This window comes from Syzygium oleosum, unplaced genomic scaffold (genome assembly GCF_021117445.2).
Source record: "Syzygium oleosum isolate NSW1041296 unplaced genomic scaffold, Sole_v2.1 Sole_v2.25, whole genome shotgun sequence".
Lineage (NCBI taxonomy): Eukaryota > Viridiplantae > Streptophyta > Magnoliopsida > Myrtales > Myrtaceae > Syzygium > Syzygium oleosum.
Window position 1 is genome coordinate 4,259,764 of NW_026607509.1, and position 68,339 is coordinate 4,328,102.

At 40.9% G+C, this 68,339-nt stretch overlaps 8 protein-coding genes, 1 long non-coding RNA gene and 1 other non-coding gene across 17 annotated transcripts; 6 read left to right on the forward strand and 4 right to left on the reverse strand.

Annotated features, from left to right (window-relative positions):
• The first annotated feature begins 6,240 nt into the window (after nt 1-6,240).
• LOC115671402 (RHOMBOID-like protein 3) lies at nt 6,241-9,225 on the forward strand. Of its 2 annotated transcripts, XM_030592953.2 has the most exons (5): nt 6,241-6,629; nt 7,198-7,361; nt 7,703-7,866; nt 7,984-8,234; nt 8,819-9,225. In XM_030592953.2, the coding sequence occupies exons 1-5, from the start codon at nt 6,340-6,342 to the stop codon at nt 8,931-8,933; spliced, it is 984 nt and encodes a 327-aa protein (XP_030448813.1). In that variant the 5' UTR covers nt 6,241-6,339; the 3' UTR covers nt 8,934-9,225. The 2 variants fall into 2 exon arrangements, with proteins under 2 accessions (XP_030448813.1, XP_030448814.1); XM_030592954.2 differs by lacking the exon at nt 8,819-9,225 and having other exon boundaries at nt 7,972-8,110.
• A 61-nt stretch (nt 9,226-9,286) lies between these two features.
• Nucleotides 9,287-9,360, reverse strand: TRNAV-AAC (transfer RNA valine (anticodon AAC)). The gene has a single exon. It is a non-coding gene; the product is annotated as a tRNA-Val (tRNA).
• Nucleotides 9,361-11,218: 1,858 nt separating this feature from the next.
• Nucleotides 11,219-15,116, reverse strand: LOC115671601 (protein IQ-DOMAIN 23-like). Its single transcript, XM_056302796.1, is given in 4 exon segments — nt 11,219-12,230; nt 12,564-12,764; nt 14,636-14,665; nt 14,668-15,116. Coding segments are annotated over 4 exon segments (1,335 nt in total). The 5' UTR covers nt 15,022-15,116; the 3' UTR covers nt 11,219-11,480.
• Nucleotides 15,117-16,859: 1,743 nt separating this feature from the next.
• Nucleotides 16,860-20,090, reverse strand: LOC115671620 (probable methyltransferase PMT16). Its single transcript, XM_030593251.2, has 6 exons — nt 19,278-20,090; nt 18,507-18,717; nt 18,128-18,425; nt 17,637-18,029; nt 17,455-17,532; nt 16,860-17,323 (listed from the first exon to the last, which is right to left on the reverse strand). Exons 1-6 carry the CDS (start codon nt 19,902-19,904, stop codon nt 17,086-17,088), a joined length of 1,845 nt encoding a protein of 614 aa, XP_030449111.1. The 5' UTR covers nt 19,905-20,090; the 3' UTR covers nt 16,860-17,085.
• A 2,525-nt stretch (nt 20,091-22,615) lies between these two features.
• LOC115671680 (uncharacterized) lies at nt 22,616-24,972 on the forward strand. Its single transcript, XM_056303018.1, has 6 exons — nt 22,616-22,677; nt 23,106-23,418; nt 23,503-23,610; nt 24,131-24,279; nt 24,525-24,606; nt 24,753-24,972. The coding sequence occupies exons 1-6, from the start codon at nt 22,616-22,618 to the stop codon at nt 24,885-24,887; spliced, it is 849 nt and encodes a 282-aa protein (XP_056158993.1). The 3' UTR covers nt 24,888-24,972.
• A 578-nt stretch (nt 24,973-25,550) lies between these two features.
• On the forward strand, nt 25,551-26,434 carry LOC130134929 (uncharacterized). Its single transcript, XR_008814452.1, has 3 exons — nt 25,551-25,710; nt 25,792-25,942; nt 26,100-26,434. It is a non-coding gene; the product is annotated as an uncharacterized LOC130134929 (long non-coding RNA).
• Nucleotides 26,435-27,668: 1,234 nt separating this feature from the next.
• On the forward strand, nt 27,669-37,696 carry LOC115671399 (DNA-directed RNA polymerases II and V subunit 6B-like). 2 transcript variants are annotated; one of them, XR_004004603.2, is made up of 7 exons: nt 27,669-27,890; nt 28,457-28,490; nt 28,569-28,738; nt 28,821-28,872; nt 36,512-36,579; nt 36,743-37,152; nt 37,463-37,696. XR_004004603.2 is itself a non-coding variant. In XM_030592949.2 (6 exons), the coding sequence occupies exons 1-6, from the start codon at nt 27,856-27,858 to the stop codon at nt 36,810-36,812; spliced, it is 429 nt and encodes a 142-aa protein (XP_030448809.2). In that variant the 5' UTR covers nt 27,669-27,855; the 3' UTR covers nt 36,813-37,248. The 2 variants fall into 2 exon arrangements, 1 of the variants encoding a protein (XP_030448809.2); XM_030592949.2 differs by lacking the exon at nt 37,463-37,696 and having other exon boundaries at nt 36,743-37,248.
• A 2,390-nt stretch (nt 37,697-40,086) lies between these two features.
• On the forward strand, nt 40,087-43,298 carry LOC115671454 (F-box protein PP2-A13-like). Its single transcript, XM_030593017.2, has 3 exons — nt 40,087-40,908; nt 41,069-41,187; nt 42,676-43,298. Exons 1-3 carry the CDS (start codon nt 40,585-40,587, stop codon nt 43,094-43,096), a joined length of 864 nt encoding a protein of 287 aa, XP_030448877.1. The 5' UTR covers nt 40,087-40,584; the 3' UTR covers nt 43,097-43,298.
• Nucleotides 43,299-45,727: 2,429 nt separating this feature from the next.
• LOC115671452 (F-box protein At4g00755-like) lies at nt 45,728-49,727 on the forward strand. Of its 5 annotated transcripts, none has more exons than XM_030593015.2 (6): nt 45,728-45,879; nt 46,362-46,511; nt 47,022-47,435; nt 47,527-47,702; nt 48,063-48,181; nt 49,188-49,727. In XM_030593015.2, exons 2-6 carry the CDS (start codon nt 46,385-46,387, stop codon nt 49,474-49,476), a joined length of 1,125 nt encoding a protein of 374 aa, XP_030448875.1. In that variant the 5' UTR covers nt 45,728-45,879; nt 46,362-46,384; the 3' UTR covers nt 49,477-49,727. The 5 variants fall into 5 exon arrangements, with proteins under 5 accessions (XP_030448875.1, XP_056158833.1, XP_056158832.1 ...); XM_056302858.1 differs by having other exon boundaries at nt 45,761-45,879; nt 46,309-46,511; XM_056302857.1 differs by lacking the exon at nt 45,728-45,879 and adding an exon at nt 45,916-46,053.
• A 110-nt stretch (nt 49,728-49,837) lies between these two features.
• LOC115671453 (dihydrodipicolinate reductase-like protein CRR1, chloroplastic) lies at nt 49,838-52,640 on the reverse strand. 2 transcript variants are annotated; one of them, XM_030593016.2, is made up of 10 exons: nt 52,461-52,639; nt 52,243-52,365; nt 52,060-52,131; nt 51,915-51,980; nt 51,572-51,667; nt 51,342-51,458; nt 50,780-50,872; nt 50,416-50,517; nt 50,221-50,307; nt 49,838-50,123 (listed from the first exon to the last, which is right to left on the reverse strand). In XM_030593016.2, the coding sequence occupies exons 1-10, from the start codon at nt 52,569-52,571 to the stop codon at nt 50,091-50,093; spliced, it is 900 nt and encodes a 299-aa protein (XP_030448876.1). In that variant the 5' UTR covers nt 52,572-52,639; the 3' UTR covers nt 49,838-50,090. The 2 variants fall into 2 exon arrangements, with proteins under 2 accessions (XP_030448876.1, XP_056158835.1); XM_056302860.1 differs by lacking the exon at nt 51,572-51,667 and having other exon boundaries at nt 52,461-52,640.
• Between the last annotated feature and the right edge of the window lie 15,699 nt (nt 52,641-68,339).

Consider the following 68,339-nt stretch of genomic DNA (forward strand, 5'->3'; position numbering starts at 1 on the left):
CACTTAATACACCAGTTTCTTTCGAAAAAAAAAAAAGAAATTACCTAGCATTCGTGTATTGTAAACTAGTCTCGTTGGAGTCCTCCTGGGTTTGACTTTAATAAGAAGCTTTGTACCGTAGAGAGAGAGAGAGAGAGAGAGAGAGAGAGAGAGGGAGGGAGAGTCAACTGCATTAACCAGTCTTAGTACATTATTCTAGGGTTTGACTAAGCAGTAGCAGCTGATAGAGAGAGAGAGAGTCGACTACATTTAATATTAAGCACTCTAAGAGTACTATTCTATGGTTTGAGTAGCAATAAAGAAGAGCTTCATAACCCACAGAGAGAGAATGAGAGAGAGAGCAACTTATTTTTGTCCACGCAGCTCTGAAACCACGTTAGGCTACAAGCGACGAAGTTATTAAAGAGGAGGATTACGCGATTCATGGCACGCTTCTCATTCTGAGCCGTGATGACTCTGGCTTAGCCGTTAGAGACAAGTGTTTGGCGTGCTTGAAAAGGTTAGAAAGCTGATGATATTTGGTAACCGACGGGAAGAGATCTTGCTAGCCAACACCGCCTCTCGAAAGTCGAAATCAAACGCATGCGTATTGCAGAGTTCACAAGAAAATGCATATACAGCGGTAGTCAGCCACAGATCAATCTGATAAGTTGGGAGAGAAGAAAGTTGGAACGGGACGAGAACCATGATTTGACTGTTGTTGGAGGGTCTGCAACTGCATGCGCATGGCATGAGAGAGATTAGAGAGAGAGAGAGAGAAAGACATGCACTGAGGTTGGTGGTGGGTCGTTTTCTCTCAGCCGTTACAGTGCAACTTTGACTCCACAAGCCCGAAGACCGCAGAAAAACATTAAGGAAAACAGAAGAAAGAAAGAGACCCTTTTGCGAGGTTTGACGCGACGCGAGAGATCTTTTTCTTGGAAGGTCTTCTAGTGCGAATAATGGAGATGCATGCAAATAGAGCATAGACGTGAGCTGTCTCTTCTTAGGGTTGTAAATACCGAAAATAGCCAAATTTCTCCATCGAAGGTCCCCTCCAACGTGTAATAAGTCTGATGTATTATGTCTACCACAATGATTATCATCGCATGCATAAGCGAGGACCACCGCGCAACATATGAAATGCACGAACCTTGCACGTGTGAAATCAAGGAGGAAAGATGGAGATCGGTCTTTCAACGAAGAAGATAAATCTTCTTCCCCGACTAGGCTGCGAGAATGCGGAACTCGGTCCGTCAAGTTTAGTAATGTCTAATCTGCCCTAGAGAGATCACAGTAGATTGGTTTATCTAGTGACATGCACATAGGCTGTTGCGTAGGAGGAGATTGATGTGGACGCTGATTCTTTTTTCGATTTTTATGGTATATGATCGTGTCCTTTTATTCACGAGCGAAACCATCTCCTACTTTCGAGATACATAATCCTGATTAATCAGAGCTTGTTTTTTTGAAATTAATCATCTTTGCTTAATTTAATTTGATGCACTATATTTTGGAGCCAAACATCCTCAAGAATCACGTTTTCAATTTAGGGAAAATGACACAAATAGTCCGAACTTTGACTTCAATGTGCAATTTGGTCCCGAACTTTTAATTTGTTCAATGTAGCCCTAAACTTTAACCCAATGTTCAATGTGGCCCACGAAATTTCAATTTGTTGATGTGGTCCCTTAATCTTTCGAAACGTTTCAATATAGTCCCGAACTTTATAAAAATGTTTAATATAGTCCTTGAACTTGAATCAATGGAAGGACTACATTGAACATTTTATAAAGTTCGAGGACTATATTGAACATGCCGAAAGTTCGTGACCACATTGAACAAATTGAGTTCGTGGACCACATTGAACATTGGGTTAAAGTTCGAGAATACGTTGAACAAATTAAAAGTATAGGGATCAAATTACATATTGAGTCAAAGTTTAGGGACTATTTGTATCATTATCCCTTCAATTTATTGGTAGTACGTGGGAATAAATTCCGCGAGGCCAACTACAGTTCCCTGCATCGCTGTCTACACCCAAAAGCATTTATGAGGTTTTGTTATCGCATTACTTTATCTTGCCTTTTATGCACAAAGGCAACGGGTGGATCCCAAGAAGAATAGAAATAGATGTAGAGGACCCGAGTGTGTATAAATAAATCATAGAAAATATTCTGCTTTTCTTGTATTTACTTTTGCAAATTTTCTAATCAGATTTATCTAATATCAAATATAACCTTGGTCGCCGCCAAAGTATAATGGGGATATAATATGAGGATTGTCACGTGGACGTGTGTGGAAACATTAGAAGAACGTACACGTGGGAATATGACATGGATAAAATTTAGGTTACGCGGTTGCTCATGTTGACGATACTTCATCTATGTCACATTATGACATTCCCAAAAACATTAGCTAGGTTTGGCTGGATCCGGTGTTCGAGGGCATGCCGTTAAATAATCATGTACTGAGTATACTAAACTCCCGACGACATAATTCACTTGATTAAGGGTACGAAATGGATGCTTCTTAGGTCATCATTGCAACCGTATTTAAATAGGTCTGGCTGGATTCAATATCTGAGGGCGTGTTATATGTCACAAGTATACCGGTTTTGGGGTTTAGGTGATTAAAATATTAGTTTGGGGTAAATTTATCACGGATGTATCAGTTTAAAGTTTTTGGCGGTCAAAAAATTAATTTAGGGTAAATTTGTCACGAGTATACCAGTTTGGGTTTTTCACGGGATTGACCCAAAAAAAATACTAAAGACCCTCTCTCTCTCTCTCTCTCTTTTTTTTCCGAAGAACATTTAACCTTAGTAAATTCAATCGAGAAATATTAAATTTAGCATAAAGGATGAGGAAATAGTCTCTTTTTCTTTTTTTCTTTTTCTCTCGGAGGCCCCTCCCCCGGATTTTGCGAGAGACGGGGTGCATGTTGCAGAGGGAGGTGGCAGGGTCCGTTTCGGTGACACCTGAGAAGCTTCATTAACTCCTCCCGTATTTCTCCTTTCGGGCATATCCCATTTGACTCCGCCATCGAACCAGAGAACAAGCGCAAGTCTCCCTCTCTCTCTCTCTCGTTCTGTACACGCAACAGCTGGAAGCTGGTGAAACCATTTCGGGAGGGGGTCTTTTTCATTAATGGGCTGGGCTCTCTGGCGAGCAACGATCGACCTTTCTTAACTGAGGAAAGGAGGGAGGGGGAGAGAGCAGCAGGCATTTAATGTTGGCTTAACAGGGGGCTGGATGGGGGGGATCACAGGATGCGTGCACGCTTTTATTCCACCACAGGGACGACGACGACGACGATGGCGATGCAGAGGAAGCAGAGGCGTTTTTACCCTTTTTCTTGGTCTGGAGCACTGAGGTTGGGGGGGGGGGCCTTTGAGTTCATTGGGAATAAGGGAAAATGACCAGGAATGGATCGAGTTGGAGGAAATCGGCAAGAGCCAGAGGTGACTTCTGAACACAGAGAGAGAGAAGAGAGAGAGAGAGAGATTCTGTGCGTGGTGAGTTGATTGATTCCGATGACCAATTTGCCCCCGTTTTCACGTCAGGAGGGGAAAAAGGGCAGGAGAGGGTGGGGGCCTTGGGCGAAGTACAGGCGCAGGCTGCGCGTGTTTATCATCATTTGATGCTTGAAATCAATCTCTGCCAGCTTTTTTTCTCCCTTTACCCTTTACCCCCCTCGTCCTCCGCCTCGCCATTGCAGGCGGAGAAGATGACCTCGGATTCTCCCTTCCTTTCTAGCTCAGCAGCTAAAGCTATACCAATAATGAAGGGAAAAATTTCAATAAAAACTTAAAGTGTATCATTTTCTCGAATAAAAATTTCAAGCGCACTTTATTTCAAATAAAAAAATTAAAATGTCATTAGTTTCTTAAACGAGAGCATGAAATAACTATAACAATTTCAAATAAGGACTTAATCTCGCTAGCTAATATTTTGACCGATCGAGAATATTTTCTCCTGAACACGATTTTAACCTAAAATTTATTTAAATTATATTAAAAATTAAAAAAATATAAAAGTTCTAAAAAGATACAGGTGAGAGGGTTAGCTGGGCAACGCTCCCACCTGTGGCTGTCGCCCCATTGCCGGTGGGGCAGTGGCAATGGTTGGCGAGGTCGCCAGTGCCTCAGTGAGGATCAAAGGCCCTCGCGCAGATCTGGTGGCCCTCCCTTAGATCTGGGCAAGGACCGACGACCCTCACCCGAATCTGGGAGAGGGCTTGTAGCCCTCTCCCGATTCTAGTGAGGATCTCCGGCCATCACTGACGCTCCACTAGCAATGGGGCGGCGGCCACAGGCGGAGGAGGAAAAAAGAAAAAAAAAAAGGAAAAAATACAAAAAAAAGGGAAAAGAAACAAAATGCCTTAACTAGCCGGTGAGATTAGGCCTTTTTATGAGATTAACATAGCTACTTTAGACCCTCGTTTGAAATAAGGTTCATTTCAAGTTCTTGTTTGAAACAAAGTCCAGTTCAAGCCTTTATTCGAGAAAATGAGAACATTTCGAACATATATTTGCAATTTTCCCATAAATGGTGCTCGATAGACAAAGACATCAATTTTGCGGTCCATTCTTAGATGGGCTTGGCCGACAAATAAGACAACACACACAATCCTGACTTGCGTTTGTGGCTTTGTGGGCCTCAGGATCTGCTAAGCGGGGTTGGCTTATTGGGCCGAGCTTCGGTGAACAGCGCAAAACATCATCTGAAGCTTCCGAATGGGGCACGTGGAAGATGTACGAGGAGTGACAGAGGCAGTGCCTCGGCTACCAACAGCGACGGCCCAACTCCCCGCTCGCTCTCCACCAGCTCGATTGAGTCCACTTAGAAAATTACCAAAAGGTTTTAAACCTAATATACTTATATCGATTAAGTCCTAAATTTTTAATTGTAACATTTGCACGTTTTGTTAATTAAGTTTATCCGGTCAATTATGATCGGAAATCGTTATCGTTGACACATGGCGTCGTATATGGCACGACCAACACTGACGTTGACATTTTTTTTATATATATTTTAATTTTTTCTTTTCTTTACTTTTTTTTACTAAGGGCGGACAAGAGTGGCTGACTCACCGAATCTAGGCGAGGGGCCCTCGCCAAGACTCAGATTTGGGCAAGGGGCTGTGCGCCCTCGCTTTGGCCGGCGAGGGCGTGGCGGCCCTTGCCCAGGCCCTCCCTGGCCATAGTGAGGGCATTGGGCGAGGGTTGGCTGGCGACCCTTACTGATCCATAGTCCAAAAGACAAAGACAAAGAAAAGATGAGAATATATTCAAAAAAATTATAAAAAATGCCCACATTAGCTATTTTCGGCCTAAATTGGCCGAATGAACTCGATTAGTAATATGTAAAAATGTTAACGACTAAATTAATGCAATTAAAAAGTTTTAAACTGAACCGATAAAATTATTTTAAGACTTTTTTGATAATTTTCCCGAGAGTCGAATGTCGTGACTCTCGGATTCGAAAAGCTTCGTTATCCTTCTACCCTTTATTCCTCTGCCAGATGTAACCTGAATAAACGGCTCTTCAAGCTCGTCCGAGAGAGAGAGAGAGAGAGAGAGAGAGAGAGAGATATGGAGAAGCATCCAGCTTTCTAGTAGATTCTCTGGATGAGTCTAGGGGTAGATGTCCAGTCGTTATTCCCTTTCTTTTCATGGTGGAAGACGACCCGATCCGCTGATCTTTGCCAAATTCGCTGGACCGATGTCCCCCGACTCGCGAATTGTTTTGGTTTAAAGACTGATTAATTTGCAAAAACGAAAGGAGTAATCCAACAAGCTGGAACTAACCATAGTAGTTGCACACGTCAAGCAACTGAGCTTCTTCCTCCAATGTCTGTAAACTTCTACCCTTCCCCCCCGCGCCCCCACGTCACTGTTTTAAAAATGAACCGCGAATGTGCAAGAGCGATGGATGGCGACATTGCGCGTCCGAAGCGTGCGTGCGTGCGTGCGTGGGCGCGCACGCCGTGCGATCGCCCACCGTTCCCCACTCCCACCCAGTCGTCTCCTCCCACGTAACCACCGTCCGTCCGCCCCCCGCCACGTCGGGAGTCGTCTCACGTGGCGCGCTCTGGTTGGTGGAACATCCTGAAGCCGCGAGACCGGTTTCCAGGGCATCCTCGCCCCCCTGTCCAGTTCGCGGTCGCTTCGTTGCGTAACTTTTTACAGGTTTCGTCGTCGTCTGGAACTGCTTGCAGTTAACTAAAACCATCTTACTCCATTAAAATCACTTCACCAACTCCATCAAACTCATCGAGAGAAGAAGAAGAAGAAGAAGAAGAAGGAGAAGACGAAGCAGTGGTCAATCAACTGGGGGATTCGAGAGCGGATTAAGGATGGCGGGCGTGGATGTAGAGAGCAGGGGAGGGCCGGCGAAGGACGGATCGAGGGGCAGCAACAACTTCTCCTCGTCGTCGTCGTTCGCGATCGACGAGGGCGAGGCGCAGTGGACGTCGTGGCTGGTGCCCATGTTCGTGGTCGCCAGCATCGCCGTGTTCGTCGTGACGATGTACGTGAACGACTGCCCCGAGCACCACCCGGCCGGGGGCTGCGTCGCCAAGTTCCTCGGGAGGCTCTCGTTCGAGCCGCTCAAGCAGAACCCTCTCTTCGGCCCTTCTGATTCCACGTAATTGCTCTCTGCGATCGTCTTTGATTTTTGTTTTGTTCCTGTCTCGTTGGTGATCAGCAGGAGGTTTCGATGCGGAGAGCTGTTATGGGCTGCGTTTCTGTTCCTTTAGGATGGATGGATGAATGAGCTCACTATGTGGAATCACTCGGACGTGAATTTGATTTCCGAAAAACGCGATTTTTATGTAACGATGCACCGATTTGGGAACACAGTTTGGTGTTTCTCTAGCTGTTTGCGACGCAATCTGACAGACCTTTGTGAAATAACTTCACAGCTCATTCGGTTTCATGCTTGTAGCTGCTGAATTGGTGAATTTTCCTGACATACCCTTTTTCAGGGAAGTAGTTTTAGTCATAATTTAGAGGTGGACAGCCTCATTTTTCCTGAGATAATTGTTCTGCTTATGTATTGCATATCTTTTAGTGGATTACAGCATGGTAGCTTCAGTCATGGCCAATTTTCTTTTAGCTTTATGGGGCACTGGGATAAGTTAGAAAAAGAGATCTATACAAGTAGTTGAGATCGAAAACAGAAGTTGATTCGAAGCTTTTCCTCTGTTTTGAAGATTCATTAAACTTGGAGCTCTTGACTGGGATAGAGTCGTGCATCGGCATCAAGGATGGAGGCTTGTCACCTGCGCCTGGTTGCATGCTGGTGTCATTCATCTCGCCGTGAACATGTTGTGCCTGATACTCATTGGAGTCCGCCTTGAGCAGCAATTTGGGTTTGGTAATTTACCCTCGGTTGGCTTATGCCCGGTCTTTTCTGTTGAAAAATGTGCAACGCAAGACCTTAGATTCATCTATTTTTTAAACCTCTCAAAAAGGGGCAAAGTTATTGCCCGCCATACTTTTGTACATCAGATTCCAACAATGCACATGTCATAATGAAGCACTTTTCTGGAAAACTTTCTTAGTTATGAAGGAACGGGTACTTATATACTTTAAAAACTATAAATCAAGTGATTAAGTGCCTTAGGCTTGATTAGAATCTCAGTTAAGCATTGAGATTTATGTTTGGCACATTAAATATTTTGCTATCATGTGACATTTTTCTTTGCAACTTGGCAGTGCGCATCGGAATTATTTTTCTCTTATCAGGATTTGGCGGAAGTGTGCTTTCTGCTTTGTTTATTCAAAATTTTATAACCGTTGGTGCCTCTGGTGGTCTGTTTGGGCTGCTTGGAGCTATGCTTTCGGAACTTTTTACCAACTGGACTCTTTACACAAATAAGGTGAGTCAAGCAAACCTATCTATTCCATGTTGCCCTCGACTCGAGATGCATCAATACTTTCATTTATCATGACATCCTGAAGTTTGCGCTAACCCCCTTCTTTAGCTGCTTCTGTAGGCTGCAGCGTTGGTCACCCTGGCATTTGTGATTGCTGTTAACCTCGCTATTGGGATTTTGCCACATGTCAATAATTTTGCTCATATTGGTGGCTTCTTGACGGGGTTCCTTCTCGGCTTTATTTTGCTCCCCCGTCCTCAATTAGCATGGTTAGACCGTCGCAATCTTCCAGCCGATGTTCCTGTCAAATCCAAGTACAAAGCCTATCAGTATGTGTTGTGGCTAGCTTCCTTGCTGCTGCTACTTGCAGGGTGAGTTAAACTTCAATTGAGGATGATCTTTGAATCACCGTTAGCATGCCGAGTGCTTTTTTGCACCACATTAAGATCTTTCATTGGATTGCGCTCCATATTATGCATTCAGCTAGGACTGATATGAACTCATGACATAAATGTGTGAAACTACTTCATCTGTCATGGATGACTTGCTAGGTGATTGGTATCCTATCTGCTTAGTGGTAGAGGTGTCCGCTGCTTTTTGTTCTTCATTTCTTTTCTTGGCTATGAAGTTGAGGGGTTTGTAACGGTAACCTAGCATCCCCACCCTACCACCCAGCCACTGGACCGAGTGCCTTGTGGCTGAGCTGCTGATGTCGATACTTTGATCTTCGAGGGGATATGTTTGCTTTTTACTCTGTCAAGGAGGTATATTTACCTTTGTCAAGTTCTCATTAATTAAATCTGGACAAATGAGTTTAAACCATGATCATCAGCTATATCTCAAAATATGATAGCTTCACAGTAGAACCAACATGATGGGTCTTCTTCTGGAAGGATCTTGCTTATTGCTTTCTCAAGTTGACTCGGCTTCCTCATCCTTTGAACTTTAATTGCAGATTCACTGTAGCACTGGTGATGCTATATCGAGGAAAGAATGTCAATGACCATTGCCACTGGTGTCACTATTTGAGCTGCGTGCCCACTGATAGCTGGAGTTGTGATGGAAATTAAAACTCCCGAGGGAGATGGTCACTCTTGATATGTATGTACATCGGGCATTTTTATTCGAGGGTAGTTCAACTTTGCTTTATAGCTTATACGACCTATTTATAGAGTAACAGGTAGTATGTACATGTGACCGGTGTTGCTCTCCAGTGGGACTGTACATGCAGTAGTACATTCCTTGTGCAATCTTTTGTATATCTATACTTGCCGACACAGACTGCTTAGTTGAGCTTAATGCAGTTTCTTAGTTTTCATGTACCTCATCCTCATTGTACATCCTATGCCAAGATTTAGCATGCGTTTATTTGTGTCCTGGGTACTAAATTGGAAGCAGGGAAAAAAAAAAATTGCAAGGAAGATGGCGTCGCCCGGACTCGAACCGGAGACCTTCAGTGTGTTAGACTGACGTGATAACCAACTACACCACGACACCAGCTTGGTGGGGTCTTGCGAGAAGTGGTACTAATAATTACATTGCGGTTTCTTCTTGTCCAATAGGCCTAGAAGAAAAAGGCTTCCTGCAGAGAAAATTGATAAAGAGGTTTGTTAGGCTGCACCAAACATGAACTGGGCTACGAGAGCTGGGCTGGATTCCTTCGAAATTTGGTAACCTTTCCCTAATGGGTGAACTTTGGATATCAGCATTCGAGGAAACTAGTGCTGGGTCCTCACGTATTCCCCTTTTCTTTTTGCTGGCACTAGTTTGGTTGCACAGTTTAGAGAAGCTGATGCAGAATAATCTTTTTACCGCAAGAAAACAATGGTTATAACTGTGTATGGCGGAGTCGGTGGCTATCGAGCGCATAAGAGTGGTGCTGTGGAGTGCTAAAATCTTGCGATGTTGGGAGTCTTTGCAAAACCATGTCGTCATTGGCCGCATCTATGGCCATGCACCAAACGTGCACCGCGACCGACGTCTGGTTTCCGCATGAAGGAGATGGGAAATTGTTTCGCTACATCAAAAAGCGTCGTACCACCGTCATTCTCGACAGATGATAGCCACTTGATTCCTTCGTCTATTTACACTTCGTGTTGTCTAGTTGGCGAGTTTTGCCAATCTAGGGAGTTTTGGTAGGTGGCACTTACGAAACCGATAATCAGTCGAGCGCTGCTGTCACATTTGGATTGATCATCCTCCGTTCACATTCTAATCCCATTGATTTCAAGTAAAATGAAAAGGGAAGAAGAAAAGAACTGTCCATCGTTGTCCATGGGATGCACCAAATAAACTCGTCTACCTATAAGCTAAAAACAGCTTATTCACACGTCACGAAACATCTTCAGAAAGACCGTGCGCTGTTTCTTAAAGCACGCAGTGGCAGAAATTGCCGTCAATGATTGGAATCAATCAACAAACGGCACCTGAATTGCTCTTACGTACTGCCAAAGTGACCACTGTGTGACCTTCGGAGGAAGAAGACAAATCTTTACTTGCGCAAAGTATTCAAGAGAAAAATTCAAAAAGAGGGCCACCCCTTTTCTCTATTAGGATTAGGTGGGTTTCATTTCATCGCTCTTGAATTACAATTCCCCTCCCGTGATCAGACCACTCAAGAAACGTCCTGTTGAACCGTCTTTTTACTCCACCAATCCAAGACCCAGAATTAGGAAAGGGAAAGAGACAAAAGCACAAGATGGGAGGAGGGCCCAAAGCTGATTGATCCCATCATCACCTAATCACCTAATAATTTCATCAGTGGCCCCTGATGTATTCAACATTAATCAAGTTGGGGGGGTTTTAGCTCGGTGAGCATCACACCCTTTCCTATGGAAAAATCACTTCTCTGTTTTTCTTTCATCTGGAGAAGTAAACGAGTGAAATAAGCCCAACAGACTGTCTTCTTTGCTGTGCTGGGGCAAATTCAATAGCATTTCCCTTGTCGGTCGTCGCTCTGTGTCCTTGTACAGACAAGCTTTGACGTGACCTGCCATCGAACTGCTAGTGAAAATGGGTGGAGACGATGAATTCTCTCCGTGAACAAGTTTGGTGGGGACGAGGGAGTGGGGACAAATTGTAGTATATGTGTCTGCTTATGTCCGACTCCATTTCAAATCTGTGGCAGATTTGTCGTTGAAGTTTTAGTTTCGATCCGTCCTTTTGAACTCAAGTTCGCATCAGATGATTTGAGGTTCTTAATGAAGGACCCAAGTCAATGCACTTCATGAAGCTACGACATACTTAAATGTAAGTTTTCCTTTGTACGTGTTGGAGAGACGGATGAATGCAGATGATAGAAAATCCTCTCCCGTCCCTTCAAGAATCGTAATACAGAAGGAGAAATCAGTTATTCAAGTAAATCAACACTTTACAGTGTCACAGGTACACAGCTTTATTGTGTTCATTGACAAGTGGAACAAATACAGGGTCACTCTAACAAAAAGAAAACACGGGGGAAAAGCACGCCGCTAGCAAAAAAACAGGAAAAATATCAAAAGGGTTTGCACTCATGGATGAACTTTCCGTGAATTTGATGAAGAATCACTACCACGCATCAAGAAGTCTTACCACACAAGCCCGGACCGAAGGAAAGGAAGAGAAAAACCAAAGCTGTGTCACCTCAAATTGGTACTTCCTAGTCTGTCAAACCGGTTGGAGACTGGATAAGCTCTGCTCCTTAAATCGGCATATAGCGGGTAATTCCTTTCCGAAGTAGCCCCAACATCCCAAGATGCCTGGAGAGATCTCTTTGTCGAACCATACTTGTCAAACTCAAGCCTCTGCCTGGGGGCACTCTGTGACCTAACCTTGGCCCGAGACGATTCCGTGTTAGCCATATAATTCGGGTGACCCGAGTACCCGTTAAAGAAGCCCCATGAACATTCACTTCTCGTTGGTGTGAAGCGACCTCTCCTCGCACTGCTACTTCCGGGCCGAGATGAAATAGATTTTACTTGTGGGCTGTTGTCAGCAGATTTGAGCATTTCACCTTTACCTCCGGGATAACGCAGAGACCTCAATGAAAGAAGCTCCTCTGAGGATAAACTTGGCACGGGGTTAGGTGCTCTTGATGAGTATTTTGATGGAGAGTCGGATACCATCACATTCTGATTTATGTAGTTGGATTCTATAGCTTGATGCAGGGATTGGTAAGTTTCCTGGTTTCTTTGAGAGTTCAAGCGAGGCTTCCAAGTGTCTACTTCAAGAATCTTCGAGCTCCTCTCGTCATCATGCCGATGTCTCGGTGGAGCATCTCCATGGTCGTCCCTTACGCCTTCTTCCATCCAACGGTCCAGCCAATTTGATCCAAATTTTGCCCCTTCCATGTCAATATTTCCCCTAATGTTTGAAATTGAGCCACATCTCTACAAGAAGAATGCGAGCTTTGAATAGCATCAATGATCAAGACAAGCAATTTCAACAAAATGACGCACAAAATCATCAAATACTACAACGCGAATGAAACCAATAGGCGACAATAGTCTGTTGTGATGCCAACCAGCACAAATGCAATATTAAAGGCCTGGTAGTATTCATTTTGATGATACCCCTGGTAGTATAACTGACTGTTTCCCCTGCACTCACCAAGTACGATATTGGCAAGCAACTTGCATCTTCAGACCACTTATTTAGATACTTCAATTGTAGGGGCATCTGAATAATAAATGAAAGAGTTTACAGATGTTGAGTCTTCTTACTGGGTGATGAGATAAAGAGGACTTGCTGCTGGAATGTGGAGAAACTGTTGTATAAGAGCGACTTGTACGAGCCCGTACTTGCAAGCGGACCAATGTCTGCATGCGCCTGAGCATGTCTGCCATTTGCTTTCTCACAAAATGGCCTCTCACCAGCGCTTGGAGTTTCACCAGAGCTTTCAGTGCTCTAAGTGCTCTCCTTGCCTTTGAAGATTGCAATTAGAGGTGTTAGAAAGTCGTTCATCTTTTTCTGATCAATCAACCAGAAGCAGTATGGCTTAAAGAATTAGACTACAAAAATAACAGGTAAACTCGCATTGTTGGGTCATTATTTTCTTTGACATAATCAAACGGAACTTCCTGGCATTGCAAAGACTGTGAATTAGAAGAACTAAACAGGAATACAATCTGTCTTTCTTAACCACTCCCTCGTAAACATGGTCTAACTTAAGAAATGAGATACTAATCTAGAGATCTTATGATGCGGTTCCTCCTACTTCACTCAATTTTTCCCCCAGTAAGTTGCATAGAGCTATATAAAGCTACTTTTGAAATAGATAACAAAGACCAATCCAATTGTCTAAAACACGAATATCAACAAGCACCGGTGCCACTTGAAAGTGGCAAGTAGCTTAGCATGGGTCTTTTACACAGCAGATGCTGCTCAAATAAACAAATATAAATCTTCAAATGATGAGGGGGGAAAGAACTAGCAACTTTAGGTCACAATCATAACTGGCCCATTTTAAGTGGAAAAAACACTTGCATATTAGAATCATTAGACACCCAAAAAGCATGGACTAAATGCAGAGTTCCAAATGGTTCTTTATGGCTGCTGTTCCCTCCATGATGGCCCAGCCATACGAAAGCAAACCTATCTGGACTTTCACAAATTTACAAAAGGAAGGAAAAAAAAAGAAAACAGCTGGGAAGCCAGCCATATTTGCAATGCCAAAATAATCTGGATCTGCAATGTACAAACCTCCTAGATAGAACATACACACCCCACTTGAATAACAAAAAGAAAACGAAAAAGATGGATCAAACTGGTGAAACTATCGATCACATTACTGTGCTTTCCAGCTATGCAGTTCACCCGAAAAAGAAAATGGGCCCCCATCTGGTACGAAAATGCGCTACACTTTTGACCCTTTTTTCTTTCTTTGAGACAGAACATTTGACATATCTGTACGACTCCAGTATAATATGACTATCAACAACCCCGAAGTCTACTAGTCAAAACTTCAAACGCAGAGCTCCTTGAAACAACTAAAACAAAGGAAAGAAAACCACAAAGATTGACAAAAGAATTCCAGATCTCCAACTCCAATGAGCCAAAGTGACAACCACAATGATAGTCAATAGAGTTCCAAGAAGTGAACTTTGGGTAGAGAGAGAGAGAGACGGGAAATGGCGGAACACGTGCGAACCCAAAGCCCGTTGAACACCCTTGGACTTTTCGTCTAAAAGCAAAACATGGTTGCCGGTCACAAGGAATAGATTCTCCCTCCCCTCTTTGAGTATGACTGGTGCTGGTGTGTCGGCGTCTTCCTAACGCGCAAGTTTCGTGCCCCCACACTCACAAGCCTTCAACATCAACATTAAATACCTAATTCACTGCTCTTCCTAGGTGTGGAACCCCGTAATAGTCTAGCTATTTATTACCTGCTATATTTAGCAGCTACAACGCCTAGAACTCTCCATATTTGATAACAGATATACGAAAAGAAGAAAAAAAGCATTAACGAAGCCGAATGATTGCGATTCAGGTTGTACAGAGGCAAGGCAAGAGGTGCAAAAAAGAAAGAAAATTGATTCAAGTTGGTTTTAGTTTGAATTGAAGCACTGTTTTTCCTCTGGATATCGTATTGTTCTTGCTGAGCACAGCTTAAAAAGCATCCACAGAAGATTTCAGCCAGGCAATCCTCATCCACCCAATTGCTATTGATTCAGATTCCACCTCAAGTTCATAGCTTTCAAGCGAATTGGGCACCAAAATGAACCGACATTGCACAGACATCTGGTAATCGAACCATAAAGAAAGAAAACGGATACCCATAAATCAAAGTACCAACCAGATAGCCTCGAAATGCGGATTGAATCAGAACAGCGCGGCCGAATCCTCCACGCGCGGGCGGTTGCCGCCGGACTGCGCCGGAGCAGCACATTTCACGGCCCCGCCGACGGCACCCCCACCGCTGGTGAGCCGGACGACCTCCGCGGCGGCCTGGGCGGCGGCGACGGCGGCCTCGGCGACGGCGGCGGTGGCGGCGGCGACCGCGATGGCGTGCTTGCTGGCGTCCAAGTCGCCGGGGCCGAGGGAGTAGCGGTGGTGGTGGTGGGCGGCGCCGCTGGGGAGGGCTAGGCGGCTCTTCTCGTTGAGCGATCTGATGAAGCTCCAGCGCCGGCGGTGGTGTTGCCTGTCCCTGGAGCCGCCGAAGAGTCGTCGGAAGAAGCCCATCCTATCATTTCACTGGCGCGGAAATGCGAAGAGCTCTTCCTTCTTCGGTGGTGGTGTGTTCATGGCGAGAGTGGTGGCAGTAGAGAGAGAGCAAGCGAGTGAAGTCAGTCACTGAAGTGAGTGGAAATAAATAGGGAGTGAACGAGAGAGAAGGCGACGACGACGACGACGACGACGACCACGCGCAGTTTCGGAAGTCGTGACGCACACCGTCGCATCTTCGAGGAATTTTATGGACGGTAAAATTCCATGTCACGGCCCTCCTTTACAGCATGATGTACCTTATTCATTTGACTAACAAACGCATAAAAAAAACGCTACGATTATCTTTTTTTTTTCACGATTATACCCCTGTCTTTGTCCCTTTGTTTTTTTTTTTGCATGAAATTATTGGCCGACGTGAAATGTGATCATGGGCTCGATGGCCCGATTAACCTCAAAGGGCAAATTAATCGATCCTAAAGTCCTGTTTGTTTTGTGGAAAAAAAAATTTCTCTCATTTTCCGGACTTTAGATTGCTTGGAAAAATGAGCCGACGGAAAATCTTTTCATGATCACCGGAAAAATTAGGCTTGAATTCAGGTAAATGATTTTCTCTTCTTTTTTTTTTAAAAATCAGAAATCATTTCATGTTAATACGACTAGATATCGACGTTTGGATCAGAGTCGCGATGCTTGGGCATAGGAACCTCAACGCCTTTGCTCAGGTCCATGAAGACTGGGCTCAAGTACCTAGCTTCGGGGCCAGGATCCATCGAGGCTAGGATGAGTTCCTTGACGACTCGGCCCGAGTCCACAAAAGGCAGAGCCCAGATCCCTTGAGGCTGGGGCCAACTTGCCCACCTTCGATATTGCTTGGATAGCTTATAACTACGTTTTCACTCAAGTAGGAGGCATCTCGTGTACGAAAAACCTTGCGCATCACAGTTAATGTACGTTTACACTTACATTTCCTACCTCGAAAATCCTGTATCTGCCGTTGCATGGTACATCATATACCGTTAATTTACACTGCCATAGTACCTCACCCTGCCTATGCGATTGGTTTTTTCGTTAAACTTAGGTCTTGTATAAGAAAAGTCGTCCGAAATTAACTGTGAATGCAGGTGCAACCCAATCCCTTTCTCACGCCCGTAAGTATTAACATAAGAATGCCTTGTGCCTTTCAGAATTGTTCGTAACTGAAAGGCCCAATAGAGCCGACTCTGATACTCCGGCTCTATTGGCAAGTTGCTTGATGCGGCAGATTCTTCACGGAAACTCTGGTTTGGTGTTTCCTTCCTGTTCTGATGATGCAACCCGCACCTAGCATGATGGAATATTGGTGTTGGCGGCGGCACTTGAGGTGAAGTGTATGTGGCTGCCGGCCCGAACCCCTCGGGGTGTTGTCGACTCCGGCCAGCATGAATGGTGCGAACATTCAGTGAGCCGAGCCGAGCCGAGCCGAGTAGCTTTGCGAATGTCTACTCGAGCCATCCGAGTCATTCGAGCCGCCAATGGCCTGAGCTGTAATCGCATGAGTAGAGAGAGTAGAGAGACTTGGTGCCTGCCAAGTGCCATGAGTTTTGAACCCTGATCGGTGATATGAATGCTGTTGCCTTAGTCACTGTTCTTTTTGCTGCTGGTTTATTGGTTCTTATTGGGAAGAAGGGATGGGTGAGTCACTGTGCATGAAATATCTAAACCGGGAATTGGTTTGGCCTTCAATTCATCTGTGTGTCGGTGATGCATAGATAGCTGCAGTTGGAAAGCTACTTCTTCATCCATCGATTACGATGTTAAATTTTATTGATACAACATGATAGAAGGAGCATGTGGAAGGGAATGAAAATGGAACATGGGAGAGAGAAAGCTTATCTGATAAATCCTATTGATTATGTACATTACATTCAAGGTAGTATCTGATAATGATAGAAATGTTAAACAATAAGTAAAAAAGGACTAGTGAAGTAATCGTACAACCGAGTCCGGTTGAAACTAGAATGAGTCGAATTTTACGAGTTTAGAATTGAGATAAACAAAACTGTCGAGAGAGATGCGGGAGAAATTTATCTATGGTGATGTTTAGGATGTGGGCGGATCATCGGAGGGAGCAGAAGCTGTCCAATAAGACTTGACGGCAAACAAAAGCTTCTCTCTCACGAGCGGTCCATCTTCATGGTCGACGATTTGACTGTCGTAGTTCATCGAATCGATGATCCTCTTCACCTTCACCAGCACATCCACATCGTCTCGCAGTATGAAGCTCCCTTCTGGCCTCAGAACTCTGTCCATCTCAAGCAATATGTCCTCCAATTCACACCTACATACATACACATTCCCAATATGTCAAAAACATTAGCTGATCGATCCGCCCCAGAATAATACAGAACCACCATGTCAAAAAATGTCACGAAAATTGACAGGATCTCTTGAAGTTTATCTTTTACATACCTGTCCTGATAGAGGGTAAACAGGGAATTGGCGTGAATGAGGTCGTACGTTCTCGGATATGTGGACATCGCTTCGCACCTGCAATGCATACGAGTAACTAATAAATCTTTCGCATAGACCGTGCGAGTGTCAAATGGTCAATACTGGGACAGAGAATCACAGACAACGAAGAAAAGACTTGCCAGCTATGGTAGGTTCCAATTAGTCCTCGTTCATAGATAGCTCCGAGAGTGTTGACCTTGGCTTCCACAGGAACCACGTTCATGACCCAAACGGGGTCTTGGACGAGTACGGCCGCGAACCCGCCCAAGTAGGCGTTCATGTCTAGCAAGTTGCGGTACCTCCCTGCAAGTCCTAGCTGGTTGTTCACGGTCTTGTAATACGACACCCTCCTCTCCCACAATGCCGTCTCCCTTAGGAAAATCTCGGCCGTGATGCCCGGTAGCATTCCCTTGCCAATCCTCGGTGGAATCGCATTCAACCTCTCAGGCCAGTTAGCCAATTCGCCCCCTGAAATCGCCCCGTCGTCCGTAACTTTGGGTAATGGAGTCAAACACGTTTCCATGCTCGTATACCTGAGAACATATCATGGTTGAAACGAAGCTCAAATCAAAGAAAAATTGAACACAACAGGCGCAAAATGCAGGACAGACTGAATTCCCCAATCACCTACCAGGCCTTGTCTGGATCCTGAGACGGGCACAGAGGTGGGATCTGGGCGACTTCTCTATTGACCTTGCAATGCAAATGATTGATAGGCTTTTGCCATATTGCAATGTCACCCTTCTCCACCAACTTTGTCCAGCAAAGACTTTTTGCTACATTCTCAATTCTGGTCTGCTCAGCACTCAAATCTTCCTTTGTTCTCTGCCAACCTCTCCAGTGTGTCTTCCAATTGATCGGCGGGCCGGACAGTACCCAGTATCCGCCGGGCCGTAGAACTCTATCCACTTCAATAAGGTATATTCCATCTATAGCAGAGAACAAGCAAATTCGGATAAATGCGAGACCCCTAAAATTGAATTGATTAGTAATTAGCGAGGACTCAATACCGAATAGGTCCCACGGAATGAGGCAGCGAGAGCAATGAGCCATGTCAAACGCTCGGGACGGATAGGGAAGGCGCTTAGATGCAAGGACCCCGATCTGTGCGGGCACTCCTCGCTCGAGGGCGAACTGGACTTGAGCTTCGTGCGTGTCCCTCGGAGCGAACGACATCGCTAGGATGCCTCGAGACAGAAGATAAGCCCCCCAACTAGCAACCTGGATGTGAACAGAAATCGGAACATTGAGAAACAAATTGCACCACCAGACATTGCCATCTACTGATCAAAAATTCAAAAAAAAAAAAATCAGAACCATTCGGCTTCCTAGAGTTGTAAATGGCCGAGTGCCCCCGACTTCATCCTCCTAAATTAGAAGCACGTATACTGCAGATTAAGTTGTCTTTCTTTGATCAATGTTTGGCAACTTAATTGAGCATATGTTTGTCTACATTATTACAAAGGGGTCGTCGAATGCTGGTCTACCAAATCCTCCTAAAAAGGGAAGTGAATCGACCAGCCTCTCTCGCCAGTTTTCCTCGAAGAAAACAAGGAAAGAGAAACCGCAAGACGCGTTAAAACCATTATGGCACGCATGATTCAGGCAAGTTTGGTTCAGCTTCTTAACATGTTTGGTTTGTGGTGATCCATTCGTGGGAGATGTAGAAGGTAAATGAAATAAATGCTCGGCCAATCCAACGCGGACTTTGTTATTCTGGGATCGGGCTAGATTTGGTATAGTAGGATGAACTTATTAGACAAGAAGAAAAGGGAGCTTACCCCGCAACCGGTATCGATGGCGGTCCGTATGGACCCGTTCCTAAGATCGATCAACTTCCCGATGTCGTCGATGTATGCGTCCGCGCCATGGGGGAACATGGTCCCGCCCCCGGGGAACCGGAACCGGTCGCCCTCGAACTGGATCCAGTTCTGGACCGCCTTCTCCACCGTGAGCTCCTTGTGCGGCACGTTGGCGTACCATGCCATGTCCCGGCTCGCGGGCCACCCGAACGGATTCCGGTATCCAGGCGGGGCCGGGACCCGGCACTTGAGCGTCTCGTTGCGCTCGGGGCAATGCCGCTCTCGGAATATCAGCCTCCTCCGGTCGAACCGGTGAGACCTCTTGGGGTCCTCACACGGGGTGTACTCGCTGAGCTCGACGCCGCATGGCGGGTAGGTCTCGACCTTCTCACCCGATGATGTGCCGTCGTCTCGGGCATGGTGGGGGTTGAAGTCGAGCGATGGGGACACGCAGGGCTTGGTAACGGCCGTAATAGAGACGGGGACGTTTCGCCATGTGCCGACGAGATAAGAGATGAAGCAGAGGAGGAAGATGAGGAGCCATGTGTGAAGAAGGGTGATTTTCAGGTGAGAAGAGGTGGGCTTGGTTGGACCAGCCATGGCCATGGACGTTCTGCTTGGTATGGCTTATGGAGCTGCGTTTGGTTCTTCTATCTGTTAGGGAGAGAGAGAGAGAGATGGTGAAGCGAAGGTGAGAAGAAGGTGCAGGAACGGGTGAATATATAAAGAATATAAGGTAGCAGAACTGGGCAAGCGATCCTACTTAGGAAGTTTTAAGACGGGTGAGTCTATGGTTTCCATTTGGGTCTTCGACGGTGCAAGAAGGAGACTAGGCTAATTCAATTAATATTCATTCAGTGAATTCGTAAGGATAAGCTTTTCCTTGCTAGGTTGGTGTAAAAATCACGTCATATCGATATGATCAAATTATTCTATACCTATCTCATGTAATCAATGTATTAATGAAATATACGCTTTTTCATCGACATTAGTAGACTTGATCTAAAATCACGTTACCGATCATGTGGCATGTTATTCCGAGTAAGTGAATCGATTTGCTTTTACGCGTCTCGTGTGGTTTCCTTACGATTTTCCGGTTGAAATCCGATTGACAACTTAGCGTGGACGAAGATGGCCATGCAAGAATCTTCGGTCGGTCTATTTCTGACGGTTCGAGTCACGAACATCTACTTGCATCAAACGAGCTGGAACGATTAGTGTTACATGATAATAAAGTCAACAGGAATCTCGACAACTTCACGTAACAAGTTTCCCAATCCCTAAGTCCGCCATAACTCTTCGTACGATGATGTTGAAAACTTACGAAACAGATCTGGGTCTTGGCCCTGATGACAACCTCCCCGGCTGTTCTTATGTTTTAATCTGGACTAATCTTAATCACTTAAAACTGATTTACAAAATCAATATTCTAAATGAACTAGCCAGAGTTTTTGTCGAGTGTTGAATGTACCCGGCTTAATCAGAGGTTTGCTTGTGATGCACGATATTATTAATTAGAGTTTATCTTATAAAAACTCTTAAACTTTTCGTAGTGGGACATGTCTACTTTGAATTTTCATCTGTGTCGCCAAAACTCCTCGATTTGTGTACTTGGGACAGATCCATCGTACGGTCAATAACTCCGCTAGAAAATGGACATTTAGTCAAAATTTCTGGCTTTGCCATTGAAGACTCTTTTCATTAATTCGGTCTCCGCAAAGACACAGTTTCTACAATTTCTCAATCGTTATTCGATTTTCTCAATTTAGTCTCTAAGGAGCGTTCTTTCTATCGATTGCATTAAAACCAATTTGAATGGAGGATACCAATCGAAATCTCGCGAAAGAGAAAGTACCTTCATCTCATGTGGTATGGGAAGAGATAAAACTATCCAACGAATATATTCATCATGTTCAAAGGCTACTACATTCTATGTATCGTAATTCACTCTCGCGACTTCCCAATTTTCATCAAAATAAAACATCCGCCATTCGTAGATATTATTAAAAGCCTTAATCATCGAATGTGTAATAGCCTTTGATCATATACTATTAAAAGCCTTAATCATTATGAGAATAATCTAACACGAGGCCAACACAACGCACGGGATCTTTATTTAAAGCACACTAAACGTGATTACAAATACTAAACACGATTACAAAGTGTTAAAACTTTAGATTCTCGGAGACAAAACAATAGTCTTTAATTTATCCAGCGCACACTAATCGTTTACCGATTAGGGATTTTTCGTGATATTAATTTTAATTGCTTAAAATTCTAATCTTCTGAATTGAGTTATATATATCATGTTTAAGTGGGTAAGGTCCTATCTAGACGAAAGAAGCATCCCGTAGTCAGAGGGCCAAAGCATCGAGAGATGACTGCATCTGCATGCACATGGAGGAGTCAATTTCTATAACGTATTACCGTTGACCTGTATCATTATTTTTCTCGAAGAGCTCCTTGTCTCGTTTCTCCCGTACACGTAACCGGCGAAGGGAAAATCATCTGGTGAAGGCTTGTTGATGCTATGAATCTCGGAGTAGTTGAAAAAGATAATGAAGATGAAATGGTCGTGACGTCACATGCTTCTACACATAAATTATTGTCGCGAAAAATGACACAATAATCCATGAACTTTGGCCTAATGTGTAATGTTGTGACTCAACTTTTATTTGTTGGGAAAATGACAGAAACATTCCCTGAACTTTGGCCCAAAATGCAAGTTGGTCCCTGAACTTGAATTAATGGAAGAACTACATTGGACATTTTTATATAGTTCAAGGACTAAATTGAATATGTACCAAAAGTTCATGGACCACATTGAATAAATTAAAAGTTTAAGGACCACATTAAATATCAGGTTAAAGTTTAAGGATTACATTGAACAAATTAAAAGTTCATAGACCAAATTGCACATTGAGCCAAAGTTCAAGGACTGTTTGTGTCGTTATCCCTAATTTGTTTAATGTGGTTCTGGAACTTTTAGTATATGCTCAATTTAGTCCCCAAACTATATGAAAATTTTCGATGTTATCCTTGAACTTGAATTAATGAAAGGGTATCAGTAGCTATTTTCATATAATTTAGATATTAGATTGAATATTTGCCAAAAATTCATAGACCTTATTGAATAAATTAAAAGTTCAAGCATGATATTACGCATGAGCTAAAATTCAGGACCACATTAAATCAATTAAAAGTTTATGAATGACATTTCATATTAGGCCAAAGTTCCAGAACTATTTGTTTAATCATTCCTAAATTGTCCGATGAAAGGAAAAAAAAAGTCTATACAAACAAACGACGGCGATGCCATGCCAACAAAGAGTCCAAGACTACAGTTTGAAATCATTAGTCGAGAGCTGGACGTGTTTATGTTTGATTCTTGAAAAAATGACACAAATGATCCTTGAACATTGACCAAATGTGAAATGTGATCTCCGAACTTTTAATTTGTTCGATGTGGTCCCACTACAAAAAAACATGAATTTTGCCACGGAAATTTGCGACGGGGAAAAAATCCGTCGCTTTTTTCCGTCGCAAATTAGCAACGAATAATTTTTGTCGCTAATTTGCGACGGAATTTGCCACGAAATAAAAATTCGTCGCAAATTAGCGACGGAAAAAAAAAATCCGTCGCAAATTTGCGACGAAAAAAAAATTCGTCGCAAATTTGCAACGGAAAAAAAAAATCCGTCGCAAATGTACGGCGAAAAAAAAATCCATCGCAAATTTACGACGGAAAAAAAAAATATCGCAAATTAGCGACTGAAAAAAAAAATCCGTCGCAAACTCTGAATTTAGTCTCCCGCCAATCTCTCAAATTTGCCCGCCCTCACCCCAGTTTTTCTCTCTCTCTCTCTGCTATTCCTCAGAACCACCCCCCCTCCGCCAAACACCTCTCCGTCGCTCCCTCCTCCCCTCCGCCAGCCATGATGGCCACCCTCACCGCCACCGCCGTTGCCTCCTCCTCCGTCGCCATCCGCTCGTTTCGCGCCCACAAGCCCTCCCGCGCGCCCCGCCGGGATCCGGTGCTCCGTCACCGAGGGCCCCACGATCTCCCAGCCGAACAGAGTTCGTCTCCCCGTCTCATCTCGAGCTCTGGAGCTCTTCCCAGGTACGAAACGAGCTGGCTCCCGCGGTCGTCACTGGTTTCGTACAGTGACTGTTCTTGATGTTGTCTTTGGTTTCGTGTGATCAGCATAGGGTGAGGTTGGGGAAGTACAAGAGGGATGCGGATTCGTTGCGGAGGGAGGGGGAGAATTCGCAGGCCGTGTGGAGCCCTGATGCCAAATTGATTGCCGTTGTGGTGAGTTCGAGATGTTTTTATGGATAGGTTTGATGAAACATGAAATGATCCGGTCGATTTGTGAGTCGGGCAATTGCAATTGATTTTGCATTTGCATTGCCGTTCTTGATTCATATCTGGTCGGCCTATAACTATGGATTGGTATAAGTTCATTTCTTGGGATGTACTCGTGTACAAAATTTACCTTGACTACAATGCATCCGCAAAGAATGGTGCTCAAAATGAGAGCTGGGTGCCCTGCTGTAGATCTCTTCTTTGGCTGTTCCGGTTAGAAATTCTGCGTGTCGGTTGACTACTGTCATTCTTCGGACTGATCTTTGTAGCTACTTAATTTTGGCCAAGGGGGTACCGGTATGACCCTTTAGATAATTATCTCTAATAGAAGCTAGAGAGGTGATGCTTGTCAATTGTGCCTATTGTTAGTGAATGCGAGCATTCTTTCCTCCTTCCTTGGTCTTGCTCTGACTAGTAAAATAAACTACCAGTTGCTTCTTATGACGTGTTTTCATATTTTTTGCAGACGACTTCACTCTATCTTCATTTATTTAAGGTTCACTTTTCTGAGAAAAGAGTACAGATTGGAGGGAAGCAACCGTCTGGTTTGTATTTTGCAACTATTTCTCTTCTCCTCAGCGAGCAGGTTCCCTTTGGAGACATGAATTTATCTGTGTGAGTATTACGCTAATGTATTTGTGTATATGCTGGAAATCTAAACTTGTGCCTTAGTGGACTGTGGGCACGCCATTGTCTTTATTATTCCCTAAACTCGATTAAGTTGTACAAAAATCACATAACATCTTGTAAGTATATTGGTTTTGCTCATTTAAAATAAAAAATATTAAATGAACAAAGCAGTCTAGAAACCTAATGGGCATGTTTGATGAATGTTTACCGAGCTTATGTCTCTTCCTCAGGAGCAATATCGTAAGTGATAACAGGCATATGCTGCTTGGACTCTCTGACGGATCCTTGTATGGCATTTCTTGGAAGGGAGAGGTATGCTTTATCTTTTTTACTGGCTATTTACTTTCAGGATCAGAGTTTTCTGTAAGACGTTGGTGCTTTGATCTGTTCAGCCTGAAGAGGGTTGTCTTTGTTGATTATGATTTAATTTCTTTCTTTACATCATAATGTCTGCGCAGTTTTGTGGGGCTGTTGGACTTGACCATCCCATACGAAATGAGAGTGATAAAGTTACTGACTTACCACATCCTGTAAGTAATGGAATTGGGTATAGTCTTCATCGAGAAATGGAGATGATGTTTGTGAGTTTATAGGGTAAATGGGTCAGGATAGGGTGCTTTGCAAGTGTTTGATGAATGACCCAGTTCTCCAATTTGCGAATAGACGTGCAATTTTGGACTTTTTTTTATGCTGTTGCAAATAGCGAGGCGAGGCTCGAATCGGCGTGAGTTCTTTCTTGGGTGTTCTTCCTTTTTTTTTTCTGGGGGAAAGGAAGAAAATGGAGAGGACAAAGCTATCGTTGGATAGATGCTCAAGAACACTCAGACTTCACTTGCAGAAGGTAGTGCTTCATGTGTTAATTTTTTTGAAGCTTTCTTTGGATAGATGCTCATTCTCTTGCTTGTCACTTCAGAACAAGAACGCAATCACCAGTTGACAAAGCCTGTAACTGCTGAAAAGGTAGGATATGGTTCTATGTATTGTTGATATTCGCATTGAGGTTGGCAATGAGAACCTTGCCAGAGTACAGTTGTGCTGTTTTTGTGCATATTGGTCATCACTTTTGTTTGTTTGCAGATGGAAACAAGAAAAGCAGAGCTTGAGACTAACCTTGCAACTAATCTCAAGAGGCAGAAGCAAGAGTATGAGGCTATTATATCCTCATCAGAGACTGATTTGCCTGAAAATGAAGCGGAATCAAAGTGGCAGGAGCTAAAAGATACTAAATCATTGGTCATTGATGCAACCAAGCGATTAGAAGGTGGAAATTTTGGATTAATCGGAATATTGTTGTCTTGAAGCTTTAGATTTTGTTCGCGCTTTTGATTGAAACAAAAATTATCAGGAATTAATAGAAGTACAGAGGAAACAAATAAGCAAATAAAAAAGATCAAAGATGAGATGGCAAAGTTGAAGGTATTATTTAATTTTTTCAGTGTGGACTAAATGTTGGTATTCAACTCTTTGGTTTCTTCTCAAATGATTGCTCGAATGCAGGCTTTGGAGGACACCTATGAGAAAACACTTCACGATGAAACTAAAGAACTTGAACAACTCTTTAGCCGGAGGAATACTCTTATAGCTAAAAAGATGAGTACTCAAAAAAGATAAGGAACTTGGGCCCGTTATCTTCTGATGCTTTTGAGACGTATGTTCCCTTGTCTAACTGTGAAAATGTTTTGACTGTGAAAATGTTTTGACTTTGAAAATGCTTTTGAGGCGTATGTTCCCTTTGCTACTGAATTTTAATTTGGTTTCCACTATTGAAGCTCATCATACCTCATTTTATATGTTTGAGATTATAGTTATAGACGAAGGAGCATCAAAGAGTTGCAGAAGATGCTTCACAGATGCAACGAGCAGCTCCGATAGTTTAGTCATGTAAACAAGAAAGCACTTGATCAGTACGTGAACTTCACAGAGCAAAGGAAGTGAGCATCTCACATGGACCGTGTCTTTAGTTTTGTTCAGTATTTATATGATGGAGATTGTCGCTAAAAGCCGGATATTCTTTTTTGATTCATTTCTGTCGTCATTGTTTATTGTGCAAGATTATTTATTATGCAAGATTATTTATTCTCTCATTATGTGTACTATAAAGAAAAATATTTATGTCATTCTTGTGGAAAATGTAGATGAATGTATTTTATTTTCATATTATTATAATATTTTGATGTTATTAAGTGCTTAATCAATGTTAAATATAAATTTCAGAAATTAATTTTGCTTTTAATTAAGTTTAAAATCGAAAAAATAAAATAAATGATTTTATCGTATGATCACAAATTATAAAAGTTCGTTACAAAAATAAAATTTCGTCGCTAATTTCGTCCCTAAACGATATTCATCGCAGAGTTTGTCGCTAAAGAATTAATAAAAAATCGTTGCTAAATTTGTTCATGAATAATGTTCATGGCAAAAGTCAATTTTTCGTGACAAATTTGCGACGAATTTTGCTACGAGTAAGTTCGTCGCAAATTACAAACAAAAAAAAATTCGTGCCAAATTAGCGACGAATTTTGCCACGAATACAGTTCGTGGCAAATTAGTGACGAATTTTGCGACGGAAAAATAAATCCGTCGCAAATTTGCGACGGATTGAAAATAAATCCGTCGCAAATTTGCGACGCAATTTTTGTGACAGAAAATTTTTGCGACGAATTATTTGCGACGAATTTTGCGACGGATAAAATTCGTGGCTAATTTGCGACGAATTTTGCGATGAATTTTTTTCCGTCGCAATTTTGTGACGGAAATCGAAATTTTCCGTCGCAAATCGATTTTGCGACGGATTTTGCCAAATTTTTCGTCGCAAAATTCGTCGCTAATCCCTTGTTTTTTTGTAGTGTCCATAAACTTTAGCTTAATGTGTAATATCGTCCATAAACTTTTAATTTGATGTTCGAATTAATCTCCGAACTATATGAACATGTTGTTCCTAAACTTAAATTAATGAAAGGATAATGTTGTATATTTTTTATATAGTCCAAGGACTAGTTTGAATATTTACAAAAAATTCAAGGAGCACATTAAACAAATTAAAAGTTAAGGGACGACATTGCACATTGAATTAAAGTTCATGGATCATATTGAATAAATTAAAAATTTAAAAATTATATTAAATATTAAATCAAAATTCAAAGATCATTTACGACAGTATCTCTTGATTCCTTCCTTGTCGGAAGTCCAGCTCAATCGTAGTGCCCACGCGAGAAAATAGGAAAGGAGTAAAAGTCCTTGCATGGTTGTTCAGTGAACAGGGCCTGTTCCAAGGACCAATGGGGAAAGAAGAAGAGGATCTCAAAGAGGCCCTGATGCAAAAGCCCACAATCCACTTCCTCCAAGTCGAGCCCCTGTTTAACGCTGCCGCTCTCCTCGCAGTTGCAGCCTTGCAGGTAAAGGAGACGACGACCCACGCTCCACTTGCAGTCCTGCTTGCTTCCTAGAACGTTGGAAGCGGAGACGAGAGGAGGGAGGAGGGTTTTTCCTTGGCGGGGTTTTGTTTTTTTTTATCTCCTCGTCACCTGAGAACCATAGAGGAGAGCTCTTTCGCCGATCGCAATGGCCGACGACGACTACAACGACATGGACATGGGGTTCTCTCTCTCTCTCTGTCTCTCTGTTGTCTCGGGCTCTCTTCTTGAATTTTTCGCAGTTTCTAAGCATTGCGTGTTAATTCCTCGAGCCGATTCTGTTTCCTACTTCGACGTGGATTGCTACTTTGGTAGTTTGATGGCGCCATGATCTAGCGCACACAGTGATTGCCGTTGTGTATGAAAGTACCGAATTGAGACTTTTTACGACAAAAGTTAAATGGTATGCTAGGTTCGGTGAAACAATTGATTGTGTTCATGACCTTTTGCCTACTATGTGGATACTGCTAGTCTGTGCTTTCCTTGGATCCTATTATGCGAAATTGAGTTACGTTATCTTCACTTAGATTTTGCTGTAATCCTTCTCCAATTCCGCTCTAGCACTTCATTGGTTTGGTCTGTTTTTTTGTTGTTCTAATATTGGCACAGCGATACTGCCTCACTAGAGTCTGGTTATATTAGTCAATTGGCCCGTTGAAGTTGCGTATGTTTTCTGAATTAATAAATGCTATGCTAGTTTTGGGTTTGCAATAGTTCTTCTTAGATGCTTATATATTCTATTGATGCAGAAATGAGGATGAACCACCAGAGCCTGAGATTGAGGTAAGGGTCCATTTCTCACGTGCTGTTCTTAGATAGTTGAAGAATTTTCCGGCTGACAGTTTTGACGAATGCAAACAGGAAGGTGTGGAGGATGAATTGGATAACAACAACAATGAAGACGTTCCACACCCTCTTGATACCGAAGATAAAGGAGAGCAGGAACCTGTAGAACGGCCTCATAAGACATCAATGTACATGACCAAATATGAGCGCGCAAGGATTTTGGGCACTCGTGCCTTGCAGATCAGGTCTGTAGTATGAACCTCACTATTTCGAGTCCTTGAGATCTAATTAATTGGGTGGTTAACAAAACTTACCTTGATTGCGCAGCATGAATGCACCTGTAATGGTTGAGTTGGAGGGCGAAACTGATCGTCTAGAGGTATGAACCTTCCTCAAGTTATCACAGTGAGTTCTTTTAATACTTAAAGTTGCGTACGCAAGAACGATTCGCGCCCTAATGCATTCCGATAAGAAATGATTCTTTTTGATTACGTACTAGGGAAGCGATTCTAAGCATTTAAAGGCGTTTGGTAACGGTCCAAAATTTCTATTCCTGAAATATTAAAAGAACAGAAATGCGTTTGGTAACTGCATAAAATTTCTTTTTATTAATAATATTTTAATAACATTTTAAATATTTTAATATTTCTTTTTTTTCTTTTTTTCTTCTCCTCCTTCTTGGCCATGGCCGGTAAAATATTTTTTAATTAATAATAATTTTATTAAATTTTTATTTTTTTGGCCATGGTCGGTAAAAAAATTTCTTTTAAATAAATTTTTTATTAATAATTTTTTTAAAAATATTTTACTAAAAAATATTTTTATCGAAAATATTTTTTTCTTTTTTTTTCGCTATGGCCTGGTCGCTGGCCATGGCCGGAAAAAATATTTTTTTATTGAAATTTTTATTTTTATTTTTTTGCCATGGCCTGATCGCTGGCCATGGCCGGTAAAATATTTTTTTATTAATAATATTTTTTTTATTTTTTTCGCCATGGACTGGTCGCTGGCAGGTAAATTTTTTTTTATTAATAATATTTTTTAATTTTTTTTGCCATGGCCTGGTCGCTGGCCATGGCCGGTAAATTTTTTTTATTAATAATTTTTTTTATTAAAATATTTTAATCTCGCCAAATACGGAGAGGGTGGCCCTCGCGTCGGATATTAGAAGCTATATTAAAAATCAAGAAAAAGAAGAAAAAAAAACTGATTCTCATTTTTGTTCCCAGAATCAAGAAGCTACTTTTTTTTGTTTCTTGATTCTGCTCCAAAACTGATTCTGGACACAAATTTGCAAGAATTTGTGCCCATAATCAAAAAATTAAACAAATGGATTTCTATTTCCAAACTGATTCTGGGAACAAAAGAACAGAATCAAACACTATTTGGCAAATTGCCATGCGCAGCTTTAAAGTGCCAAATGATGCATTAGCACACGCAATCTTATGAAACTCAGATGTCACTTGACAAGCTATCTGGCCTGGACAGCTTATCTATATTTTCTTTTTGACCGGAATTCAGCTTATCTATACTTAGATGTGCCTTAATTGATGTGACATGGATCTGATCCAATAGCCCGATTGCAAAACTGGACCTGGCCTTGTAGAAATTCTTCTATTGAAGTAACACTAGATAGATCTGCTACGACGGGCTTAGGAGATAATGGGGTTTTCTAATGTGATATTCCAAAAACCTTAGACCATCCACGTGTACAGGATGTAGTGTAGAAAATTTTGTGCGGCTTTTGATTTTGTCTGTATGTCCAAGATATAGAGATCCAGAAGAGATACTCTGTCCTCATGCATTTTTCTGATTTTAAGGCAGCATGGTTGTTGTTGCTGTTGTACCAATTTGAATGGCTTCGAATCAAGAGAGCAATCAAGTCGGACTTTGAGGCGTGATATCACTTTTCTTAAGGATTTATTTTTGTTCAACAATGGAGTCGGAGACAATCAAAATCATGAACCAAGACATGGTCAAAGCTGGATCGGTTCGATGGGAACAACTATGCTCGCTTGGAGGGACAAGATGATGTTCCTACTCACGCCCGAAGATATCCTATATTCCTGGATCCAAAATTGGCGCCTATTGAAGATCCGAAGCCTACTGTTGAGGGAGAACAACCAAGTGCGGAAGCCGTTGAAAGGGTTAACAAGGAAAAGAGGAAACGTGAGGAGGATGAATTGCTGTGTCGTGGACACATTCTGAATACACTGTCTGATAGATTGTATGACTTATTCACTGAGATGAAGTCGGCCAGAGAAATTTGGAACGCACTGGAATTCAAGTACAAAGCGGAGGAGCAAGGTACCAATAAGTATTTAATCGCAAAGTATTTTGATTTCAAGTTTATTGATACTAAGCCCTTGCTGGAATAAGTCCACGAATTACAAGTGCTCGTCAACAAAATTCGTGCCCTCAAAATTGAAATTCCAGAAACCTTTCAAGTTGGAGCAATTATTGCAAAATTACCTTCAACTTGGAAAGACTACGGAAAAAGGCTGATGCATAAGTCGGAGGACTTCACCTTGGAGCAAATACAGAAACATCTTCGTATTGAGGAAGAGTCACGTACACGTGATAATTCTGTTTTGTATAATTCCAAGGTAAATGCTGTGGAGAGAAAAAGAAAATTCGGCCAGAACTTTAAAGTAAAGAATGGGCATACATTTAAGAAGACACACAAGAAGAAGAAGGGTTGTTGTTTTGTTTGTGGCAAACAGGGACACTATGCCAAGGACTGCATTCATCGCAAGAGCATAACAAAGGACAAGAACATTCCAACGGTGAAGGCAGATGCAAATTTGGTTGAAGAGAACTATGTGGCCATGATTTCAACCAAGTTTTCAAATATGAACATTGCTGAAATCGGTGGTTCGATGGCTATGATTTCTGAGATCAATTCTGCCACTGTCCAATCCGGTTGAGATTTCACTTCTGGAAAGAAGATAACTCTTCTTAATGTGTTGTTTGTACCTGAAATTAGGAAAAACCTAGTTTCTATTGATTTACTTTGTAAAAGGGGGTTTCGGGTTTTGTTTGAATCCGACAAGGTTATCCTGTCGAAGAATGGGCTATTTGTTGGAAAGGGCTATCCCAATGATGGCATGTATCAATTGAGTATCAATAATAATATCGCTACTTCTATTTATATTGTTGAGTCTTTATCTTTATGGCATAGTAGGTTGGCACATATAAATATTCGTTATTTAAAGAATATGAAAAAGTTAGACTTGATAAATTTCAATGGTGACATCGATAAATGCGAAATATGTGCTAAGTCTAAATTAACTAAGAAACCATTTCCTAGTGTCAAAAGAAATTCGAATTTATTGGAATTGGTGCATAGTGATATATGTGAATTCAATGGCATGTTAACTCGAGGTGGTAAAAGGTATTTTATTACCTTTGTGGACGACTGTAGTAGATATTTATACGTTTATCTCATGAGGACGAAAGATGAAGCTTTTACCATGTTCAAGAAATATAAGGCTGAAGTAGAAAATCAATTGGAAAGGAAAATCAAAGTTCTACGTTCAGATAGAGGTGGAGAATATTTCTTGAATGAATTTTCTTCATTCTGTGAAGAACATGGTATCATTCATCAAGTTTCGGCACCATACACTCCACAACAAAATGGTTTGGCCGAAAGGAAAAATCGTTCCCTCGGAGAAATGGTTAATTGTATGCTTTCGAATTCAAAGCTACCAATTAATCTTTGGGGAGAAGCATTGCTTACTGCATGCCATATTCATAATAGAATACCATCCAAGAGAAATGACATAAGTCCTTATGAAATATGGAAGGGTAGAAAACCAAACTTGTCATATTTTAAAGTGTGGGGGTGTTTGGCATACTACCGAGTACCGGACCCCAAGAGAACTAAACTTGGTCCTAGAGCTATCAAAAGTGTCTTTATTGGATATGCTGAAAACAGTAAAGCTTATAGGCTTTTTGACTTAGAATCCAATGTCATTGTAGAATCAAGAGATGTTGAATTCTTTGAGAACAAATGTTCTACAGGTTCTGAAATTATTGAAAATAATTCAAGACCTATAGAAACTCATGTAGATTCTCAAGAGAAAGGAACAAATGATTCTAGAGACATGACTGAATTGAGGAGAAGCTCTAGAGCAAGAAAATCTAAGGATTTAGGTCCAGATTATATTACTCACGTTTTCCTTGTTGAAGGAGATAGAGAAAATAACGTGGTAAATAAATACCCCATTGTATTAAATTTAGAAGACGATCCTAAATGTTTTAGTGATGCTATGTCTTCTAGAGATGCTTCTTTTTGGAAAGAAGCTGTAAATGATGAAATGGACTCAATTATGTCCAACAATACTTGGGTGTTAGTTGATTTACCGAAAGGATCCAAGCCTATTGGATGTAAATGGGTCTTTAGGAGGAAATACAATTCTGATGGTTCTATCCAAACTTTTAAGGCTAGATTGGTGGTCAAGGGGTATAGACAAAAGGAAGGAATAGATTATTTTGATACGTATGCTCCTGTTGCACGTATAACTTCTATTCGAATTCTTTTTGCTATAGCTTCCATTTATGATCTTTGTGTTCATCAAATGGATGTCAAGACTGCTTTCTTGAATGGAGACTTAAATGAGGAAATTTACATGGAACAACCAGAGGGTTTCGTTCTTCCTGGAAATGAAAGGAAAGTATGTAAATTGACTAAGTCTCTTTACGGACTTAAGCAAGCTCCTAAGCAGTGGCATGAAAAATTTGACTCAGTCATATTATCTAATGGTTTCATTCACAATAGTGCTGATAAGTGTATATACTCTAAATTCACTAAAGACTATGGTGTCTTAGTGTGCTTATATGTCGATGATATGCTTATCTTTGGAACAAATATGACTGGAATTATCGAGACTAAGAAGTATCTAACTTCCATGTTTAAAATGAAAGACTTGGGTGAAGTAGATACTATCTTAGGTATTAAAGTTAAAAAACATAGTGGGGGTTATTCTTTGAGCCAATGCGATTACATTGAAAAAATGTTAAATAAATTTCAACATCTTGGTTTCAAGGACATAAGTACTCCATTTGATTCTAGTATTAAATTAAATTATAATACTGGTAGGGCTGTAGCACAACTTGAATATGCGAGTGCTATAGGGTCTTTAATGTATGCGATGCATTGTACTAGACCTGATGTTGCTTATTCTGTGTGCAAGTTGAGTAGGTACACTAGTAATCCAAATATGGAACATTGGAAAGCTATTACTAGAATTTTTGGTTATCTTAAGAGAACTAAAAATTTAGGCTTGTTCTATAATAATTATCCAGCTGTATTAGAAGGATACACCGATGCTAGTTGGATTACAAGTGTGGGTGATAAATATTCCACTTCAGGATGGGTTTTCACTCTAGGTGGAGGTGCTGTTTCTTGGGCGAGCAAGAAACAGACATGTATAACTCACTCAACTATGGAGTCAGAATTTGTTGCTTTAGCGGCAATTGGGAAAGAGGCTGAGTGGATTAGGAATTTGTTGTTGGATATCAAATTATGGCCTAGTCCTATGCCTCCTATTTCTATCCATTGTGATAGTCAGGCTACTTTGGCAAGAGCTTATAGTAGTACCTATAATGGGAAGTCTAGACATATTAGCCTAAGGCATTATTTTGTGAGACAATTGATTAAAGATGGTACCATAACAATTGTCTACGTGAGGTCAAGTAATAATTTGGCTGATCCTTTGACAAAGGCATTACCAAGAGATATGGTAAAAATGACCTCACAAGAAATGGGGCTGAAACCCTTTAATTAAAATCACCAGTAATGGTAACCCAACCTTTTTCTAGAACATCACTAGTTAGAAGGTTTAATGGGTAAGAACAAGTTACTGAATGTGATTGTTTGATACTGACGCTAGCCCTAATATGAGAAGTTAGTATCGTCTGTTACGTTTTAGAGGATGAATTGAATTCTTAATGAAGTATAGTACAAACTTGTAATGTGTTAATAGTAACAGAAACACATGATAGATACTTCACCTATATGAGCTTAGGAGTGGTGCCGCTTCTTACGAAAGTTTGGGTTACTTTCTAGAGAGCTCGTGAAACAGGATCAAGCACAAGGCCATAATAGTGCGGAGTAATATAGAACTTCTCGCTGAAACAAGAGGTTAGTATATGTGCGGTATGTCCGATTCTATTATTTAAAAGTACAAGTTTAAAGCCGAGCTACTTGTCACTTTGATAGAGTTTTGAGATACTTGCACTAAGTAAAGGTTTAACTCGAAAGAGACCTTTATGCATGTATATTAATCTCACCGAAATCTTGGCTGTATGGTTTTTAAAATTTTAAATTTTTTTTAAAATCTTTGTTTTACAAACAAAGTGGGGGATTGTTGGATGTTTGTTTGTAAAACAAACAAAACAATGCTTTTTCCTTTGTCCCACATAGGAAAGTTTTGGGTAAGTGGGCCATTTTATAACTGTGAGTGTCTTCTTACTCCTTAGAGTGAAGACAATGGGGTGTGTGCTAGTCCATACAATACCCGCGTGCGGGTGCGCGAATAATTGCGCGATTTTGGCGCGATTATTAGGCGCACTTAGCACTTTGCACGCTTGCGCGGCCGCGGTTTAATTAGCTCTAATCCCTTTAATTTTTATTTTATTTCGTAAGGTTATCTCCTTAATCTTTATGGCATAGTAGGTTGGCACATATAAATATTCGTTATTTAAAGAATATGAAAAAGTTAGACTTGATAAATTTCAATGGTGACATCGATAAATGCGAAATATGTGCTAAGTCTAAATTAACTAAGAAACCATTTCCTAGTGTCAAAAGAAATTCGAATTTATTGGAATTGGTGCATAGTGATATATGTGAATTCAATGGCATGTTAACTCGAGGTGGTAAAAGGTATTTTATTACCTTTGTGGACGACTGTAGTAGATATTTATACGTTTTATCTCATGAGGACGAAAGATGAAGCTTTTACCATGTTCAAGAAATATAAGGCTGAAGTAGAAAATCAATTGGAAAGGAAAATCAAAGTTCTACGTTCAGATAGAGGTGGAGAATATTTCTTGAATGAATTTTCTTCATTCTGTGAAGAACATGGTATCATTCATCAAGTTTCGTGAAGAGTTGCCTATGAAGACCGATTTCTATATATGTCAGTTTTTGGCAAGAAGGAATTATCATTCAATTTTTTCAAGTCTTCTTTTCGAAAAACTACAGCCATCATTTTCAATTGTTTCCTAGAGAGACCCTGGAGAAATACTAGAATTGCTATCTAGTATTCTCATTTTGAGACTTTGTTGTATCCTGGAGGATTTTTGCCGGTGACCATTAGCAGCATTGTGGGGCAAATAAATCCTTAAGGAAAGTGATATCACGCCTCAAAGTCCGACTTGATTGCTCTCTTGATTCGAAGCCATTCAAATTGGTACAACAATCTTAAGGAAAAAGCATTGTTTTGTTTGTTTTACAAACAAACATCCAACAGTTGCGACATTGAAAGACTAGATGAGATACTTATAAGGTCGTAGACACCGATGGTAGAGTATCAGGACTCGTAATTAACTTAAGTCTAGCTGTTTTAGCTTCTTCTTGAGCTAAGTTTTGTAAATATTTTAATCCAATTTTGGTTTTAAGCATCTGAACTAAGTAGGATGGCATCATTCGATCACTTTGTTTGATTAAATCGCGTTAAATTTGCACCATTTCTATGTTTATGAACTGAAATTCCCAGAAGCCCTTTCCGTTCACATGATATTTGAGGATTGGTTCCAAACAAATGCTTTAATGTGTACAATGACTCAAAAAGCAAATTGAGTGGGCCTATTCTTTGGTGACCACGTCAATGACAACTCACTTAAACCCTTTCTTGTTCCCCTACTACGGCCACATAATACGATGGGGGTATGATCTTTTAGTACTGTCAATAATTTCTTATATATGAGCATTGCTCAATGTCTCCATCCTATCATTACAATGGACACATTCTTTGCATCCCAACTTGACTGGATTCTTTTGCAAGCCTTAGATTGCAATGAAGGAGCTTCGAGAGAGGAAAATACCATTCACCATCCGCCGCTACCTTCCAGATGGAAGGTGAATTCTGCTTCCAGCTCTTGATACTTTGGCTTTTTACTCCACCGTGGTGAAAATCATAATTCGACTTTTGCCTTGGATTTATCAAGACATTAAATAAAATATTTTTGCCATCTGTGCTTGATTATAATATCATCTAATGCGATATTATGTGATTTTCAAGTTATGAGGATTGGGGAGTTGATGAGTTAATTGTGGAAGATTCCTGGAAGAGGCAAGTTGGTGGTGATTGATGCCTGCCTTGCATCAAGTTGAAGAGTGGATCCATGATCCATGCTTAAATGCTAGTGGTTTTATCCAGTGCTGTGAGAAAACCAGCAAACAGACTTTCACATGCATCAGGATGCTGAACCTTCTGATTTACACATTGATGCTCCGTCCTTGGATCTTGAGAGATATGGTAACTTTAGTGGCTCACATGCTGATTGGCTCATCAGAATTTACTGGTTATCGTAGTTTCAAATTGGTTCTTCCACGATTTTTGGCCATTTATGTGAAAGATCGAAGAATGCCATGCTGATCGACCATGTGAAAGCCGGATGCGTGGATGCTTGCAACCTACCCTTGCTTTCGGTGAGTCATCTTTGTCCTTGTTCCGCCCTTTCCACACCAGATCCACTAGCATATGAGAAACGGGACTTCAGTTATTTATTGTATCAAATGCCGTTACGCCACGTCCCCAAAGGTAAGAATCTTGTGGCGGGAGTCGCCGCACGCGCTTGTCCGGGAGTACTGGGGCAGGTCTCATCCCGTGGTTTCGAATTCTTGGATGAACTCTGACCCACCTCCAAAGTAGAGCTCGTCTCATTATTCTCTCGACTATTGTTTACTAAAATGTCTCTCAAGTTTTTCAAACTGACTAACATTGAATATTTGGCCACAGGAGGCATTCGCAATACGAAAACCAGACAGATTAGATGGTGACCACGTGGTTTTCGTCCTCAGGATGTGGGGACTGGCAAGTTTTTGTTTAGTAATCGTGTGATTCCCGTGGATTGGCCAACTAGAAGTGATTACTTTATCGATGGGCAATCTCGGTCATATCCAGAATCTTTTTCTTTAGTAATTTGTGCCCCCGAAACATGACTCGTCCACAAATCAGAAATCATTTACGTGACGGTATATCTTTCCTCGGTACCAACTTGAGATAGAGCAAGTATAATATAATCTCATCTCATTGTTACAATATCTCCGCCCATCTCCTAGCGAGAATCAGCGACAGCACCTGCAGAGTGGAACGGGTGCGACTAGGAATGGTCCATTTATGATGTTCTTGGTTCAGATTTTCGTGTTATTCAGACTGTCTATAGCCTGCGTACGTGAACCCGAGGGAAAAGTGTAAAAAAAGTCCTAAAACTTTTACATTGGTGTCAATTTAGTCATGCACCTTTTTTTGATGCCAATTTAGTCTTAAACCTTTTGCATTGGTGTTAATTTAGTCCTAAATCTTTTTGGTGACAATTTAGTCCTAAACCTTTTGCATTGGTGCCAATTCGAGTCCTAAATTTTTTGCATTGGTGCCAATTCGGTCTTCGACACGTGAATAGCTATTAGTCGGGACCAATCAAGACAAACGCAGGTTTAGGACTAAAGTACAATACAAAAGGTTTAGACTGAATTGGCACCAAAAATGTTTAAAACTGAATTTGCACAAATGCAAAAGGTTTAGGACTGAATTGGCACAAATGCAAAAGGTTTAGGAATAAATTGGCACAAAAAAAGGTTTAGAACTGAATTGATGCTAATGCAAAAGGTTTAGGATTGAATTGACACCAAAAAAAGGTTTATGACTAAATTAGCACAAATGCAAAAGGTTTAGAACTTATTTGACACTTTTCTCGAGAACTCGACGTGGGTTATCTTGATTGAATCTCGAAAAGCTCTCCATTTCGAAGGATGTCGTGTCGTCGTCGTAGGGTTGTATTTGACTTTTATTGGGACGAAAGGGGTGAAAGATTTATATTTGACTTTCATTGGGGCGTCAATTTAGTCCGAATCTAACTGTCGAATTCAAGGCGCCCACGTGTTATGAAGGGTCGTTCGTAGTGTTAGAGCTTACCGGAATTGAACAATTGAATAAGGTTTGATATCTAACGTTTGACCGGTGGATTGGAGTCTCGTTTGCTTTTCCATCTTGGCAACCTTAAATCTTTCCCTTCCCCTTTTCATAGCCTAGAGCAGCGCTTCTTGGGTCATTGGTCGCGCTATACTAAACTAACGCCGAGGTAAAATCGTCCCATGCCGCGGCCTATCAATCTGACCACACCACAAAATGAATTCATCTTGCATGTTACCATCTTAATAAGCGTAAAATAGATGTGATCTTCCCATTTCGCTCTTGTTATCATGTATTGGCCCAATTAGAGTTCATTCTATGTGGAGTTGAGTGAATGTCCTTAGCTAATAGCAAACCAAGCCCCACTCTCTCTCTCTCTTCACTGTACACGTGTGACGGGAAGACACGTGTTTAGGATGAGGAAGAAGCACAACTCCAACAACGAGAATGTGTGGTCCGTTCCGCTCGTGCCGACTCAGCGCCACGTACCCTTGCGGGCTTGAGTTAGGTAAAAGTCTGTAGGTTGCTTTCCTAAAAGATTCAAGCCCTGTTCATGTCGCAAAGAGCTAAATCGAAGGTGGCAACAGATCCATTCGCAGACGGCGATGGCAATGGAGGGGGGGTCCGACAAGGCATGCAATAAAAAGAGAGAAGAAAATGGAGGGTCCGACAAGGCACGCAATAAAAAACAGAAGAAAATGGAAGGTCCGACAAATCCCCCATCTTTGGATTTTGCACCTTTTTTCAAGAATTTTTATCATCGGGTTTTCACTTTCAAAGGTGAAACTTAACTTTCCTTTGGGCCATGCGCATCTCGTGGCTAGCAAAAGATGTCTCGCCGCAGGAGAGCATCTAACATCATTTGGGGCATGGCATTCATCCCCCCTTTTTGCCATCACAAGCAGACCATGTTTTTTTTTTTTTCCGTAAAGATTAGTCCTGTTTTTATAGATTTGATTTCCTTAATCTAGATCCGACAAGAGTACTTAAGTCACTCGAAATTATATGGGAGAGAAGCTACGATTCGATGTCAGGTGACTCTGCCACACCATTCGCATTTCAGGGGAAAACATGAAGTAGGATGATTTTCTCGAAAGAAGTCAAAAGTGAACATTATTTCAAATAATTATCTGAAATGGTCAAGTCGGTTTTAAATAAGGGCATGAAGCGGACTAGTCGGTCTCAAATAAATGCCCGAGCATGTCGGCCGACATACTTAGGCCTTTATTTGAGACTTTACCGACATGCTCGGGCCTTTATTTGAGACTCTTAATCACTCCAGGCTTTTTAATTTGAAATAAGGTCCATTTTGGGTATCATTTGACACTTCGATCTTTACTTGGAATTTCGCTTTTTTACGGATAATGAGATAAAAGGAAAGAACAGACGAACCAAGTGCACGAAAGGAAGGATTTAAAGAAGCAGTGGACGGCTATCACTGGGCATGCATAGTGTCGACACCTCCCGTTCGCACCAGCCACCGCACCAATTCCGATTCTTCATCTGTCCACTCTTTTCCTTTCCACTGGCCAGTAAGAATTGCCAACAGAGGTCAAGTTTCTTCCCTTCTTTCGTATAAAAAAATGTGTAGAAAATCACATTCCATTCCATGCACACTCATGTCCACGTCCCCTTTGGCAACCCTGCCTTTATCCCTTCCTTTCTTCTTCTTCTTCTCCTCGTCCTCCTTCTCTCTCCCTCTGTTTCTGTCTCTCTGTTTCTCTCTTTCTTTTCCCTCTTTGTATATGCCATGACCAGTGTCTCTCCCTCCTTGAACATGAAGAAAAAGGTGACTCCACTTCCCATCTCGTGGCCCTTCAACTCCCACCTCATCCACCCCCTCCTCCTCTACCTGTAGATCACAAGCTGCTCTCATCTTCTTGATTCTGTCACTTTCTCTGTTTCTCCCCCCCTTTCTGAAAAGCAAGAACGATTGCGAAGTCTTTTTTATGGGGGCTGGAATATCTGGAATTGCAAGTGACGGAGGCACGGAGTGTGTTTCTCCTCAGGGGAGGACTGGGCTTGGGGACGTGCCAGAGAGCTGCATCTCCCTGATCCTTGCTTCCTTGGACCCTCCCGAGATCTGCAAGCTGGCACGCGTGAGCCGTGCCTTCCACGGTGCTTCGTTGGCCGATTTCGTGTGGGAATCGAAGCTGCCCTCCAATTACAGGTTCCTGGTTCGCCGGGTTCTTGGCGAAAATCCCGACGACTTGTCGAAGAAAGAGGTCTATTCCAGGCTCTGTCAGGCCAGTTGCTTTGATGGTGGCACCAAGGTAAATAACTCTGTCTGCCAAAATCACATGTAATTAGCTGTATTTCTGTCATCGCATCAGAAACCGGGTTTAATTCGGTTGATCCATGTGGCTCCTGTCAAGCCTGAATTTTTACTGAATTCGAATTCGATTTGATTTCTTTGATGTTTTGAACATGCAGGAATTTTGGTTGGATAAGATAAGCGGGGACATATGTTTGTGTGTTTCTGCGAAGGCATTGAAGATCACTGGGATTGATGATCGAAGATACTGGAATCATATTGCAACTGATGAATCTAGGTACCTTACTTGCCCCCGTCTTCATGCTTCGCTGTTTCTCTGTTAGATTGATTCTGGTCGCTAGTAGGGGGCGAGATATGAAAAGCATGAGCGCAGAAAACTTGAGCTCAACTCCCCCATCAGCGAGTGAATATCGCTTTTGGGTCTTTTTGATTGGGAGTCGGTTGTGCGTGATCAGTTTCTGGTTTAGTTGTGTAGAGTTCTAATAGACCCGAACGATGTCGATTCTTGTACATAACCAAGCCGAACAGATGGTCAACAAGAAGATTGAGAAAATCTAGGCGAAAGTCGGTGCTCTTTTTAGCAGGTAGGGAGACATTTAACCCAATTGGGAACTCTTGGCTTCTGAGGGGGATATAAGAACTTGTGCTAGAAAGAAAAGGCTTCTCAAAGAAGATATTCACCAGGGCTTTGTGAGATTTGTCATGTGCAAGGTTACTTTTGTTTGGAGATTAAGATGATCATGTTCATACAGTTTGAAAGCCTGACTAATTTGGTGTAGGAGGGATCTAGAACTGTTATATTCGGCATCGAGTTCCATAAGGTAGAAAAAACTTACTGTTGATTCCATAATTCACACGGAAAAAGCCCGAACCCTCGGCCCTTTTTTCGGGAAAAAAGGAAGTTCCTGAGGAGTGAGAAGCACTGTAGATGGGAAAACATTACTTCCGCAACACAAAGCAACAAAGATTCTATAAGCTGGAATGAGAGCAACCGGTTGCACTTGAAAGCTAAAAATAAATGAAGGCAGGCTAGGACAAGGTCCAACTTGGAATACAGAATTCATTTCATGAATGAATTTACTATTCTTAGTCTAGTCTCCTAGATTTTCTAATGTTTGGACCCTAAATTGATTGAAAAGACATGGTGCCATGGTGACCTTATCCTGACGCAAGATCAAGTCCCTTCCAAGGATTCCAACTTGCAAAACAGAGCATTCAACTAGGGTTCTGGATAAGCTCTAACGCAAAGAAACTATTTTCTTTTTGAATTGCTTGAAATCCTCCGGCATAATTGTGTCGCTGTCCCTTTTGCCTAGTAATTAATTCGAACCATGGGGCCTCGGAAATAATTTTCTGGCTTAGCCGGATGCAAGTCTTCTTATAGAATATGTGCAGATTGTTCCCCATGAAAGCTACCTCCAATGGCTAGATGTCGTGTGAAAAGATATCCTTTCTCTCAAGAAAACTTTAGAAGAGAATGCAAGAAACAGGGGACAACTTTATGCTCAAGTAACCCAGTCAAGAATTTAGTTCAGTACGAATCAGCTTTTGATCTTGTTCGATTTAGATTTTGGGAATGAAGATGTCGATTAGCCATACTCTATCGGGCTGCGCCTAATCAAATTATAAGAAATTGGCGAAATCGAAGTTGACCATCGAGAAGAAAGCCAGACCTCTAAATTGCTCTTGCGTTGATAATGATCTTGCTTACTGCTTTGGTCACGAAATATATGTATCTTAACCTCTTTCTGCATTAATTTATCAGGTTCAACACAGTGGCGTATCTGCAACAAATATGGTGGGTAGAATTGGTGGGAGAGATAGAGTTCCAATTCATACCGGGACAATACTCCCTCTTCTTCAGGCTTCAGCTAGGAAAATCCTCCCGGAGATTCGGGAGGAGGGTCTCTAATCTGGATCAAGTCCACGGCTGGGACATCAAGCCCGCCCGGTTTCAGCTGTCGACGTCGAATGGCCACCGCGCGACGTCTGAGTGCTACTTGTGTGATCCGGGCAATTGGGTCCACTACCACGTTGGCGATTTCTACGTCGACAATCCGAACACGCCCATTGGGATCAAGTTCTCAATGGTCCAGATCGATTGCACCCACACCAAGGGCGGTCTCTGTGTGGACTCGGTGCTAATATGCCCAACTAGATTCAAAAAGAGATTGAAACTACCTTAAAGTTAGATCGATATTACAGTTTCTGCATGTAGTTGTAGGAGATGAGGCCTTATTTTTTTCTGTTTTTCTCAGAGATAGGCCTTTGGGTTAGTGGAGATATCTTCCTCGCGCTTTTTCAAGAGAGAGTCGTTCCAATATCTCGTTGTAAATAGTCATTAGAGAAAAGGTTTTTTAGGCTTGTTGTCTAATATGTTATCATTTCCATGGTTGTGTTATAGCTGTATCAAACCGTCCCATAAAATCCACAATGGTTGAGAAAAATAATGACATTGACGACCGACAGAATGCATGGTGATGGGCCAAAGGTGGGGAGAATTGGATGGAGCGAAGCATAGAACAAATGGGCCCTGCAAAACACAATGTTTCTTTCTCTTTTGGGCCCGTGCTTTGATTTGATTGATGGGTCTTTTTCTCAATTTTTCTGGCCCACTTGATTGGTTCATGCTTATCTAAAAGGGAAAATGACACAAATAGTCCATAAATTTTAGCCCAATGTGTAATTTAATCCTTGAACTTTTAATTTGTTCAACGTAGTCCCTGAACTTTAGCTTAATGTTCAATGTGGTCCTTGGACTTTTAATTTGTTCAAGTGGTCCATGAATTTTTGGTACATATTCAATTTAGCCCCAGAATTATATGAAAATATTCAATGTAGTCATTCAAATTAAAAGTTCAGGGACCAAATAACGGCCAAAGTTCAGAGATTATTTGTGTCATTATCCCAATAAAAAACTATTCAGTACACATCTGAAATGATCACATCTATTTGCATCTGCACTCATGTGCATAACGTACTAGATCTCAGTGCATTGGTCATTTCACATAATCGATCTACCCGAAAAAAGAATCACGCGCATTCATATTGACGAACAGATCTGCAACCTCCTATACTAGAAGATGTTGCCCAAGAGCTAGAGTTATAGCCCTTGTTACCGATCTATGGTTGGTGCGATGTCAGACGCTGATAATGACTTGTAAAACTGATGTTTAATCTAACACACATATTCTCCCACTCCTCGAAGTCGACTTTCTGTTTTATTCGCCCTTTCCGCGAAGAGAAAAGGGGTCCGACCTACCTTGGCGATTCGGATTTTCTCAAATGGCATTATTAGAGTACATATAGTTCTCAAAAGTGTGGGACCATTTCTATTCCCATGGACATTGACTCTCTTGGCCTTGGTGCTAAAGTTTGCACGTGAAGGAGGGTGGGACTTTGGCTTCTCTTTATTGACTATGGTTGATGTTTCTTCTTCACTTTGAAATCGTTTGGTTTTGCAGGAGGTCAAGGTTTGCCAAAGGAAAAGGAAAGTGGGAATCTTTTAAATCAACTTGATCTTCGATGTGCTTATTTCACCTAATTATTCACTAATCTGCATCAACTTTTTCAGGCAGGGCCAATAGAATAGCTCGTTTAGCTTTTTTTTTTTAAACTTTGCTTGGTATTTTACACTGCACTATGCTGATGCCCGAAAGAGAGAGCATGCTCTTAATGAAAGAAAAACTTATTTTGGGCCAAAGGAAAGAGGAAAAGATTTTGAATTTGTTAGGTAAGGATCAGCTTTCTTTTTTTTTTTCTGTGGACCATGGTCTCGAAATTTAATATGTACAAAATTTTCTTTATTCGGCGATTTTAAGGAAAATTTATCTTCTCTTGAACATTTACGTTGCGACTTTTTTTGTAACGTAACATAGTAAAAATTCATCCTAATCATTGGCAGGGGGTTGTATTATGCTCTGGTGGTGCAATGAGACCATGTAATCCATTGAGATCGTGAGATAACATAGAAATAAATGAAAAATAGAGAAATAAAGGCAAATGGATTTACGGTGGTCAATCCGAGTGCCAGTACTTACTCGTGGGGTGAGTGTCAGTAATGATATCATAATGAATTAGGCGATTACAAGTCCGAATCTATGTCTCTTTCAATCTTGAGCCCTAATTGCAGCCAATTAATCCTCACCAGTGTTTCATAGATCTCTCATAGTATATTATTCTCAAAACTCACATACAACACCCTAGAAACACTCTCAAGAAACTTTGCCGCAATGTAATGTCACAAAATTAGTAAAGAACTTACTTAATTCCCATGTTTTCGAGGGTTTAGGTCGTCCTCACTCGAGTGCCTGCCCATTGTGGCCGGCCGCTTGCCTTGTGGCCAGTAGCCACATACCTTTGGCCAGGCTTCGCTACTATGGGCATGCACAATTCATCCTTGGACGCATTGTCATATCGCGCTTCAACCCAATTCAACATTTTCAACAATCGATCCTCGCTCGAGTCGTTGGACAAAACATGAGACATACTCGATAATTTTTTAATAAAATTTTGAGATTGAAATTATCTTTTATTTGATTTATGTCCCGGAGAAATTTGAGCTTGCAAGATTTTCGAAAAATTATTGAGCACTTATTATTTTTAACCTTTTTTCCATGAGAACTTGTTGACCCCAATCCAATCTCTAGATACAAAGTTCTAAGATGTGGATGTGGAGTTCACAAAAGATCACACCAGTTGAATTTTTACCAAGCGTAAAATCTTCATCGAGGTAAATTTAGGATCAACAAGAACAGAAAAAAGGAAGAAACGAAAGAAAGCAGGAGAGAGAAAATCCAATTATTTGACCGTCCGATTCTCAATTGTTTCCCATTTGCAGCGTACCCCCCACGGTCTCTCGTTTCTGCATCATCCACATCCCGGTCGGTGGCTTGAAAGTCTCTCTCTTTCTCTGAAAGTTTCCATCTTTTCCGAAGCATCAGATCCAACTCCCCCCCGAGAAAAAAGGGTACATTCCTTTCTTCTGACCCTGTTCCCAGAATCCCAGATGTTGTCCCAACGTTCTCTTCATGCAAATCGGATTTTTCCTTGGTTAAAGTGGTTATCTTTTCTTGTTCTTTTTTGCCCGTGTTTGTCATGAAGCTCCTGGTAGACAGCTAGTTTTGTTATCTATTGGCACCCGGTAAGACGCTGTAAATCATAGATTATATATTTTCTTTTGGCGGGATCGATCCGATTGTCTTCTTTTATTGGCGGCATCGAATTGATTAACTGATTCTTGTCGTGGAAAAGTTACCATCTCCATTTAGGAAAGAAAGGGTCTTGCAGCGTCAGGCTGAAATGAATTTTACTTTTTCGGATATTCTTCAGTGATTGCTGTTTATTTACTCCCCTGGGCAATCTGTCTCGTTTGTCTCAGTTTTATGCCTTATGGTAGGAGCTTTGTTTCAAGAACAGTTATCAATGTATGTGTGATATTTCGTTAATCAGGACCCCGTGGCGGCAATCCTGCAATGGCGTTCTGTGGTGACTTTGTACAGCAGCTTGGACCTGACATGTCTGTAAAGATTTTTATGCACTTGGATGACCCTTCTGAGCTAGCTCGTGTATGTGCCGTGTCGCGTACTTGGCGCCAATTTGGTGAGCATAATTTGCTGATATTTATTGAGTCCTGACTTCTAACTCACTGCTGAGTGCTCCATAGCCTGTATTATGCTGCTTTCACATTTTCACATCACAGCCTTTCTTTAACTATTTTCTGGGGCATTAAGCGTTAGTCTTCGTGTATTTCATTCAAGCAACGAAATTGCTCAATGGTGCTTTCAGAATATTGAAAGTATACTATGTGTTGGGTAATTCATCTGGATTATTGTTTCAATTAAATTGATGGGCTTAGCATGTGCACTTTTCTTGAAACATAGGGAACTCGCTAAATTGCAGCAGTTTTGTTGTTTTGTAACATTGTGCTTTCAAAGTTGCGACAAATGCAAGATTTTTGGTTTTCAAAATCAGAGTAAATCTCATTAGTATGACTACTACATGGAAAAACTGCTGGTTCCCTTACAATTCTCAAAATTTTCCTTTTTTTTCCCTAGTCAATTAAGACAAATTCCATATTTTGTTCGTAATCTGTTTTGGGTTTTGCTGCAGTGATTGCAAATGACCTTTGCAAGATACTCTGTTTGAGGATGTTCCCTGAAGTATCGGGTGTTACCCATGTAGTCGAAGCGGACAACATGATAGAGCCTTTAAAAGTAAGATCTTGCACTTCTCTCGAATGGGAGCAACGTACGAGAAATCATAAAGTCTATGCCTTTCTGGCTCGAGGTCTCACAACTGCTGTTGGGAAGAATTGTATATCAGAGGCCATCAGTGCATCCAGCACTGATAACTACCCCGAGGAAAGCGTACGAAACACTTTGGAACCAAGGGATAGAGTTGAACACAGAGCATCGTACTGGTCAAGTAAAGGTGAATGTGACCCCAAAGTTTCAGAGTCTTTGGTGTACAAGTTGAATGCTAAATTATGCATCGTTACCGAGATCCATATTCAACCATTTCAAGGTCAATTTTGCTTTTGTGAATGCTCGTCTTTCAGTCCTTAAATTTGCTAGTCTTTTTGTGAACTGACAGATGATATTTGTTTTAATATCAGCGTATTTTCAGTTTGGATCTCCTATATATTCAGCTAAGGCTGTCAGATTCAGAATGGGTCATCTAAAAACTCGGAAGATGGATGAAGAAACTGTTGATGACTCTGGAGATGGAGATGAATCAGTAGAGAACAAATATGTGTGGACGTATAAGTCGCCAGAATTTCCAATGGCTCAGGTTAGTTTTATGTCTGAAATGGAAGTGTCTCCATTTTATTACTTGCTGTGAACGTACGAGTTACATTTTGGAGCTTGAGAAGAAGATGATGGCCTTTTAGTTTTTAGTATGGACTTACACAAGGGTCTATGCAGCCGTTTGGACAGAATGGTTAGTTAAAGTATCAAAGGATCAGCATTTTGACTCTCCTTATAGCAATTTAATCCATGATAATTCTGGACTGATATTCCTAATAATTTTAGAAGGATCAGGGGATTTCATATCTTGAAATGCTTCAAAAACACTTAATTCTAGCTCAATGCATGCGATTTTGAGTGGAATAAAGTGAAGAACCTATAATGCTAACTGGATATTATTCAGGAAAATTGCTTGCAACAATTTAAGCTGCCTCAACCTGTACTTAGTATTGGAGGAATCCTGCAAGTTGATTTGTTGGGCAGAGTTCAGAGACAAGAAATGGATGGACTATACTACATATGGTCAGATCTCTCTCTCTCTCTCTCTCTCTCCCTCTCTGATGGGTTTCTTCATTTCCTTAACTGAAGCTCCTAATTTTGTTTGCTGAAAAGATGGTATCGGATGAAATGACTTGGGTCTGTTCATTTTGCGGAAAATGAATGATTTGAAAAATATCTTCCTAAAAAAAATTGGTTGTTTGTATTGTTTAGGAAAATTAGTCAGTGGGAATTTTTTTATTATGAACAACAATCAATGCCTAAACATTTTCATTAATGATAAGAATATATTTTATTTATTAATTTTTAAAACTGATACAAGCTATCATTTTTAGAGAAAGGTTTTCAAATTATTGGTTTTCAGCAAAAGGAATGCACAATTATGGATGGTTATAACTAGAGAGAAATTCCCCTTTAGATGGATGTTGACAAGTTGTTCTTCGTTCTTTCTTTTACTATTGTTATTATGTATTTTTGGCCCTTTCTGAGAGGGTAAGATGAGGCTTTGGAGCATCCTTTTTATGACCATTGACAAATGCTTCATTATCCTTTAACGAATTGACTTTTGCTTAGAAAGTTTGGAAGGTCGAATAAAACTTATGCGAGTCATTAGTAGAGGAGGACATGCCAACATGGAAAGCGTTACTTTTGATAACCCAAGTAGAAGCTTGAGGGGATTCTTCTGTTTTTAATATTGAGGGGAATTTGTCTGTCATTGACACGAGCACAACATTCTGACGCTGTTTCTTTCCCTGGAAACCATGACATTAGAGCTTGTTTCTTCTTTCGTCCTATTTCATCCCACCTCATGATCCCCCTTGGATACACTGGAATTCTGCTTCTGCGCTTTCGTCATAGGTTTTTACGTACTGATTAACAGTGTGAATGTGACTGTCGGTACTTAAAGTGGAACTGTAAAGATTCAGATCGTGTTTGGTCTGTCGTTTTGCGTGGCAAGATTATGCAAAAACAGCTTGATTTCAGCATATTATACATATATTAATGTAATGGCATTATATGCTTGATGCAGTGTAGCGCATGTTCAAGTTCTGGGTCGGCCGCTCTCCCCTGCATTTGATGTCGACATTGTTGACTTGTCAGGAAGATGCACGCTAAAACACTACCCTGGAGTGGAGAGTCGTGCATCTTCTGCGAGCTCGATAAAGGATGAAGACGGTACACCTTCTCGGGTCCGGACCTTTACAGCAATGTTGATGGAAAGAGGTGTAAGGAGTTGGGAGCAAATGATTTTGAGCACAATTCTGGGGACTGCAGTGGTTGTTGACTCCGACGAATCAGACGAAGAGATTCCTGATTAATCTTCACATTGATTCACATTTTACATTGTCCAGATTTTGCTATTTCGGTTTCTTTCTTCTCTGTAAATTTTACTGATGCTGATGCTGTGCCCTTGCTGCAGCGTGGCGGCGGTAATGAGACTAGTGGGTAACCCATTTTATGTCGATACTCCTGAAACCATCTGGAGTTACGGAAATGAGTGATTGGTGTATCTGATCAGATGTATCTTATATCACACGCAAATTGGGAACTGAAACTTAGTATTTCCTAAGGGCCATTCCCGAAAAAATGAGGGAGAGACCGGTGATGATTTTATGCTCTTTAGTGGCCCGAACTGAAACTTGTGGAAGGAGCTTTAGTACATCTTTGGACCTTGAAGAGTTAAAATAGAATACGATCATGCATCTTATATATTGCAGGAACTGGAAGTCAATGAATGTGATATAGGGAACAAGAAATTACAAAGCAAAAACAAGAAACAAGAAGAAAAAATGAATCTTCTCTCTTCCCTTTTACCGTTTCAATCTCGTTTACAATCAAATTGATGGTGAAGTTGATTGCATCGATTCTCTGCTGTAGAATCTATGGTTGAAGCTGGAAGATCCTGGCCGAAGACTGTCAAAACTTTTTGGTTTCACAAAAACTTCTCCAGCCCATAAACCAGATTCTGCCAAGATAATTGAAAGTGAACATACATCCAAAACGAGTTGAAACGAATGCTTTTAAGGTACTGAGCTACAAAGATTGCAAAACCAATCAATTACCTTGAGGCGCACGACCTTCCTTATAGCCAAGATCAAGCCCGGCATGAGGCACTGGACTTCTGTGACGTCGTGCTTGATCGAGTAGATCTGTTGGTATTGATGCATCAAAAGGGTCAAAATTATCAGGTAGTGAAGAGAGAGAGGGAGAGAGTAGTTTTCGCTCTCCCAGAGACTGAAATGCAGTAACAGTCTCACCTCTCCAGGACCAGAAAAATAGACTGTTGTACTAGAGGGAAGCCCTGGAAGCACCATACTATGCACGCGAACCCCGTCCTCTCCCAAAACTTGGCCCCTTGCCTATCACAACAAGAAGTTTCAATACTTTTTTAGCAAGTGCTTTTCGCAAGAAGGAAGTTAAAGAAAGGTCAGTGAATCTTCTCTGTTTTCCGTCATCTGTTACACCTTTAATAGGTCTGAACTATGAACTATGAGAAAGAAACCAGGTAATTCCAATGTCAGTCTTTCTGTCTGTTTGTTCTCCTCCAACATCACCAACAAAATATTGTGAATCCCTTGTGGCCTAAATTCAGCAACACGAGTAGGCAAACTGAAAACATACCGCAACATCTGTCTCCATATCTTCTCTGTTGTACATCTGACCAAGATTTGAGAGGTTGTTCGCTATCTGGACTGCGTCTGCTGATGGTAGATCCTGTCGAAATGAAAGAATTTTCGGGCTTTCACAATATACGGTTGTTTTCAGCATTTCAATGAAGGCAAAACCTGATTTTAATTGCTAATAGAGTCACAACAAGTGCATAAAGGTATCTCTACATTCGAGCATTTCCTTATAATTGCTATTCAACCATATGCCCTACCCTACAAACATATCGACTTAGAGAGAAGAATCAAGTACTGCCACCTTGGAAATAATGATCATAGCTTTAGTCCAGGATGTTTTAAATGTCACAGTGCACCATTTCTGATGCACAATAAGAAGAATGAAGCTGGAGGGTGTTACTTCTTAAGAGAGGAGTTCATCAAATTTGACTAAGAAACATAGTTTCCCTCTCTTGCACAAGTGACATATCATCCAAATGAATCAAAGTACCATTTACCGGCTAAACGATCGACTGCCATATTGGTTCTCCTACAATTTACTAGAGACATTTTAGACTTACCCTTGCATTGGCCCTTGATTCGACAATCTCTACATTGTTGTAGTGGAAAGAAGCAGAAATCGCCGCCTGCTGGAGGAGAATGGACCCAATCGAAAGAGTCGGGGCAACTAGGCATCCCTGACCAACCAAGCTCTCACAAAAGTATTTAACTGATTCGAGGCAAAATAGCATGTCTAATTGTGAGCAAAACCTTATCTCATTCATTCAATAATGTCTCACCCTGTGCTCACCATGCTGGCCTTCTCACAAAATGCAGATAATGCTGTCACGGTATCCATTTTTATCCGAGGCACATATACCACACTTCTCATGCCGAATGCAATGGCCTATAAGAAATGGAAAAAGATGACTGAGCCACAGCCTGACATCACAAACTCGATGTATTTTCAAGACATTCCCTGAATCTTAAGATGCTTGACATTTCCTATTTAGCGTTGTTACCATATGTCAAGCTAAATTTGCATATGAAGAACGCTAAAAGGGAGCGACAAGCACTTTCATTGGAGGCAAAAGCATATATTTTGTTGTCGACATAATTTACAAAAAAAAGATACTGCATGCCAAAGTTGGGACCTGTTTCACATTGTCATAAACTGCGGAAGGGTCAGTGAAGTCAACCACCACTCCGGTTGCCTTCGCCTGAAAAAAGAAAGAAACCATAACTGAAAAACAGGACATTATTATAGAATTGAACTCGATGAATTGAATTCATAACTACCTGAGATATGGAGCCCAATACCATAGTGAGGTCACTGATTATGGGTATCTCCAGAGGTTCCATGTCACATAACTAAAGTAAACAAAAGGGATTCGATTATGCTGATAAAAAGCAGGTTTCTTGACTCTGGAAACAAAACTAGAAGGCATACTTATAGGTGTTCAAAAAAGAACAAGAAGAGACCTTTCCAATATCTTCTCCCACAAAATGGGAATCAACAGCACCAGCCACCTCCATTCCTCTGGCCTTGGTCACTGCAATTACTGCTGCTCGTCCAATCTCCTTGGCTGCTCCATTGATGACCACCTCTTAGGACAAGACAAAACCCAGAAACATCCTTAGTTCATTTTCTCTCCGATTGACTATCAGAGAGATCGATGCTTATAATTGATAAATGTTACCTTGATGTTCGGTTGAGATGGTTGAGCTGAACAAGAGATGGAAGGTCTGGTTTTGCCATACAGTCTCTCTCTGTACAGCGTAGAGTGAAATTGGCAGCTCAAAGCTGCCATGTCTGTGCAACTTTTGAGTAGACGAAGCTAGTTCTCTCTGCCAATTTCCATATGAGATGTAGCCTCATTGTGATGTGGATAACGTTGTTTTTCTTTTGCTTGATCCTGGGCCGTTAAAGTTTGATTTTTGATGGGCCTTGTTTGAGTGGACCCCTAGAGAAGCATGGCATTTTCATAGAATGGTGATCGTAATATATTTTCCTAACTTCGTTGAAATAAATCTGTGGAACCAATCTAACATAAACTATATGGTTCTTCTTTATATATTCTACAGTTCGATTGATGACTACTACTTAGTGAAATTTGTTAGAATATTTAAATAATAAATTACGTTTTCATCCAACAGTTAAGGCTTTTAGAACAATTGACAGTAGTTCCATATTATTTCACAAAATTGATGATTCTTCTTACGTTTATTTTCTCCGGTGATGTGGCACTTTAACATTTTTGTCACATTGAGGACTATAGTCTATAGCTAAAGCAGGTGAAATCTCAAACCATGTCTTGGTTTGAAGGAGGGATGCAAGGTCCATTCATATGGGCCTTCAAATGAAAGAAAGCTCATTCTCTCCGGAGTAAATTTTTTGGATGCATAAAGATTGATCAGAATAATCCATTTCATTCTTTTTACACCAGTCAATTTGTTGTGTAAACCCGTTTGTTTGAATGAAAACTGTTTGCGGGAAATTATTTTTCTGAACTAGTGTTTGGATGACGGAAAACTTAAAACAACAAACTTAAATCGAGGGAAAACAACTTCTCCTTTTTGGCAAAAAGAAAATCACTTGCCCTACACCGCCATATAAATGAAAACTAACCATTCTCCAAAAAATGATTTTCATGGAAGATATTTTTTATCATGAAGTTTTCAATGAAACAAATGTACCCTAAGATTGATTTTGATGTAAATCACTTCCCTTTTCTGGCAAAAAGGAAATCATTTTCTCTATACCACCAAATAAATGAAAACTAACCATTCTCCTAAAAATGATTTTCTTGGAAGATATTTTTTATCATGAAGTTTTCAATGAAACAAATGTACCATAAGATTGATTTTGACGTAAATCACTTCCCCTTTTTGGCAAAAAGGAAATCACTTTCCCTACACCACTAAATAAATGAAAACTAACCATTCTTCCAAAAATGATTTTCATGAAAGATATTTTTTATCATGAAGTTTTCAATGAAATAAATGTATCCTAAGATTGATTTTGAAGTATAAAACAAAAAACACCCCAAGATTGGTTGTGAACTATAAAACAAAAAGTTACTCTGAGAAGTATTCAGCACCTGCTGCATCGTCTCAGGCAAATTGCCCACCAAATGCTGGACCTCATGACAGCTCATAACTTCAATAGCTCAAAGCCCACAAGAAGTTGAAAATAAAAAGACAGAAAGACTCACATGAGGGTTATGTATGCCAATTTCAGAGGTTCATACTCGTTTGTCTTCATAAATTCTGTGGATAACTTCTTGTTATCTTAGCCAAAATACCCACGTACACGTTACCCTTATCCAACGAAGCTAAAATCTCTTTTGACGGTTCATTGCATCCTGAAACCTTAAATCTCGACGTGATAAGACATGAATTTTCTCAACTATGAAGCTTACGCAACTTTTGTTGACAAGTCTCACGTCCTTCATCAGTCATCTAAGTAGTTACTATTTTTTACAAAGTAAAGCCATCCATATCAACGGTGATATATGCGGGATATATTAGCACTATGTGTTCAGCCGATATTTATCCTATATGACTATAGTCCATATTAAAGCGATGGGAAAAAGTCATCAAAAACCTTAAACTATGTCCACTATGATACATCTATCCAAAACTTTTTGTGGTACGACATATTTATCCTAAACTTGTACTAGTGTGACACATTTACTCCAACCTTTTTCCTGTGACATCAAAAACCCTAAATTTGTATTTGTGTGACACATTTACCTCAAAATTTGGGATAGATGTGTCACATCAGTACGAGTTTAGGGTTTTCGATTTCACAAAAATATAATATGAGGTAGATGTGTCACACAAGTATCAATTTGGAGTTTTTGGTGTTACAAAAAAAAGTTCAGAGTAAATGTGTCACATGGGTACAATTTTGAGGTTTTTAGTGTCACAAAATTTTTTTTGGGATAAATGTTTCACAGTGAGTCTGATTTAAGATTTTTGGTGACTTTTTCCCTAAAGCAATTGATAAGAGTTCACCCAATAACTTTTTCCCGCAATGCGCGTGAAGGCCTCCTTTCAAACTCAAAGTCTTACACGACATTCGTATCAAACAAACCCACGTTATAAACATTTGCAATGGCGTCTTACATCAACCATTGGATCTTTGCCGCCAGTGAAAAGCATCCACCTCAATCCAACTTAACAAGAAAAGTACGTGTGAAAATGAGATAGAAAAGAGGGGAAACCGAGTGCGTGCATGTATTTTATTTTTTGGGCCGGTTGGATAAGCACATAACCTTTTTCTACGTGGAAGAGAGCTTCAACTTCGCTTGCCCCTTTTTCAAGATTTGGGGGAGTCACCATTCCTCGTGAAAGTGAGCTGCAATCCCCATTTACCATCTGCACAGCACAAGCACGACGCATTCCAATTCGAAGACAAGCGATTAGATTAGACTAGTCTAATCACACCCCATTACGAAACTAACCCCATCTGGAACACACGCTAGTATTTCATTTATTCGCAAGGCTCTATCTCTTTGGAAGTCGCTTTTCGTTTACGTGAGGAGATTTGGCCGTGAGCGGGTTTGAATGAGCATCTGGGGATCCCCATATATGTGAACTTGGACGTAAAAGTAAAAGTATTACCAGTTCTTAGCCGCAATATTCATTGTTTACTTGGAGCTGGTCAAACAAATACACGGACTCCAGCCGACATCGATGAGCGAGTCTTGTGCGCACCTGGTGCATGTGAGCCCACTCCATCTTGGCTATTGTCGCGTGAGATCTCACGTGAGGTTCACAATATATGATGACGTGGGTTCAGATGCTCCGGATGAGTACAAATTTTTTTTTTCGATATCCAAGGAAGTATGTGATAGTTGGCACTAATTAAAAATTAATGGATGAGACTCGGGTTAATAAAGTTAAGATAAGATGATGATGATGATGATGATGATGCAAAGGCGATTAAAGTGCTTGCCTCTATGGCAAAGTGGTGACCTGATTACCGGGTCTCTGACTCGGGGTTCACGGTCTCTGATTGCCTCAATCTTAGCAAGCACAAAGGCCAAAATCTTAGCGAGCATAGTCGGCTTCCTCTTCTTGATGATGACGTTAGTACTTTGAATATTGTTGAATGGCTCCTCTGATTTCGCGTCCTATCTTTTTAGGTGCTGCAACGTTGAAACATGTATTGTACATTCGATACAACATATAATAATAGCAGATACGACACAACAATGATTATACCTAAAGTACTCTAAAATTACTTGGCTTTTTGAGAGTTCATCGCAATAAGAAACTGTTGTTTGATAACTTTATTTTTTTGGGTCGAAGTTGTTTGAAAAACTTAGATTATCGTAAAATGAGCTCATTCGATCTGTAGACAAGCATGTTTTCCGAAGATAACCATAATTTGAATAAAGTTTGACATTCACATCACTACAATTTTTGCGGTTATTTGATTTTATCTATAATTTAAAGAGAAGAATGGAGCTATCTAGCTAGTTAGTTCTTTACCCCTCAATGATTTTCCCAATTACTCGTGCCAAGATGTTCGCTATAAAGCACTTGACTTCGTTTCCCTTGTAACCTAAAAATTCAAGACAAGTTGTGCACTAATATGATACGAGAACACAAATCAATAGTTGAGAAACCGAGTCACTCCTCGAAAGTATGGTATGCTCTTTTCATTTGCTTGTTATCCCGTAAACGCGGGCATCTCATGTTTCGTCGCGCAAGAGAAAGATATTATATATCGACCGCGTACTCGTTTTTCGCCTTGAATTGTGGAGAGATTTCAACCTAGGGAGGAAGAAAATGGGTTTCCAAGGATATGCCTATATGAGCCCCAATTTCAATAGTGTACGTAGCAAGACTGAGAGATGAGAGGTCGGACGGAGTTGAAAAATAGGGGAAAAAGGGCGGAGGGCGTTGCACAGACGCAATCTCAGAAGGCACAGTGGGGGGCACTAAGTGGGCAGATTTCACGTCCATCGTCTCTGATTCTATCGCTTCGGATTACGCAAGTGGGACACGGAATCGCGGCTCAAGTTGTCGCGAAAAGTGCGTCACCGAACAACGCCCCAAGCCCCATCCTTCGTCACTGTTGCCCCGTTCCTGTCTCCCTCGGAGGGTTCCCCTCTCTCCGTTGCTGCCGCTGTTCCCGTTCTGTATCACCTGCCATATCTTTCTGTTTCTTTAACATTAAAATATCGTATCCATCGTTCTGGTTTCCGTCTTCCATCTTTATTCCTGGTTGTAGTGGTCCACTTGTTGAGAGTGACGACGCACTCTCTTTTTAGGTAAGTCGCTTTTTTCCTCGGCTCTTCTTTATCGTGAGTTGGATGTGAATAATCGTTGTCATCATCTAGATTTGAAGTTTGATTCTGATGCAAGTTGCACCACCGAATAATGCACGGACCTGCTAAAACATGTTGGTTTTTTTTAAAAAGTAAACACCGTCCTCGTCTCGTCATCGTCGTCATCATTTGCCCAACTTGAGCAAGTATATTAGTTGATGGATAAATATACGACGCCCTTGGACATCTTAGGTTAACACGCGTGCTTAACAAATGACGAGTCGTGTAATACGATGATGCAGTCAAAATCTAAGCAGCGGAAAGGTAAGTTAGGCCTAAAAATTTTTCCGCACATTTAGGCATCTCAAGATTCCTAGAAGACCTACAGAATTTTGCAACATTCGAAAGGAAGGCACATACAAAGACGGTTTAGGTTATGAAATCACTCTTTGAGTGGATGCGCCGATTCATTTCGGCTGGCGATGAACTTCTTCTACTTATAATGCACCAACAATTGCTTTATACAAAAAACGGCCGTGATTAGTGCCAATAATAGTTTTTTAACTTAACCTTGGGAAGGGGTTCAGCTCATGGTAAAAAAGAAGAAAAGGTTGCGGCCATAAGTTGCGGCCTTTAGTCCATATAGTGGTGCTATCGCGACTATATGCCTGGCACTTTTAATGGTCCCCAAGATCACTCGTACTTAGGTTTTCTTTTCATGCAATTCTTCAAATGCATGCATCATAGGCCCATTTTTTTCCTGTTCTTTCGGTTAAAGATGCATCATAGAGTGAATGATTACTAACTACAACCATAGAGCAGAACTAGGCAGACCACAGCAAGGTCGGTTTAAATGAACTAATCATAATCACGCTGATAAATAAGTTCAACACCCATCAATCGCGTTCTCTGACGTTTCGAGCCATCAATCTCAGTAACGATCTTTGCGTCTGTCGCATGTATCAGTATGTATTATTCCACCATAGGCATGGGATAATAGTGACTCGAGACATGGACGGGTGAATGACATGCATGAAGATCGGGCTATGTAATTGGCTCTCATGTAAGTATACATCAGAATCTTAGGCGCTAATGGTACGTACAGAGATAAGGCACCAGCCCAGCTGTAGAACTTACTTAATGGGATGAGCGTTATTCATGCAATTAATATTGCTAGGAAGTTGGTTCAAGGGTGGGCAAACAGAAAGAGAATGGATAAACAAAGGTCATATATTGAAATTTTTGTGTTTGTGGATTAGAGAGGGGGAGGGAGATCGGTGGGAGACACTGAGTTTTAACTTAGGAGGAGCGAGTTAAGACATTTGGGAAAATGTAAGCTTAAGAGAGAGGGCAATATATATAGATTTTACATAGGGTTGAGCGGTTTCAGGTTCTGTATAAGTTTCGCCGGTACCTGGAATCAACTGTCACATGTTTTAGGGTCTACTGAGATTCCACTTGTATTATCAAATGAACAATTGCAGTGAATCATTACCTTTAATGACCATCACTTGTTGCTACAATCCACTGACCACGATTTATATTTAGACACATGAAAAATATAAAATATTAATAAAGTAAAAGTCTCGGTTATAAAATGGAAGCTCAAACTATTGGTTTTAGATTATACATTCGTAATCGGACGCCATAGAATACTGCAGGATCACGCGAAGATATAAAACAAGAAAAATACAAAAAATGTGTTCCAGGTTCCATTTATCTAGAACCTGGAACCTATTCGTCGAAATAGGTTTTTCAATTTTTGGAATTTGGAATCTACCCCGCATATCTTGGAATCTGAAACCGGACATGTACCCACCGGTCCGGTTCTCCGGTTCCAGATTCTACTCTGGAGTCATGCTCACCTCTAATTTTACATGATAATTTCAAAGAAGATCTATAACAAATGTCAATAGAATTATATCGAGATTGACAAGGTTGGAAGGCTAGGGACGGCCGCATCTAGCCCTCCATTGGGCCGTCGTTCAAAAGAAATGGCGGTGGAAGTCGTGAAAGCGAACTGCTTTGTATGAAAACTACTTCAATAGTCCTTGCGATGTTAATTTTCAAGTCCTTATAATTGAGTCGACCGAGTTCTTCTGCTAAGCGCCCGTGCTAGGCGCTTAGCACCCTCTCTATTGTTTATTCGTCTTATGTGTTTATACCGTGTAGTCCATCTCGTGTGGGAGCCACAGGCACATCGTAGACAAAATTTGGTGAAATCATGTGGGCAAATCTGGGAGAACGTGGGAGTTTGTGATGGGGATAATGACGAATCATGGGGGTGGCAGAGATAAGGAAAATCTGTGGTGGGGTCGATGGGTTACTAATGGAGTACACGTGGGATAAGACGAACGGACACGACCGAGTCCCGCCCCCCACGCTGTCGGCGAAACGGAGTCCAGAAGAAGGCGACGACGACAGCGTTAGCGCGTGCGCCCATCGGGACGGTGGCAAAACTGGGGGAACCTTCCGACCGTCCGCCACCGCCAGGGTCAAAGCGTCCACACCCCCAAAACGGGGATCCACATCGAAAGTCAAAGTCGCCCTCCTCCTCAACCGTTCAAACGCCCGCGCCCCAATACTGATCCGCTCGCACTTCCACGCTCTCCCATTTGACGACGGCTCATGATGCTGCACGCGTACTGACATTTTCCCCACTCACGGTGGACCGAGTCATCCGAGCTATTGGAACTGTTTGCTTAGCTAAGCTAGAAGTTCACCTGGCGTAAGAGTTATTAGTTATAATTGCTCGGATCACTTGATTCGTCACAAAAATAGCTCACATGATATGATACTGAATCTTTAGCCGACCGCACCTTTTCCATTTTTGGTCCGTCGAGATCAACGTCACGTTATTCTAACATACGTCGCACTTGCCCGATTAAGTTGAAGTGTTGACTCGCGGCTGGGGGCAGATGCTTAGAGCCATGGATGAAGATAAGAACGATTTGTGTGGCTTATCGAGCTCTCTTATTCTGATGGATAAATTAAACTCTCTTCACATACGGCGGCCTCAATGATAAGATGCTGTCAAGCACGAGTGCCTTCTTTATTAGGTTCAGAATTGTCAGCCTCGACTCAAACCACAAGGGCTGAGATTTTATGAAAAAAGAAACACGAATAATACAGCGCCTAAAGCGAAAGAATATCTTGTATTAATCAAAGAAAGCAATGAATGCACACTTAAATATTTTAGGGGTGGGCGGCGACCAAAGCGCGAGGGCATAGAACTAACATAGGGTTTGGGTCATTGCCCCTTCATAGAAGCCAAGAGCCTCGCGTTCGGGCACCCTAAAGATCAACGTGACTCTAGCACGTACATAATTAATTTTAGGGAAAATACTACAAAAAACCCCAAATTATGTCATTTGTGATAAATTTACCTTGAACTTTTTTTTGTGACACGAAAAACCCCAAACTATGCCACTTGTGATAAATTTACCCTAAACTTTTTTTTGTGACACGAAAAACCTCAAACTATGCCACTTGTGACATATTTACCCCACAATACTTTGGCCCAAGGGCATTTTCGTCTTTTTCCTTTATATATATATATATATATTTTTTTTCCTTTCTTCTCTCTTCCCTCCGCCAGCCATGGCGGAGGGAAGCCGGCGAGGGTGGCCCTCACCAGCGTTGGGGTTGGGCAAGGGCGACCCTCGCCGGCGTTAGGCGAGAGTCGCCCTCGCTTGGGCGGGCGAGGGCTGCCCTCGCCAGCGTCGAGCGAGGGTTGCCCTCGCCAGCGTAGGGCGAGAGTCGCCTTCGCTAGATCCGGCGAGGGTAAGTCGGGTGACGGCGACTCTCGCCCGACACCGGTGCCGGCGAGGGCCACCCTCGCCGGCTTCCCTCCGCCACGGCCGGCGGAGGGAAGAGAGAAGAAAGGAAAAAGAAACAGAAAAAGAAAAAAGACAAAAATACCTTTGGGCCAAAGTATTGTGGGGTAAATGTGTCACAAGTAACATAGTTTGGGGTTTTTCGTGTTACAAAACAAAGTTCAGGGTAAATTTGTCACAAGTGGCATAATTTAGAGTTTTTCGTGTCACAAAAAAAAATTCAGTATAAATTTGTCACAAATGGCATAGTTTGAGGTTTTTGATGGTATTTTCCTTTTATTTTATGCTTAAAGTTCAGGGTTGCGTAGGCATGAAACACTAGGGTTTCTTATCCGGACCAGCATTTGGTTTTTGGTACCGAGCCGAGAGGAGGATCTGTTCCGTTCCTGTCTCCTCAAGAGGGGCACCCTATTCCCGTCGCGCTCTCCCACTGAAGTTATCCCCAGATGATTCGAATTTTTCCCTGTATTCTTTTCAGCGACCTGTTTGCTCCTAATCTCAAGTTCAAAGCCCACTATCACTCATGAAATCCCTCAAAATAATAAAAAGAAACGAGATAAGCTTGACCGAAAGCTACGGTGGTGATGGGTAAGGGTCTGTTCGAAGTTTCAATGGCGTGGACGGTCACGTTCCTATCGCCCACAGCTAAGCTTAAAGGTGGCTGGGTATTGCCCGTCCCCTCAACCTCGTTGTCACGTCGGTCAAGATGCTTGAGGGGAGGCACTTTCATGCCCTTGCATCTTGTCTGATTCGGACATGCTACAAGATAATTGTAACATTTAATCTACGTCAAACGCGTCACCACACACCACCTGGAAGTCACATTCTCTGTGTCTTTTCGTGTTAAGTAAAAGCTGTTATGTCTCTTCAGCGAGAGCTAGCTAGAGTCGTGCTCGTAACTTCACCACTAGTATATATTACAGTTAGGAAATTGCATTCTAGGGTTCATAATTTAAGTCGCCCTTTCATTGCTTTTTGCATGTAGTCTTCTTGCGGGTCTTCCCCCCTAAATTTTCCCTTCAGATTATATTCTCATTATTGTCTCCTTAAAGTCTTCGGCGCACGCGAATTCATGCTGCTATCTTCATTTTTCCAAGGAAGAGATAAGTTTATTCTATTTTTATATTGGACCTTTGGTGTAGTTTTTGCATGGAGCGAAAGATCCATAAGATGTGAAGCGGCGAATAGATCAGCTATCTCGTTCGCTTCGTATTCTACCTTGACGTCTTTTCTAATGTCATCTTGGACTAGACCATCCACACTTTTATCACGCAGCCACATAGAAAATGCTTTTTCGAACACATTTAGTTCGAGTAATTTTTTAAGCCCTTATCAATTGGTCATGATCCCAGAATATTCTAAGTTGAATTATTTGAACATTTAAAAGAGATAATTCCATTGTTTACTAAACTAATCGCATTATCTTCGCTCCATACACAATTGAGTTGACTAAAAAGCTCAAGCCAGTAAGTTCATGTCCAGTTCTCGAAAATGTTCGTAAGCAGGTTCATGTTACAATTGACATGACAGATTCCGTAATAGGGTTTTATTGTTTCGTGTTCCAAAATATCCATTTTTCTCTGCACTGGTAAATTTTATTAAATGTTGATAAGTGTCAATGATAATAAAAGTGGCTAGCGACCTTTTTCTTTCAAGTAACTGATTAGTAACTCACTAACACTATTATAAATTTACCGACTTTTTTATAGTCTGAAAATTAACAATTTTTGCACTAAGTTACCATTTTTTTTTTCGCAAAACTTATTAATACTTTGAATTTACTGTTTCTTAGATGAAATTGCCAACACAAGTAAATTAAACTGATTTACTAACTTTTATCGGGATAAATTATCAACTAGTTTTGGGAACCAATTCTCATTGAGTTACTTATCAACGTTTAATTGCTTTTTTAAAATGCAAAATGTTCTATCGAGTTACCAATTTTTTATTTATTTATTTTTTGCCTTGGTTAGCAACCCATTAAATTTACCAATTCTCTTTAAAGATTGCCAACATAAATTAGCACGACTTACCGATTTTTCTCCTATTAAATTACCACCAAGTCTTAGGTTACTAACTCTCATTCGAATTGGTAAGAAAGACGGATAAAAATTAGTAAAAGATATGAAAAGTTAATAATTTCTTAACTCTAAAAAAAAGAGTTATCAATTTCATAGAAGGGTGTGGGTAAGTTGCTAACAAGTTACTAGAAAAGTAGTTGATCAGTAATTTTTTTTATCGAACGGTTTTTTAATACCTTCCAACTCTTTCTGAAATTTATAAGAAAAAAAATTTATTTTGTTGAAACGGATGAGTAGAATCATCCTAAGTTTTGAATTATCATTTATGTATGTGTTTTTTCGACATCACGGACCTCCAATGTGTTTTCCTTGGGATATGATCATTGATTTGATTGTACCTGTTAAAACTCGTCTGTGATCAAAATCCGTTACATGCTCATCCACACAATCTTTTTTTTAATCACTCGAATTCTATATTATTATAATTCGAGTATACACTTTGACGGCTTCAAAAGGCCGCTTCTTGCTCAAGATTCTTTCCCTCTCGCAGCTCTTGCTGGCCACGTTGATTCTAAAGCCATTTCTGTCCCCGCGGGGGCAGCTCAAATTTTGTCTTCGCATTCTGTCTTTCTCAATGATTATCCTCCATCGATCGTACGAGCTCCAGATTAAACAACAAGAATCTCCATAGTTTAATAGATTCACTCGCGATACTGATTGGAGGAAATCGAGTACCTGACATTATTCTGACAACCAGCAAATAAAATTTAAGGAATGCCATCACCGTCTTTAATGGTCCAATGCACATCATGACAGCGTTTCCTGTGCCCCCTTTGACGTGATGCCCCAGGTAAGTGTGCCCAAAAGGTTTGCTGCATGTCTTCAAAATCGTAAGAAGCACAATTGACTTCTCCTTCAGCCCACCCGCGTGCGTTATTGCTCTTCTTTTTGATCTATTGCATGAATTGAAAGGTCAATTCAGGCATCTTCAAATCAGACTTCCAGCGCGATATCATGTCCTCGATCATGCTAACTCCGGAGCTGATGTGTACGCGTGCTTATGCGACTCAAGCATTGAATATTCAAAGAAAATGACAAAAAATATGGATTCAACCAACTGAACATGTTGCGATTTGTAATGCCTCGTCAGTGATTAGTTAGTTTGGTTTTGGATGATTAAGAGCTGGTTGGGATAGACTGTTCACATAATATATTTTTCTAAAACAATGGTTATATTACTTAAAGTTAGGCCAGGTTCCTCGATCCCGAAACTAATTGACTCTATCGAGGGGTGACAATAGTGGAAAAAAGGAGATATTGAACGCGAGTGTGGTCACATGGAGATGTAAGAGAAAGATAAGCAAGGGATGGCAATATGTAGAGTTAAGAATAATACGGAGGAATTTTCTGTATATTTCGATATATGTTGAAGAAGAATACAAAGCCTATTTATAGGTTTTATAAGATAGTTCTAAGATAACATATCAAAGAGAGATATTCCCGCAATCTATAAAAATAAGGAGTGTCGACAGAAATATCCTAATTATATCTAAAGCGATTATCCTAGAGAAATATTTAAATTATCTCTTAATCCTAGTTTGGATAAAAAAAATCGAAAAAGCCTAGGCTGTCGTTGTCAAAATTTCAGCGTCATCTGGCTCGTATGAGAGTGAGTTTGGTGATGGTGTTAATTATCCAATAAGAGCAGCAGAAGGTCGTGAATCAAGGGAAATCAACAAGCTACCAATACAGCTGGCTTTGCTAACCAAAATAGTAAATGGATGAGCGAGTGCGCCCGGTGCACTTAAGGATCAACTGATTGACTAGCTCTAATACCGAGATAAGAAATTACATTTGAAAGAGAGAATTATGAAATTTGTGTATAGTTCAATATGTCACAATGAAGAGTACGTCAGCCTATTTATAGGCTTCATGAGATGATTATCTAAAGTAACATATATCAATCACAATCAATCATATCCAATCAAATGAAATATGCAGAATCTCCTACAATCTCCTAAGTATATATCTGACATAAGCATATATCTTAGAGAAATATTTAAATTAGATCTAACATGTAACTCGACAAGTGGAGGCTTAGATGCCTTAGTAATGAAATATTTGTAGTTTTTGCATCGCGCGGTGGTTGAGGAAGAGAGTCTTCTGTGCAAAGAAGGTGCGACGAAAGTTCGTACAGAATATAGCATGTGCAGAAGATTTTACTTTTGAACGGATCTGCATTATTTTTCCGGTCAATTGTGATTGAATCAACTGCCCAAAAGATATGGTTTCCCATCTAAGGAGACTCTTCTATATCAATATAATGTCAGAATTATTTTTCAGATGTTGCTAGCGTAACTCGACCTTTTGGCTGTGTGAGAAGGCACGGGTTGGACTATTGCACCCGTAAATCCAAGGGCTGATATACACTTGAAGCTATGCTCTCGATGCACATAATAGTAATGATTGGGAACCTTTCTATTTTGGAAGTAATTTGAACATAATGCATATCGCTATTCGAAATTACATGTGCCGATATGTCCGATCTTTTATTTGATCGCCATGATCACAGTATCTTAGTTTATTTTGGCGTGGAATTACAATCGCAAACGAGAAGTATGTCTACGAGAAGATCTTTCACATGCTTCTGTTCTCTCTGATATACTTATAACATCGACATGAGGCTAGATCTACTTGGAAATTAAGCTAATTGGTACTTGCGCAATATTAAAAAGGGACTGCCCGATGTTGCAATTGAATTCCCATGAAGGTTGATCCATTTGCTGTCTCTACCCATATTGGATATTTGAATGGTGAACAAATCCAGCTAACGTTCTTCTCTCTCTCTCTCTCTCTTGGCAAAACCCCTCATCTCCCGAAAACTCTTCCCTCTTTTGAAACTCTCCTGTGGGATCTCAGCTTTAGTTTTTGAATCTGAGAGTCTACTTAGTCTTTGGTTTTCTTTTTCTTTGCTATGATTATCTTCTCTTTTTTCTTCTGATATATTTTGAGAGTTTGCGTGTGTGAATAGACTTCTGCAGCTGATTTTGAGTGAGCCTGGAAATCAGTTCGGCCATTTGTCAGTTGATAGAGATTGAGGAGGATATTCATAACGTGGCTCCACAATGTTTCCGAGATTAGGCTGCTCTCGTCTCTCGATTTAGATTTAGGTCTAGATCTGGGGGTTTTACTCTCCCGGACTAAGCCTACATATAGATATAGGAGTTTCATACAAATATTTGATCACATATTGATGTTGGTGTCTCTGCACGGGAATGGTGATGAGGACGTTGAATCTATCGTAAGCCGTTGCAAATGGGGTGGGAGATTTCGACGTGTGCTCATTATTAAATCTAGTAATCGACCGTCGAACGTTTACAGTAGCAGATCTGTTCTTAAAGGATGAGAGTGTGCTCCCAGCTACAGACCGTGATTCGCTATTTGCATTCTGCCATTATTTTGTTCTGCAGTTATCTTGGATTTGCTAGGTTTGAAAGCTTTCGATGTACCTCTCAAGTATTATTATGAGAAATGAACGGAATCTTTCTTTCGACCGAAAAAAAAAACAAAAAAACAACCTAGTCCAGCCGTGCAAACAATCGGAAAGAGGAAATGTTCTTCTGGGCTAGTGTGCATTTATCTGAATATTCTGTACGGATTATTCAAATACCATCTGCCTACGTATTGTTCTGATATACATAAGTTTTATTTTGTACGGATTGTTCTGAATATTCAGTTGGACCAATCGCGGCACTTACTATTCCCCCAGAAGCCACCTGGGTACTCAAGACCAACTGTTTCTCTAGTCTTGTTCGATATATAATTCAGTTGAGTATCAAAAATTGAAAATTGAAAATTGAAAATTGAAATACTTGATAGTGATTAAAATTAAGCACATCTGATGACATCAGCTAGTTTTTAAATTAAAGAATTCGATGAAAGTCAAGATTTCACTTAATTCATTAAGTAAGGAACGGTCATAATTCTCCTTTCATTAAAAAGTAAAATCAACGAAAATTTGGCGATGCATTGCTACTTGCTAAAATACGTAATTCGGGTTTTACTAGAAAAATTAATAGTATTCAGCATTCGATTTCGAGCTATTATCGGACGAACCCTTTTTTTTATTTTTTTCAGCGAATTAAACTTGTTAACACTTAAGTTTTCACTTCTTTCTTTATAGCTTTATCGAACAAGCTCATGAAGCTTTTCGAGCGAGTGCCGATAATAATTAATTCTTTCTAGTATTTTAATTCCTTATCTTGTCCCTCTCTTATAAATTTATAAACTAAAGTCGCCCATGATTTTCTTTTTGGGTGTGCTTCTCCAAAAAAGTACAAATATTACGTACTTTTAATTTAAAAAAAAGAAATTTAATGATATTCCAATACGAAAGAAAGGGCATCATCGTGGCCGGTCGGATATAATAATAATCAGGAGTGGAGGCAACCGCATTTTTCCATATGCCGTCGGTGAAAAAGAACGAAAAGAAATTCACGTGTTAAAGATTTTTGTCTTCTTTTAAGACGGCAATGCCTGCACTTGAAATAAATAAAAAAAAAACAGGGGTTGACTGGACGAGGTTTGACTTTGTGGCGCCCTTTAATCAATTATTAAAATAAAACGACTAAGCTAGCGATTATATTTGTGGGTTGACAAGCTGATTGATGTTGTAGTCTTAACTACAAAAAAAAAAGTTTGGATTATTTTGAAACCAACCTGCTAGACCGTACTTCCTTTTTTTGTATTCTCGTCAAGAGAAAAGTCAAGTCTGAAGCGGCGAGCATCCTTTGCAGGAGAAGTCCGGTACCTCGACCAAGAGTGAATTCTGTCAACGCGCTTGATTCATGCTACATTCGCTCAGAGGCTTAAGCCATTAAATTACTGAAAAAATTAGATACATTGATTGCTCGGGGCCGCATTATTTTTTCCATATAGTCTCTTTTTCACCCGGCGCTCCTCTTCACGCACGCCTGGATATATATCTCAAGCAAAACAAAAGGACAATTTATATCTATAAATATATTGTATGGTTGTAGTCTCAGGCATTAGGTAATAAATCCAAAGTGGCGAATACATCGGGCTCTTACCGACTTTGATAAGTATATTAACTCCCATTAATCGAATTCAGGGTCGAAGGGACTTCATCGGAAGACGATGCGAGAGATTGAGGACCGATTATTCTGACTCAAAAGTTCCACTTTCAAAAAGCCAAAGCGAGCATTTATCAAATGAAGATAAGTCTTCCGCTTTCGAGAATGCCAGAGGGCCTAGGAAGATGCCATCCCCCGGCCAACAAATATACCTCGTAAAAATCCGGGGAACGGGATCTGATTCTCGTGCACCTGGCCCTGAAATTGGCAGAAACTGGCAGAACAGTACCAGTCCTTTGTCTTCTGAGCCAAAGATCTGTTGCTCGGGCGTGTCTGGAATCTGAC

Bases quoted from the DNA above. Each gene is read 5' to 3' on its own strand.
- LOC115671452 (XM_056302856.1), top strand. From the start codon at position 45,941: ATGCAAATCGGATTTTTCCTTG. The intron at 47,703-48,062 runs GTTAGTTTTATG...GATATTATTCAG, and splicing joins CAGAATTTCCAATGGCTCAG to GAAAATTGCTTGCAACAATT. The intron at 48,182-49,187 runs GTCAGATCTCTC...TGCTTGATGCAG, and splicing joins GATGGACTATACTACATATG to TGTAGCGCATGTTCAAGTTC.
- LOC115671680 (XM_056303018.1), top strand. From the start codon at position 22,616: ATGCCAACAAAGAGTCCAAGACTACAGTTTGAAATCATTAGTCGAGAG. The intron at 23,611-24,130 runs GTGAGTTCGAGA...TATTTTTTGCAG, and splicing joins CCAAATTGATTGCCGTTGTG to ACGACTTCACTCTATCTTCA. The intron at 24,280-24,524 runs GTGAGTATTACG...TCTCTTCCTCAG, and splicing joins GGAGACATGAATTTATCTGT to GAGCAATATCGTAAGTGATA.
- LOC115671454 (XM_030593017.2), top strand. From the start codon at position 40,585: ATGGGGGCTGGAATATCTGGAATTGCAAGTGACGGAGGCACGGAGTGT. The intron at 40,909-41,068 runs GTAAATAACTCT...TTGAACATGCAG, and splicing joins GCTTTGATGGTGGCACCAAG to GAATTTTGGTTGGATAAGAT. The intron at 41,188-42,675 runs GTACCTTACTTG...TTAATTTATCAG, and splicing joins ATTGCAACTGATGAATCTAG to GTTCAACACAGTGGCGTATC.
- LOC115671620 (XM_030593251.2), bottom strand. From the start codon at position 19,904: ATGGCCATGGCTGGTCCAACCAAGCCCACCTCTTCTCACCTGAAAATC. The intron at 18,718-19,277 runs GTAAGCTCCCTT...GTTCACATCCAG, and splicing joins CCATCGATACCGGTTGCGGG to GTTGCTAGTTGGGGGGCTTA. The intron at 18,030-18,127 runs GTAGGTGATTGG...ATATGTTCTCAG, and splicing joins CAGGATCCAGACAAGGCCTG to GTATACGAGCATGGAAACGT.
- LOC115671399 (XM_030592949.2), top strand. From the start codon at position 27,856: ATGGCCGACGACGACTACAACGACATGGACATGGG. The intron at 28,739-28,820 runs GTCTGTAGTATG...TTGATTGCGCAG, and splicing joins ACTCGTGCCTTGCAGATCAG to CATGAATGCACCTGTAATGG. The intron at 36,580-36,742 runs GTGAATTCTGCT...GTGATTTTCAAG, and splicing joins CGCTACCTTCCAGATGGAAG to TTATGAGGATTGGGGAGTTG.
- LOC115671402 (XM_030592953.2), top strand. From the start codon at position 6,340: ATGGCGGGCGTGGATGTAGAGAGCAGGGGAGGGCCGGCGAAGGACGGA. The intron at 6,630-7,197 runs GTAATTGCTCTC...TCTGTTTTGAAG, and splicing joins TTCGGCCCTTCTGATTCCAC to ATTCATTAAACTTGGAGCTC. The intron at 7,867-7,983 runs GTGAGTCAAGCA...CTGCTTCTGTAG, and splicing joins GGACTCTTTACACAAATAAG to GCTGCAGCGTTGGTCACCCT.
- LOC115671453 (XM_030593016.2), bottom strand. From the start codon at position 52,571: ATGGCAGCTTTGAGCTGCCAATTTCACTCTACGCTGTACAGAGAGAGA. The intron at 52,366-52,460 runs GTAACATTTATC...TTGTCCTAAGAG, and splicing joins CATCTCAACCGAACATCAAG to GTGGTCATCAATGGAGCAGC. The intron at 50,873-51,341 runs GTAAGTCTAAAA...TCATTTCGACAG, and splicing joins AATCAAGGGCCAATGCAAGG to GATCTACCATCAGCAGACGC.